This window comes from Papaver somniferum, chromosome 7 (genome assembly GCF_003573695.1).
Source record: "Papaver somniferum cultivar HN1 chromosome 7, ASM357369v1, whole genome shotgun sequence".
Classification (NCBI taxonomy): domain Eukaryota; kingdom Viridiplantae; phylum Streptophyta; class Magnoliopsida; order Ranunculales; family Papaveraceae; genus Papaver; species Papaver somniferum.
Window position 1 is genome coordinate 27,984,638 of NC_039364.1, and position 71,899 is coordinate 28,056,536.

The following is a 71,899-nucleotide window of genomic DNA, read 5'->3' on the forward strand; positions in this document are numbered from 1 at the left end:
TTAGGGAGCATTACTTGGCTTGGTTGGCGTGACAACCTTGGATAAATTAGGGTTCGTGATATCGAAACCCTAATTAGCGCGTGTGGCATGTGGCCGTGGCACATTGTAGTTTTTTGCGCAAAGTGAGCCATGGCCACACCAAAGGAATCCTGGCAGAGCCATAACACGTGGATGGCCACAGGAGCAAGGGCGGCTATGAGTGGCCATAACATGGAGCCACTTTTAGGGTTTCCTGGGTTCCACATGGCTCGTGGCATGTTGTGGGGCCCAAAGCGGGGTAATTTGGGCCACAACTGGAAATTAGGGTTTTAGTTAATGCGCCTAAAGCAAAGTCGTGCTTCTGACTAGAAAACCCTAATTTAAGCACGTCATTGTGTTGGCCACGAACATGAAGTAGGTTAGCACGTAGGCCATTATTTACGACACATAGGCCTGTTTGGCATGCTGCCACAAAGTGGCACGTTTGGCGTGGCAGAGTGGCATGTTGGCATGCGTTCAGCTCATTGGCGCAACATGGCACGTTTGGCATGTTAGGCACGGATTTGGAAAGCCAATTGGCTTTGTGACTATCTGGCGCAATTTGCCTTTTTTAACACCGTGACAAGTTTAGAGAAACCTGATTGGTTAATATAAACGAGGTCCGCCAAGTATGGGCGTGGCCACACTTCTAGTGTGCGTGTGGCGGATTTAAAGCGACCTGATTGGTCGATGGAAAAGAAGAGGGCCGGTTAAGCAGCATGGGGCGTGGCCATTGACAAGTGGCGCCGGCTGGCTTATGGCACGACCACAACTCCCTTTGTTGCTGCTCCTTTTTTCCGCGGCTCATCTTTTTTATTATTTGTTTTCTGATTTTGGGTAGGATTTTGAACCTATTAATCCATGGTGGATCAATTGCCTAGCTTTCCTAGTTTTAGTCTCGACTAGAGCTGTCAATTTCTAACCCGGCCCGCGGGTTGGACCTAGCTTGGCTTGTTTTAACCCGGCTCGGCTTGGCTTGTTGTCTAAACAAGCCGGATTAGGGTTGTCATATCTAGCCCTAGTAAAAACAAGCCGGGCTAGGGTCAACCCGCGGGTTACCCGCCAACCCGTCAATTTCATGTGAGTTACTAATTTAGGAATTTTAAGTTACTAATTTAAGAATTTTAGGGTTTTGTGCTAGAAATCAAAGTTCATATTTCCTTAAATGATTTAATACAATACAAATTTCATTTTATTTAGGGTTACGGAGTAGTGATCTCTCTGCCCACTAAATTTTTTATACATTTAAGTGATTTTACGTTTCAACTACCCCATTTAACAAGCCAACCCGCAACCCGTTAGAGCCAACCCGTCTAGGGCTAGGGTTGGGGTTTTTGGCTTGTACATGAATATTACTAGGGCTAGGGCTAAACCTAACCCGTCCATGGCTTGTCAAGCTAGGGCCGGGTTGATCCTAGCTTGCCCCGTTGACAGCTCTAGTCTCGACCAGCAAGGTCTGATATACTGCGCGGGGTGAAAAATCCTAATTTTGCAAATTAATTGGGTTAGGATATTCCCGTGAGTTATCACAAAATTGATTGAACTCTGTATAGAGTTCTTTAAATTTATTGCCGGAGAGCAGTATGCTTTCCTGTTGAGTTCTTTTTATGCAAAGGCCTTAACCTTGATGCTTCGGGAAATTCATGGTACTGTGCTGCGAGTGAACATTAATTGTCATGTCATATCAATATTAAGGGTTCAGCCGGGGAACATAGCACAGAAAAGTATTCAATGAGTCTTATAGGCAGGGCGCCGAAATTTACAGAACATCTGAGATTGTTGCTAAATGCACCATTCTGGGTAAATTTCATGTGAATGTATTGAATTGCTCAATAAATGCGCCAGTGAAGATGTTGAACACTCATCACTATTACATGGCTCTGTCTCTTTGCAAAGTGACAGCATATTAAATGCGGGAAATTTACAAGTTTAGCCCTGAACTAAAAACCACCATCAACAATTGATCAATTTTTTTTTAACAGCAATGAGGAACTAAACTTCGTCACTGGGAAAATGGAAGAAGTCATAATTCATGACTGTGGTCATATAATAATAATTATTTTTTTATGAATTTTTGCATTGATTTTAATCGATTTATTATTTTTCTTAATTAATTGTGATTTTGTTTGATGGTGTATGCTTAGTCTTAAGTACTTTTAATGCACTATGCTCATGATTTATATTTAATATTTAGAAATTTATTTTTGGCAAAGAATTAGAGTCTATATTTTTATTATATGAGCTATAATTGTCTAGAATTAATGTACAAATCACATGAATATGAAGAATGGTGACATCCCAAGTCCTAGTTTCTCTGGATATTATGTCAAAAGAGGGAACCCCTTATCTGCATCAGTTTTCGCGTAACATCTATCCGCCCCCTTGTTGGAGACTTGAACTTAAGTTGTCAACTTGTTCCACCTCAAAGCGGGCGGGCTTTCCAAGTTGGAACCGTTGCGTGCGGCATGGCCATGCCATACTACTTCGGGCCTCCACAAATCTATTCAATTATGAATAGCACCGAAATTGTCATTGAGCTTAAGAATCCTCGATAACAAGTGGAAAAGTCAACTGTCCAAATCGAAATCTCCAGCCCTGTCAGTCGTGCTTGAATTAGAAAGGTCTTCCCTCGACCGCAGTACCCCTACTGGAAGCGGAAGGAATTGGAAATTTAAATTAAATACCAGTTTAGAATTTGGGGTAAAAGAAAAATGATAGTAGAGATCAAGGTAGCAGCAACCGATAAGAGTGATACTGAAATACAGTGAGTATTTCTTTCTATCTTTTTGACTTGATAAACAAACTTTTAATCATGTTTAGCCAAACAAACTACTCATACCAAAGTAAGATTAAGGTAGCGGCAACCGATATGTATACAACCCGTTTCCAAATCCAATATACAAAGGATTTTCTATTCACTCAAAAATTGTCACATCAAAATACAATTTTCCAACATAAACAAACTTTTAATCATGTTTAGCCAAAAGAATGAGCACCCTTTAAGTTAAAAGAAGGGACAAAATATGACGCTAGATTCTTACTTTGGTATGAGTGGTTTTTTCACTAGTGTATTTCTTTTTCTGTTCACCCATGTAAAGTTTATAACTTGGTATAGAGGACTGAATTGAAAAAGGAACAGGACTAGCAATATCTAGAAGGAAAGAAGATAGATGGAATTAAATTGTTGAAAGATTTCCTGGTAACAACCAATATAAAGTTACTGAACACCATCAAGTTTTTGTTCATATCATTGAGAATGAAGCTACTGAACACCATCAACCAATATGAATATATCCAATGCCGATCAGCTTGTTGCACCGTCAGTGTAGTAAAAGTGCAACCACACGGGGCAACAACAAAAAACAGCAACAGAAAGAAAAAAAGAGGGATTCTTCAGGGTTGAGGTGAAAAAGGGATTAGTCCCATATTGATTAGGAAGCAGGATTCTACTGAAAATGCTCTGTATATAATCGGCACTCCACTCTCCCAAATGAATCACGCAGCCGTGCGGTAAGCCCAAAGCGAACTATTCTTTCGCCTTTTACTAAAGAATACCGTGTGCTTGCCGTTTTATAAGCGGCATACGCCTATTTTTGAAGGGTTTCTCTTTTTTAGAGGAGCCCAACAATTCTCCAGAATAAATGTTTCTAGAAATGCCTATGCTATCAGGATCATATAGGTTGTTGACGTCTTGGAAGCTCAGAAAATTTCATAACCTCGGCTGTTTTTCTCTTCTTCCTGAGCAACCAAAATCACTTACCGGAGTAAGTTCCGTGTAAATTACTTCCTGCCACGAGTATCTTCTTTGACCACGTCTCCTGGAGTTGCTAAGGGCAAACTGCAGTTTCACAAAATTATTACTAACCATTGCTAGAGAATAGCTAAGAATGTTCTTGCCTGTGAAAGTAACTAATTCTATTACTAGTCCCACCACATTGTTCAAATCTGAATTGGGAATGTGAAGGTTATAACTGTACGTTGATGCTTTCATTATGAGTCCTCTTTGTTCTTGGGGCAATGCAACAGCTAATTAGGTAATATGTCGTTGATACTTTCATTATGACACATCTTTTCGCTTGAGGCAATGACACAGCTATTGAGGTAATATCCTAGGCGCCGCAATTTGCTGGTTGAAAACTATTTCTAAACCGCCTCCTCGGCCTTAAGTCTCGTAGGCCGTCAATTTCTGGAAGGGCTTCCTCTTATCAAAGGGTAAAGCACTGTGATGCTTCAAACTATATGAAGGTTAAAAACAACTTGGTAATTTAAAATAGAGATGACCACCATCAGTAGTCATCCGCTAATCTTCTCAGAAAACCTGCCATTAAACCCACAAAAATATGGTCAACGTTCATAGGAAACAAAGAGAACCCCCAGAGATGGATATAGCTTCCATGGTGTCCTATGACTCCTATTTACTGGAACTCAAAGCTTGAACAAAAAAACTTAGTAGAATAAATGTCGCAGTTCAGGTGTAAGGTAAAAAACCTCTCAAATGTCACCCTATTCGATCATATCGAGCCAACACTACTCCAAAGTCTAAACTGGACTCGTCTTAGTTCATGAAATCCTCTTAGTTTAGTCCCACATAGATTACTACACAGCTGAGGAATGGAAACGAGACGGTATAAAAACAGAAGTTGTAGAAGGGAAGAAGCATACCTTTCTCGGCCTTTTGGCTAAGATATCTGATATGTGAGCCATCGGCTCACACGATATTAAATTAATTTTTTTCATGGGGGAGTTCTCATCACAGCTTGCTGCTGTTGGGGTTCTCACGCGTTGTCCTTGCGTTGCACTACTGCAATGGCCTGGCGCACCCCCACCAAAACTAATGCAAACATTCAGTTCATGCTTCACCTGTGGGATTATTGTGGCAATGTATGTATGTTTACTTAGAACAACTGTCAACTTGCTGTAATGCTATGTATGCATGTTGTTGCCAACTTCTTCTTGTATCTGGATGGAATCTCAAGGGTCATCACCAGCATGTCTAATAATCTTGTTTCAGAAAGAAATTTGCTTGTTGGTATTGTTGACTGTTGAGTTTAACTCACTCTCATCTACATCTTGGAATCAAGCTTTTCTTTTGCTTGGGAAGCTGAGCAACCTAAATTACTGTAACATTCTTATTTTCTAGTAATTTTATATGGATTTGTTTTGGTTCAGTTGGGATTTACCTTGAAAGTCTTAATAGCTTCTCTGTCAGGTGGTGAGTTGAGTTTCGGGCTTTTTCCTATCTGTGTATTTTTTTTCTAAGTGTCATGACCGTGTTCATTCTTTGGTTTAATGACAAGGTTTACACAGTTCGCCGCTTTTTCTCCCATTTTCTGGGTTTCTTGCTCTTGGTTTTTCTTAACACAAATTAAGAGGTGGGCATGTTCTTCACTATTTCAATCAACACTTGTTAGCTGCACGGAACATCGCGCTGCACACAATTCTCTACCGCGCAGGCAATTTTTGCACTTTAAAATCCAATTTCAAGGGGAACAAATTGCAAGCACAGCATTTTTCAATCTCCCGTGCTAGATATAGGCCTTGTTTGGCAAAATTTATGATTATCTATTTATGATTATAGATAATCAAAAATAGACAAATGATTTTAGTATAATCATTTTTATAATAAATTTTCACAAACACCTTTATCAAATAATTGATTATCTTTAAAAAATGCTCCCTAAAAGTAGTGGAAAAAATAATGATCTAGAACTTTTTTCTAAGTTCCAGTGTTTTTTTAACCCTCTCTTGATAGTTTATAGAAAATAAGAGGAATAAACACAACTCAATTTTATTAAAAAAAAATAATTGATTATAATAATTTTTAAACAACTTTTTTCTGTTTATGGAAATAATGGATTTCTTCAATTATGATTAAAATAAACAATTATTATAATGGTTACCAAACGCATATAGAATCCATTATAATCTGCATAATGGATTATGGGATGATAATCCACTAAAATAATGGTTACCAAACAGCCCCGTAACTCCGTTGTTGGCCGAGTATGAACCAACATGATCAGTGCCGGTAACAATAATGCAAAACATAGTGACAGAACTAGTCCAATATCCCACGGTTCCATGGTTGGTGCCCACTGCTTTGCGAGCTAATCACACAGCTTTGCAGAGCAAAAACATCAAAAGGAAAAAACAATGCACCAGCGCCCACTGATTTGCAAAGAAAAAAATGGGATGAAAGAACAAAAAATGTGCACCAGCCGGGGAATCGAATCCGGGTCTGTACCGTGGCAGGGTACTATTCTACCACTAGACCACTGGTGCTGAACGTTGTCACATATCGATTTTCATTTTACTCCCAACATAAACCAGTAAATGTTTCTCCCCAGTAACATGATGAAATGCATTGGAAGAAGCTACTCTTGTTGAGCCGGGCTGCAATATTGCTCCAACCACTATGTCTGGAATATGTCTCCGACTGCAGTTCCATTTACAGACTTGCATTCAACATTCATGGTGCAGATAACTACTTGTTACTATCTTTTACCATTTGCACAATACATGAGAATGCTTGGAGGGGAAGACAAACAAGGAGGAAACAGCAGTGGAATCAAAATACGATCATGGGATATTCAACTAAATCCCCTTATGAGGTTCTGATCCCCCATGAATTAGAATCATTAGGAAGGCAACAAAATGAGTATTTTTTAGAAGCTTTGAATATTAGTCAGCAAAAAAGATACTTGGACTAGCGACTTTAAATCTTGGTGGAGGTGAATGATTAGTCCCAAGATGGTTCGCATATATGTTGCACTTCACCCTAGCAAATAAGTTACCAGCAGTACACGCCTATTTTTGGAGAGTTTCTCTTTTTGAAGAGGAACCCAACAATCTTCAAAACAAAAAATTCCGTTTCTAAGGCTTGGAGGTTCAAAATCAGCAAACACATCGATGGTTGTCAATATAATCGACACTACTAATTGTTACGAGTATTTTCCTCTGCTTACCACTTCAAAGCAAAACTAAAGTGCCTGGTAGTTTGCTTTGCTAGGCTGTTTTGGCAGTGAAATTAGCAAACCTTTAGTCCCACATCCTTCAAATCTGATCTAGGGATGTGGATGAAGGCGTTATAAAAACCAGTCGATGCAGTCCATTCAAGTTATCTTTGCGCTTGGGGCAATGACGCAGCTAATGAGGTAATAACCGAGGCGCGTCAATTGCTGGTTGAAAACTATTTCCAAACCCCCTCCTCGGCCTTAGGTCTCCTAGGGCCGTTGAGAATTTCTGGAAGGGCTCCCTCTAATCAAGGGTAAAGCCCTACAATTCCCTTAAACTAAAATTTTATGTAGTGTTTACAAAAGCAAATTAAACTAAAATTAGAACTAGGACTAAAACTAAAGCACTGAAACTAAAACCTGTGCGAGTAGATAGCTAGGAGGGAGGATGGATAGATTTTTGAATGTAAATTCTGACAAACTTCTTGGAGCTTATGACCTTCGTATGTGAAATATTAAGGCTTTATAGCTGTTTACGGCCGGGGCTGGTTTGTGACCAACCCGCGGGTTACGGGTTAATACAAGCCTAAGCTTGCGGGTTGAAATTCTTCACGGGTGGTCATTTCTCCAACCCGTGTCCGTCCCGGATAAAGCTTGCGGGTTCACGGGAGCTCACGGGTTAGCTGGTTTATGTTGAGTCAACTCGCCAGAAATCGATTTCTGGGCTATTTCCGGCCACATTCAGGCCACATTCAAAAACTCAAAATTGCAAAACTAAACTAATTTTGCATTTAAAGGATTAAAAGAACACAAATTACAAATACTAGTCATTAGTAGTTTAAATACTTTAGTTACAGTACTTCATCAGTTCATGTCATGAATCATGATGATATTTTCCACGTGAAACTGGTACAGGACAGGCAGGTGCACAACCAACAGTTGGATCCTCATTCACAGAATCTAGCATCTCAACATCATCATCCTCACCATCACTACTCATAACATCATTATAATGGTCTTGTTCTTGTAACTCTTGTTCTTGTACACTTGACATACTGGACACATCAGAGAGAGTAACCTAAAAACAATAGCACAAAATTAGAGCTAAAGACATCAGAGAGAGTCATATCATTGTTTGTACTTTATGACTTTGTGTCGAACAATAAAGATATTAACAACCACTTACTTGCATTGCAATTTGCATCCCATTCAATTGACAGTCACAGACTCATAGTAACATTATCAGTATATCACAATTCACAGTTTTACACACAAATGGAGAGCATAATACCATACACATTATTATCTTGAATAAGATGATATCCAGCTTTAAAAACCAAAACCCATTCATGGACTTGGAATGTTGGATACTCAACAAAGAAACATCAAGCAAGGAAGTTCACATAATAAACCCCCACTTTGTTCTTTCAAGGTAGGAGGTAGCACACTAGCACTAGTCAGTAGTCACTACTCACTACTCACTAGGTCTTGCCAAACATAGCATACAAAATTACAAATATACAAATACAATCATTGGAGAATGGAGAATTGAGATGAATGAAAATGTAAAGAAATAACCAACTGTAATTGTGTCTGTAACACACTGTATCCATGCTCTAATTAAAATAAAATATGCACAATCACATATTCACATACATAAGCAAATCCCTAATTAAAACCACATAGTTTGAGCCTTTGAGGCTTTGAGCTAATAAAAACATCCATCCAAGATTCTTAATAAAACATATGCACAATCACATATTCACAATCACATACATAAGCAAATCCCTAATAAAACCATAGAAAATATTAAATTCAAACCAATCTTTAATCAAGATGTTATACCTGAAGATCTTTGAGAAATTACTGCACCTGGAGGCTGGAGGTCTTCCACACAATATTAAAAAGAAGAGAACTTCAATTGAAACCTTAACAGAGAAATTGAAGAAAGGAGTTACTGGACAATCTATCAAGAAATTAACCTCTAACAATTCAAATAAAATCAAAGTGATGGAGAAATTCAAATTACCTGAAGATTAATTTGTACCTGAAGGACTTCTACATTCAAAAAAAAAATAAATTAAATTCAAACCCTAACATCCAAAAAATTGAAAACAAAACAAAAAGAAATTAACTTTCGAAAACCATAACATTACCTGATGAGTGATGAGAATTGAAATCAAAAATAGGGTTTTGAAGATACGAAGAGAAATAGGGTATGAGAAAAGGGGTTTCCCTCTTTCACTTTCAGACTTTCTCCCACACCCACAGTCCCGCTTGCTTACACAAAGAATACTCAAGAGTCAAATGACTCAAATCCTTCAAGATCGAAGTAGTAGCAGACGGAGAAGACGAAAGAACTTTCAACTTTGTCTGTGAACTTTGCCGCTGGGAAGTGCTGCGGACGGAGAAGAAAAGACGAAGTAGGGTTTTTTTGTTTTTATACCATGGCTGCATGGCAGATGAGCGAGACACGTATAGTGACACCCGGCATTATGAATGAAGTGCGGGTTAACGGGTTAACCCGTGATTGTACGGTCCGGTCCGGGTTAACCCGTTTTTTGACGGGTCACCATTTCTCCAACCCTAACCCGGCTTGTTTAGAAACCAGCCGGTCCGGGTTCGGGTTTTCACGGTCCGGGCACGGGTTAACCCGCGGGTTTCAACTTGTTTGCCAGCTCTAGTTTCTAGGCTCCATTGTTTTAATGCAATTCTGTAAAATAAAACTTGCAATAACAAAGTAATACGAAACATCAAGGATATTGTCACCCATTACAGCGGCAACAAATGTTTGTATTTTACTTGCATTACTGCAAAGAACAATAGACTAGAACACTGAATTAAGCAACTCGACTAAACTTGCAGACCATATTGATATAACAAAAGGATTCATAAGACTTAGTGCTGGGGAGAACATCACTTAAGCTTTACAAAGCACTTTATATAAATTTGTAAATATTAGTACATTACATAATCTGTTTTCTAAGAAAATTTTAAACTTGTAATATGATCATCAAACCACCCTATCACAAGTTGTTTGTAGGCATCACTATTGTGATCAAACATCACCAAGGTGGGTAGTTAGAAAAATGCAGTATGCATACCCGCTCAGGACCGTGAAAAATCAATTTGGACATATTGCCAACATAAATTTCTTTTGTCTGTATGGAAAGCCTAAGATCAAAGCTCTTTCCTTCATGATAACTGCACCAAGAAACTTACGAGCAACTCCTCGGAATACCCAGTCTGAATTCTGCAATACTTGTGCGCCAAATAAAATTAGTCGCTGCTGAATGATGCAACACCATTTTACAGTCTCCTTCCCCTCCAAGCTGAAAACATCAGTATGGTTTATCAAAAGTGATTGTAGTTGAAGTGGTAAAACGGATTCGTATCAGACTTGTGAAGAAAACAGTTTTTAGATTTAAATTTAAACAGGCAAATAAAAAGAGTTTTTCAAAGTTATAGAGAAAAACACCAAGACTAGGATTCCACCAATGACCATTTTAATAGTAAACTCTAAATAGTTCTTATGCAATTTTATCCTTAAAATCAATTCTAATATTTGCCTCAAATAAGTTTTTGAAGTAATAATTGTAATTAAAAAGTATAAAACATCAAAAGTTACTAAAACCCAACATGCTTCATCAAGTCAATTCACAATTACTCAATAAAAACTATTAATTCAATTTTAATTCGTGCAAATAATCAAATAATAATATTGCAAATAAATGTAAAAATTAGAATTATACCAATAAATTTTGTGCCAATGGCTTCCTCCGTCGTCTCGGCTAATGGGTTTAGCTCCTCATCCCAAAAACACACTCACAAGATAAATTCATGGCTAAAATAGGTGTTTTTATTGATGATTATATGATGAAATAGGAATTAGCAACGCTTTTAAAGTGTTACAGCGTCACTGTTACAAATGGTGTAAGTGCTGAGAAGAAACGATAGAATTAAAGTGCTGTAAATAGCGACACTGGGTGTAAGCTGCTGGAAAGAACGATACAAGTCGTGTGCTGTAAACAGAGACACAGCGTGTTCTGGTTTTAAGACTGATGAAGAACGACTGCCTTAGCAGGTCTGTTCTTCCTCTTCTTCTTCCTCCTTGAACAGCAGCAGCAGCAGCAACAGTCAATGGTATCTTCCTCGTTTCAGCTCTGAACTCTCTCCTATTTCTCTCTAAACTTTTCTCCTCCCTCTAAGACTCGAAAACCACCTATTTATATCTCAACAGAGTCCCTTAAATTCGATCAAATATATGATTTCTATTATCTGCCAGTTGGAACGATAATCCCTTCTCTTTTGCTTTTTCACGCTCTGTTAGCTATTAAATAGGTACCAAACTCTTCTTAAGACGTGAACAAGACTAAATACATTAATTTCCAGCGTCAAACTCTCCCAAATATCTCTCACAAATCTTTGAAACTTGAACAGCAGCGTACGTGACCTGTTTGAGCTTTGATCTCTTCTTCCGGCTTATCCAGCCCAATTGGTTGGGTTAAATTGCTTATACTGATCTTTTTATAGTCTAGGAAGTCCAGCCCAGTGAAAATTCGATGTTGAATCTCCTTAAAACTCGCTCAAATTCGAACCCCTAAAACTGTTCTTCTGCAGAGTTCTTTTCCCGCCAAAATCCAGTTTTGAAACTTTGAAGATGACCTCCCCCTATCCAGTTCCGGTCTCCCTTTAGCAGATGCCTGGAAATGGGTCACCCCTTAGTAATTAGGTTACCCCTTATCCAAAATCAAGGGTTCGTATAGCAAGTGTCCTCTGGGGCATTTTCCGCACTTTTTTCGGGGTTCCTCCGGGGTATTTCTGGGATACTTCCGGTACACTTCTGAGGCTCTTCCGGTACGTTATCAACGGAGGTCCAAATGCCACATTTTTAGCCAAATTCGCCGCAAGAGATTATTTTCCAAAAACACCTACAAATACATAAAATAACCAAATAAGTACAATATCGAGTACTAACAATATATACAAATGAGCTATATTAGACACATAAATGCGTCTATCAAATACCCCCAAACTTATTATTTGCTAGTCCCGAGAAAATCAAAACTACAAAATAAAATCCTAACTCACTGTCGCAGGCATCGTCGATTGCATTTAGCGTATGCAATAAGCCTTTAAACCCCTAGGTGGCCCTAGTGGCCGAGTTATAGTCTCGGGAGGGCTTACCAGAGATATACCCACAAAACCTGTACTCCAGACCTTAGCTATCTACGCAGAACCTTGGAAGGCACTAAAGAATCTCCTTGGTTGGCATACTTATTGACTACAGGAAGAAGTACCCTGATGCGAAATTCCAATTGCTGTACACGAGTTTGCACTCAAGCATACTAAAATTCATATAAAGTGACAGAGCTCTACTCAGATAGTTGCACTATGGACATCATATTCGGAGTCAAAACTAATCACATGGATAGATCAAGAATATGGATATAGAAAAACATGTATGGTTTTGATGTTTACTAAGTGAACGGCGTTTCCCATATCTGTCTGAAGGCCTCCGCCAAAATGAACCTATCCTAATGGATTGAGATACTAGTCTGACTAATATCAACACACTGGCATATACAAGGGTACCAGTGGTCGACTTTATTGAATTTATTCCTTTTGGTCAAATGATCTGGTCTCAATTTTTTTTTTTTTATCATCTCTTTTTCTTTTTCAACTTTTTTATTTTCCAACTTTTTTTTTTATTTTTGTAAATTTTTTTTTTCATGGTATCTCAATCACTCTAATTCACCCTAGCATTGGTAACAACTTGAATCGTGGGCTCCACCTATCACTTAGAGAAACATAGTTTAAAAACAAAATAAAATAAAAATAGAAGTGAAAAGGACTCAACGAGATATGGTGAAACTATCATGTAATTTCTAACACCTGAGCTCTGTGCTTTTATGAATAGACTCTTTAGATGTTTCCATCTAATCAGATTGGTTCCTCAAACTCCTACAATCAAAATGCTTCCATCCACTTAGATTAGTTAGTGCAATCCTCAATAGGCATAAATTTCTAGGCTCTGGAGTTTATTTATTGCAAAAAGGTGACAAAAAGTGTTTCTTCCCCACCCCCAAACTTAAATCTTACATTGTCCTCAATGTTCTAAAGATGAAATTAAAAGCATGAACAAGGAGAAACTATTACCACTGGAGGGAAAAGAAATAAGGAAGGATATTACCGTATCACATGAACGCGGGAGCCTCCCAGTAAATGCTAAATTTATACTCATTAGCTAGACATCAAATACCTCAAAAAGAATTTTCACCTTCCAAAGTCGTATACCAATAGTCGAAACAATTGTGGGTCCATAAGACCAAATAACTGCCACTAATAGGAGACAAATGGTCAAGATCAGAAAAATGAGCAGAAAGAGCACAACTTGATCTAAAGTTTCTCGCAAGACAACTGGATTTATCTGGAGTGCCCAATTGGGCTTCATATGAGTGTCTCGGCAAACAGATTCGTCCGAAAAACGGGCCTTTAACATATGGATTTTTTCCTGGACTTTATCAGGCGGATCAGGTTGTGGAGTCTGAATACACTCAAGCGATACCTCAGATGCACTAGGCTTGAGTCCCAAGTTAGGGACTTCTATTGGGGATAATTGACAATCTCTACCCCCAAATTTAGGGTAATCACTATTCTCCGTAAGACCTTTAACTATGGCTTGAATTTCCGGATCCGGAGAGTATTTAAAATACTCTAGAGCTTCTTCTAGTTCACTACCCCCAAACTTAGAGTTTTGGGTGTCTCTAGATAAACTAGTCACAATATTCCTAATTTCTAGACCATCCGGTTCCTGAAAAAGGTCAATTGCTTTCTCTGAGTTATAATCAGGTGGTTCATCCTCTAAATTCTTTTGAGGTATACTAGCTATAGGACTTATATGTTTCATATCCTCTATGGTCATCCCTAGAGTTTCCTTATTGTGTTGAAGCACGGTTACTGGCCTATTCTCATGATCACTATCCAAATTGGAAGTTATAGGCAAAATCTCAGATGGGCCTACAAATGCATAATTGGGGTCCAACTTAGGAGGATCTTTAGGCTCTTCGAAATAAGGGCTTAAGGTAGATTCGGTAGCTAGTAATGGTTCAAACCTAGATTTCCATCTATCGGTATCTAACATAGGAATAGAATCCAACAGAGCATTTACTTGTTCAATGTTGCTATCATCGTCAAAATCCATGCTAAAACGGGCTAGACAACTCTCTAATGGATCTTCCGATTCGGTGTTTGGTACAGACTTCGGAACTAAGGTTCCTATCATGTTGACCTCTTCAATGCACGTGTCATCTAGCTCAGAATGTAGCTTATTGACATTAAAAATATTCAACTCAATAGTCATATTACCAAAAGATAGATTCATAATACCATTTCGACAGTTTATGATCGCATTAGATGGCTAAAAACGGGCGACCTAAAATCACTGGTATTTGGTTCTCTGGATCAGGGACAGGTTGGGTATCTAGGATAATAAAATCCACTGGATAAATAAACTTGTCAACCTCTATGAGAACATCCTCTATCACACCACGAGGAACTTTAACGGACCTATCAGCTAACTGAAGTGTTATCTGGGTAGGTTTCATCTCACCAAGTCCTAGCTTGAGGTACACATGGTATGGCAGTAAGTTCACACTGGCTCCTAAGTCAAGCAACGCTTTCTCAACACGGTACTTACCTATTGTACAAGCAATGGTAGGGGACCCTGGGTCTTTATACTTAGGAGTAGTGGTATTCTGAATAATAGAACTCACATGACTAGCTATGAAGGCTTTCTTCTGGACACTGAGCTTACGCTTTCGCGTACACAAGTCCTTAAGGAACTTGGCATAAGAGGGAATCTGCCTAATTGCATCTAATAATGGAAGGTTGATATTAACCTGCTTAAAAACCTCCAATATATCATTAAAGTTGGACTCCCTCTTATCGGAACTAGCAGCTGGGGAAACGGGGCTCTGGGAACAAAGTGAGGCTCAACAGACCCTCATTGGTCTCTTTGAGACTCTATCAGTCTCCTCATTTTCTGGCTCATAGGGTGAACTACAGCATGTTCACTTCAGGTAAGTCGACCTTATTCAACTTTCTTTCCACTCCTAAGGGTCGTGACAGCATTCACATGATTGTACGATTTCTCTCCTTAGGGTTAGGATCAGTATGACTAGGGAACCTTCCTTCTTCTTCTCATTGATAAACTTAGCTATTTGGCCGACTTGAAGCTCTAATTTAGCAAAAGACTGGGCACTATTCTTAAAATTCTGTTTGGTTTCCTCTTGAAAATTACCCTGGCTTTTTACTAACATTTCCTGGCTTTGTGATAGCATCTCCTGGCTCTTCCTTAATATACTAAGGGTTTCCTCTAAGCTAGCTATTCTATTCTCAGATGGGTTCTGGGTATGACCTGAAGAGTTCTTAGTATAACCAAAACCTGGGGGAGGCTGAGAATTACTAGACTGGCCTTGATTCTGGCCCTTAGACCAAGAGAAATTAGGATGGTTTCTCCAACCAGGGTTGTAGGTTTCTGAGTATGGGTCAAACTTCTGACGGTTCTCAAACCTAGAGTTGTTATAGACAGCATGGGCTTGTTCTTCACTAACTTGACCTTCCCAAAATGAATTATCGGGCTCTATTCCACAACTAGAGACTTAGAGGCTCTATTAGGTCAACAAGGACCTATTTTTAGACTGACCCATTTCTAAAGCTTCTAACCTTCTGGACAAAGCAGCAAACTTAGCATCTGACGCAAAACTCGTATCTACCATATTGGTGCTACTTCTATTGACCAAGAGTCTTTTAGGGGGTTCAACACAAGATTCCCACTGTTGGGATTTTTCAGCGATAGCTCCTAAGAAGGTAAAAGCATCATCAGCATTTTTACTAGTGAACTCACCAGCGCACATAGACTCAACCATGGCTTTGGTCGAATAGTCTAAACCATCATAAATAATCTGTACGAGTTTCATATTATCAAATCCATGGTGAGGACACTGAGATAGGAGATCATTGAATCGCTCTAAAAACCTATAAAGAGACTCTCCCTCTTGTTGCACACTAGCACTAATTTTCTGCCTAACAGCTGCAGTTTTATGCTTAGGGTAGAATTTCATATAGAAGGCAGCGATAAGTTCCTGCCATGTTTCTATGGATTCAGACGGTAGGTTGTTCAGCCAGGTCTTGGCTTTGTCTCTCAAAAAAAGGGAAACATCTTAAGTTTCAAGACTTCATCGGTAAGGTCCTTTATCCTAATTGTCCCACAGATTTCCTCAAAGTCCCTAATATGAAAATAAGGGTTCTCATCATCTTTTCCTAAGAATATAGGGATCATCTGAAGAATACTAGGTTTTATCTCAAAATTAGCCGTAGTGGCTGGCAATTTAATGCATGAAGCTCGGTTGGTCCTAGTTGGGAACATGTAATCTTTCAAAGTTGCCATCGCTGGCACAACAGAAGTACTAGGGGTACTATCCTCACAAAGAGACAGATTCTCAAAACAGAAGTTTCCAAAAACAGGGCTCTCAAAAGAAGAATCTTCGAGCTCCCTGCTTAAATCAGAAGAACTACTAGGTTTTTCGCTAATCAATCGACCTAGAGTATCTCTTTTCCAAGCCCTAACAAAATCGGGCATACACTAAAAAGAATTCAAAAAGAAATAAAAATCCTAACAGGAAGGTTCTAACAAACACAGCAGGCTGACTCGACTTTACCACAGCAAACCTAAAGATTTCTAGCAAACAACAAGCATGATGGCTCCACTTAGATTGTTTCTAGACCAGCTTCTAATCCTTCGAAAGGGAATTCGTTACAATTTGAGCACACCCCTCTGGAATCAATCCGAATGTAAGTTGAATCGAGGCGAGGGAAGCTCAATGGAGCTTTGATACCCAAAACCTCACCGATCCAATGCGGCGCAGTCACGCATTCAACTCACATAAACCGTCAAGAACTTCGAGGTGTGCTTAAAAGAGTAACCAATATTTTTCGAATGATTGTCCTGTTAAGCTCGATACCCTATAGGTCTCTTTCTAGTCAATTTTAGCTTGGTTCGCTTTAGGTTTGTTTTCCTAAGGCGGGCAAGAAGGGAGCGGTGATGAAATCCGAACCCTTATCTTATATGGTCCAGTCCTTGCCCTTTACTAGGAATTTAAAAACAGTCCATATTCAAGTCCTCAGCATATATTCACCTTAAGGAGTCCAGTAACCCGCTTGCAGGAGATTCGCGGGTGTTTAGAATTTTACCTCCCGTACCAGACGGGCGAAGAACCGCTGAAGTCGACTCGGGCCACGACTCCTATGCCGTGTGCGAACCCGAGGGGCCGAGACGATATCGTAATCGTCGTCCTTCCCTGCACACAGTTTATATTTAAGGATACCCTTCCGTAGGGTTTAAAAATAAAAATAAAAATGTCCAAAAATTAATGTCCAAAGTCCAAAAAAAAAAAAAACAATAAAAATTACAAAAATAAAAATGTCTCTCTTTTTTTTTCTCTCTTTTACAAAATAAAGAAAATCTTCTTCTTTCGCACCTTTAGCTTTGCTTTTCGCTCCCAAACTTTAAGTAAATAACCACAAGCTTTGGCAAAATTGTCTTTTGCTCCAATCTTCAAAAATCTGCAAGGAAACAAAAAAAACCCAAAAACGTAAAGAAGAACAAAAATAATAAAAATAAAAAAAATCTAAAAAAAAATGCTAACTAAACACAGGTCCGCGTCGGCGGCGCCAAAAATTTGATGGTTTATCAAAAGTGATTGTAGTTGAAGTGGTAAAACGGATTCGTATTAGACTTGTGAAGAAAACAGTTTTTAGATTTAAATTTAAACAGGCAAATAAAAAGAGTTTTTCAAAGTTATAGAGAAAAACACCAAGACTAGGATTCCACCAATGACCATTTTAATAGTAAACTCTAAATAGTTCTTATGCAATTTTATCCTTAAAATCAATTCTAATATTTGCCTCAAATAAGTTTTTGAAGTAATAATTGTAATTAAAAAGTATAAAACATCAAAAGTTACTAAAACCCAGCATGCTTCATCAAGTCAATTCACAATTACTCAATAAAAACTATTAATTCAATTTTAATTCGTGCAAATAATCAAATAATAATATTGCAAATAAATGTAAAAATTAGAATTATACCAATAAATTTTGTGCCAATGGCTTCCTCCGTCGTCTCGGCTAATGGGTTTAGCTCCTCATCCCAAAAACACACTCACAAGATAAATTCATGGCTAAAATAGGTGTTTTTATTGATGATTATATGATGAAATAGGAATTAGCAACGCTTTTAAAGTGTTACAGCGTCACTGTTACAAATGGTGTAAGTGCTGAGAAGAAACGATAGAACTAAAGTGCTGTAAATAGCGACACAGGGTGTAAGCTGCTGGAAAGAACGATACAAGCCATGTGCTGTAAACAGAGACACAGCGTGTTCTGGTTTTAAGACTGATGAAGAACGACTGCCTTAGCAGGTCTGTTCTTCCTCTTCTTCTTCCTCCTTGAACAGCAGCAGCAGCAGCAACAATCAATGGTATCTTCCTCGTTTCGGCTCTGAACTCTCTCCTATTTCTCTCTAAACTTTTCTCCTCCCTCTAAGACTCGAAAACCACCTATTTATATCTCAACAGAGTCCCTTAAATTCGATCAAATATCTGATTTCTATTATCTGCCAGTTGGAACGATAATCCCTTCTCTTTTGCTTTTTCACGCTCTGTTAGTTATTAAATAGGTACCAAACTCTTCTTAAGACGTCAACAAGACTAAATACATTAATTTCCAGCGTCAAACTCTCCCAAATATCTCTCACAAATCTTTGAAACTTGAACAGCAGCGTACGCGACCTGTTTGAGCTTTGATCTCTTCTTCCGGCTTATCCAGCCCAATTGGTTGGGTTAAATTGCTTATACTGATCTTTTTATAGTCTAGGAAGTCCAGCCCAGTGAAAATCCGATGTTGAATCTCCTTAAAACTCGCTCAAATTCGAACCCCTAAAACTGTTCTTCTGCAGAGTTCTTTTCCCGCCAAAATCCAGTTTTGAAACTTTGAAGATGACCTCCCCCTATCCAGTTCCGGTCTCCCTTTAGCAGATGCCTGGAAATGGGTCACCCCTTAGTAATTAGGTTACGCCTTATCCAAAATCAAGGGTCCGTATAGCAAGTGTCCTCTGGGGCATTTTCCACACTTTTTTCGGGGTTCCTCCGGGGTATTTCTGGGATACTTCCGGTACACTTCTGAGGCTCTTCCGGTACGTTATCAACGGAGGTCCAAATGCCACATTTTTAGCCAAATTCGCCGCAAGAGATTATTTTCCAAAAACACCTACAAATACATAAAATAACCAAATAAGTACAATAACGAGTACTAACAATATATACAAATGAGCTATATTAGACACATAAATGCGTCTATCAATCAGCAACAAACAACCAGTACAGAAATTCCACATAACAGAAAGACTGATTACCATACCACTGGGATATGTCTACAGATACTCCACACCCATATCACCCAACCTTTCAAGACTTGGCCGAAATACACAATGCACAGTGCACCTATGCCAACTTTCAAGATCTTTCTTCTTTTTCAGGTTTTGGTGTCCATCCGTGATGTTTTTCAATTATGTCCAGAAAACGAAAATGGGGGTGGTTAGAATGTGATTACCAGGTAAGGCAGTAGCTTCCTTCAGAAAAGTATGAATGAACTCCATCCTTCATACACCGGGAACATCATTTTCTTTGCAGATTTACAGTGAAGTTATTCCTTGATTCTTCATTTTAAAGGGACTGCGATTTTTGAGCATGACTTGATGCAAACAAACACCAAGCACGAAGAATACACTATTTCTCTGAATGCTTGTAGAGACTTACTAGTATTCACTTACCATTATTACAAAGCAGTAGTTGATATACTATAACAAGTATCTTAGATTCACCATTACCAACTCATCTCTTTACTGACAGAAAGGCAGCAAGGTCGTATACATGTTGTCTTTTGAACAAAAATTATGTCTCAGCATAGCTTTCAACTTTTCAAGCACTTCCTTGAATGTTGGGCGGCATTTTGGGCTACTGCATAATCAAATTGCAGCTATTATTTTAAGAAAAAAGATTTTCTATTGTAAATTTAGATACTACTGTTTACTAACTGTTTTGTGGAAATGCCTAACAATGGAAAGGTTGTATGTATGCCCAGTAAGTAGAATAGTATGAAAGGTAAATTATCCAGTAAGCAAAGAATGGAAAACGGCTAAAAGTAGAGAAAGAACCATGAGAAGGAACTCAGTGATAATACACAAATGCGGAGGTGAAGTCACTTACCCCATAAAGAGTACCACGTTTGGATGCCTCAGCCTCTTCATCAGTGATACCTTGATATTTAATATGCACTTGGGCACAGAAATTTAACCAATTTTATAGATGACAAAAATCTGAAACTTCGGCAACAGATTTACAACGAACTCCAGCAAATGTATAGACCTGCATTAGAAACTTATTTAAGCAATATCATTATTTGATGATAAAACTTAGCTTGAGTTCATAAACAAACCTCTGTCTGATGGAATGTTGCATTAGCAAGTCTTCTGAATACTAAAAGTTCAAAAGTACTTTCATCACAACATCCTGCGAGAAATGGGAATGAGTTTTCTTTAACAGCTTGATGGAATATGATCCCTCTGCACCACTCCAGAGTCAGGTTGGGTAACAAATGCTAGATCCTGCAGTATCTTGTTTGCTCTGATGTTTTGAAAACCATGTGACCAGTCAAGCTCCACCCTAACATGAGCAGGGCTGTTAGATCGTTGGTAAAAAAAATGCTCATCTTTGTCTTTACCTGTCTAATTTTCTGTAGGCAGATATACCTAATCATTTTCACAATTGACAATGTAGAGTCTGACAGAAATGCTCTAATAATGTGAATTCTGTAAGATGTGGTACTCGATCAAGAAATGTAGCTTTCAAGAAGGAAAGACAAATATATCGTGCCACACCATAGACCACGATAGACAGTTGCACATGAACCTGAGATCAACAAAAAGATATTATAGATAAGGCAAAAGGACTTTGTAGTTAATAAAGTACCACAGAAGTAAATGCTTTAGCAAAAATGTAAATATTACTACCTCGCCCAATAATGTCAAATTGTTGAACGAGATATCATAATCCAAATAATCTGCTTCCACATAAAATTTACAACGAGGACTGCTACTAGTACTTCAACTACCCACACCATTCGTTCTTTCACTGTTAATAGAATAGGACAGGAACCTAGAAACTTCATTGCCACCTGCAACCTGCAGGATTTGTTGGCTCTCCCAAGACCATGATATCACTCTAGAAGTTATCATCTTGTAGACACCAGCATTACTTCCTCCGTTGTCATCAGAAGAGTCTTCAAAAGGATTCCTTGGGCATATGTTATCCAAGGAATGGTGCGCCCTATGGTCAGAGAGATCGCGGCTTCCAATGTTTTCATTTTCGCACAGAATTTATTTTTCAATCTCGATGTCTGATACAAAGTTGTGTTAATTGAGAGACACACACGCACACACACACAAGGAAGAAACCATTTACATTTTGAATAGATCGAAACTTACCAATTTTGATATCATCCAAGATATGATAGCTTTCAGCGGTTTGAGCCGAGAATAAAAAACAGGTATAGTTGTTGTTAGACCACTATTACGCATCCAACTAGAGCTGGGATAGGAATCATCTGTTAAAGGTTTTGTACCAAGAGAATTTGGTACTATGGTTTCTTGAAAATTACACAGATAACTAGACTCTGAAGCAATTGTTACACAGACAATCCCAACCAAAGTACCACTATCATATAATGGGGAACCGGTAGCAAGTACTTGAAATAGCCAGACTTGCTTATTCCTGGCAGGAAATCTCCCTGTCCAGTATTCCCCTGAGGCATTTCTTCGAAGTATTTCATTCGCTGCACTGGTATCTTGCTCCTCAATTATGAAGACATTGATATTCTGACCAAGAACTTCATATGCAGAGTAACCATAAATTTGTTCAGCTGCTCTATTCCTGCAATACCATTGTAAGAAATTCTGGTTTACTATCCATAAGCATATTTATAGGTGGAAGTGTAGTATATATGTTACGTAAATTGCATAGTGTCAACTGAAAATGCACCATCTGAGCTCAAAGTTGGAAGGAGACTAGTAAATACAATGAATGAACCCCACAAATTTTATTTGGCATCTTCCTTCACATCCCCTTATTTGTTACTTTCTCGGTTTCTTGTTTTAGGTGGTTCAGCCAAAACTAAAACACTAACAAGTAAACTATCAGAACATCTTGATCAACAATATGGAGTGCCTGACCTATTGACTGCAAGATACTAAAATACGGTCTGTTTGTGAAATCTATACAATATGTTACAACTCCTAACACCTGTACTCATTCTCCTAGGATTGGCAGATCTTGATTCCTCAGTTACTTTTGACTGAGATTCAAATCAGATCCCTGGAGTGTTTGGTGAAATGCTTTCTTTGAGGTTAGCATCTCTAGCTTCCAGTTCTTGAATCCTCTTCAGCAGTTGCTGTGCTAGAGGAATGTCCATATTACTGGGGCTAGACTTCCATATAACACATAAGTGGAACTCATAAAAGAAACATTAAGAATCTAAGATTCTTTATATAGTAGTGCTACTTATGAGTTTCTCTTTCTCAAATCATTCTTGACCCTTCATAACTTGATGAATTAATCGTATTCTTTGAAATTCCAAGTTCAGAGTTCCAACAATCCAAGATTAATATCACTACCAGGTTTGGGCATTCTTATCAGTTTGCCTTGTGCGTAATGTGGTTTTAGAAGAGACAGAAACATACGAATACATTATTTAACAAAGGCCGGTCTCGCTAGCATATGAAACAAGGTTGTAATGCATGCACTAATGTACTAAGAGCAACTGCAGTGGTGCGATCAAAACCAAAGATCAAAGATCAAAAAAAAGATCAAATTTTGGGTTTAGTCCGTGTTGTCACGTAACGGTGGCGATTAAAATTTGGTCGCGCGTAATTTAAAAATCCGCCCCAAAAAAATTTCATCGGGCGTATCTCAAATGTCCGCCCAATCAATCACCAGGCGTACTTTAAGTTTACGCCTCATTTTTTTTTTTTTTTTTTTTAATTTGAATTTTCATCGGGCGTAATTTAAATCTCCGCCCGTTAACAAGCGTACTTTAAATTTACGCCCAGCAACAAGCGTACTTTAAATTTACGCCCGACTATATTAGGATTTGGTATTTGGTCGCGATCAAATATGGTCTGGAATTTGATCTTTGGCTGGGATTTGATCTTTACTCCGTCCCACTGCGTCACGATCTCATCCCAAATATTTGGTTATACTCGCCCACTGTGGATGCTCTAAAGAATGCAACCCAAGTATGGTAACACTAAGATAGGACAATAATATCAAACATTGAAACAGAAAGAGATAGCAAATTCATGAACTGGTCAAAAGCAAAATATGCCAGAAACACTTGTGAGTAGCTAGAGTCCCCAGCAACACTTGGGGAATCAGTTTCAGGATACTCCTGGGAACCATTTGAAATCTCCGAGGTGATATACACCACCTGCAACAGAGCCACCACAACCTACACTAGACATGCACCAGAATTTCGTCAAACGATGCTGCTATTAAAATCCAACCTCTTCATCATCATCATCAAAAACAATGGTTAAAAAACTAATCAAATAAACTGAAACCTTATTCATTAGTAATAGTTTAAGGCAACTCAATACAATTTGGAGAAATTAAAAGAAAATCAAAGAAACCCTAGCAATCAGGAAAATTGTAAGAAACCATAATTTTAAATCAGTCAAACAAATTCCATAAAAAACGATAAATGCAAACTTAAATTCACCATACATATGTTCCATTAGATTCCGCTTGTAAACCAACAACAGCTGAATACTAAACTTACATTAAATCTCTCTTTTCTCTTTTCCAATCAACAAAACATTTCTGTCTTCTACATCACTCTTTTTTGTAGTTGTTCAATAACAATAGGTTACAGATATGGAGAAGTTATGTAGAAGCAAAATCCCACCCCACCACCGCCCCAATCAAACATTTTCCTTCTTCCAAATCTGAGAGAGAGAAATCATAAGAACCCAATTCCTAATTTCAGAATTATGTTTAAAACAGACAGATGTAGAGTTAGAAAGTTTGGTGTGTTTTTATTTAGCACAAATCTACCTTTGGATCTGTAGTTCAACATCGTAGCTCGCTCTCTGCGGAGATGTCCGAGCGCCCGAGACAGGATAATACATGTCCCACTTTTTTTTTGGTTGCTGTTCCCCTAGCTTTCTTGTTCTTTGGTGTTCCAACTTGTTTCCAAGTGGTACAACCTCAGATTAGTTCAGAAAACATGCCTACTTCCTAGTTCATGACCGTTTCTTAAATCCTAATCAATCTATGTTTTGGCTAACCATTAAATGCTATTCCTAGTTCATGACCGTTTCTTAAACATGCCTACTTCCTTGATCAAGCCAACCATTAAATGCTAAAACTTAGTCACTTAACTATTAAATTGATCTCATGATCTGTACTTGGTACTTACCTCATCAAGCCAATTATGGTGCTCCATATAAACTGGACTCTTACCATGCTCATGGACTTCATCTCAGTTCCCTATTAAACTCAATTTGCCCAAGGCCTATAAAGCAGCAAAGTTAAAATTTAGTCCCACATAGACTACTACACAGCTGAGGAATGGAAACGAGACAGTATAAAAACACAAATTGTAGAAGGGAAGAGGCATACCTTTCTCGGCCTTTTGGCTAAGATCAAGTGTAGTATCTGTTCTTATCAGTTTAATATCTGATATGTGAGCCATCGGCTCACACGATATTAAATTAATTTTTTTCATGGGGGAGGTCCCATCACAGTAGCTTGCTACTGGGGTTCTCACGCGTCGCCCTTGCGTTGCACTACTGCAAAGGCCTGGCGCACCCCCACCAAAACTAAGAACAATGTATTGTTTCTGTTTTGGATACCAATTTCTGAACACATCTATCTTGAGCAGAATGTTGGCTCCCAGTAATGGTACTCCATGAAGTGAACAGTATAAACCCATTCCTCTTGGTAACGACGGGTAAGGCTTCACAGATGTTTGTAGGCTCCAATTTTTCAGAAAATTCTGTAATATTTTTTTTTTTTGCAATAAGATATATTCAATGTTTGTGAGTCACATAACAATGCCTTAAGTTTTTGATCAGTCCAATGTCTTCAGCTTATTCCAGAGTATTGATCCATCAATAGGTTCAGATGTCTTAGATGTCTCTCAAACTTTGAAATGGAAGCAGGTAATGTCGGAATCGACGAACCCCTCAAATATTATACAAGCAAATTCCTATTATTAAACAAGTTCTGAATACTCTCAAATCTCCCACCTCCGCAGCACCAAATGTTCGTATTTTACTTGCATTACTTTTACTGGAAACACTTTTCGTGTATCTTCTTCAAAGACTAAACGCAAATGCTGCACTGCAGAAATAAAACAAAACAAGTTCTGGGTGTAAGTTAACGCTAACAACGCTTCATGCATCTTGCACTTACTAGTTTCACGAAGCTCATCCTTTTCTACATTTTGGAATTACGAATGAGACAACAAACTGATAAAACATTAGTTTCCAAGATCTTCAGGCACTACATGAAAGCCTTCTGCCATCCAAAGTTTGATTAAGGCTTCTCTATCAAATTTGACGACAAATTATCGTAAGTCAGGATCCTGGTTTGCTTTTTGAAACACTGCACTGGTTTGCTAAGTTTAGGTGGGTGGTTACGGGTATGCCCATCGTCAGCAGCTCAATTGATTTGCATTTCGCCATGGCCTTTTTGGGGTTCTATCCATTTTCAGTCAACTACCATTGGCAAAGTCTGGTGCAAAACCCTTTGAATAGAGGAAAGGTTGGGCTCTCACATATACCGGTATGAATTCTTAACTCTCGCTTTCCTACCTTTTATTTCTGAATTCTGGAGCAGTTAGCATCTAAGATTGTTCTTCTACCTTCAAGTTTTGTGAACTTCAACTGGATTGAAATATTTCTCTGAGCAATAAGCTATCGGTTGCCACAATGGCTTTCTGTAAGTGTGTGCATTCCTTGTGGATTAGGCAGTGCGGTTTAGGTTATTGCACATTACAATAAGGCATATGAATGCTGTACAAAATGTCAGCATAAGAACACATAATGTACATTCTTCAATCACAGTCTTTGGTCATTTTTATATAAATGAGTTTAAGATTCTGCTTCACTGAGTATCGAAAACTTGCAAGGTGCAAGAAAAATACAAGTGTATTTGTAAGTTAGGCTCCGCTTAATGTCCTTCAAATGTTGCACGACAAGAATGAGATAGACATGCCTTAAGTGTTGTAGGACGTTGAAATGAACTCTGATTCTAAATTTCGTAAGCTGCCAGGATCTCAGTCATTTGTTGTTATTTAACTAAGTAATTTTGTGTAATATTCTGTAGGACTTGGTGACGAACATTTCGTTAAGAAGATTGAAAGCTGACTGTCTGGTCAAATTGCCTCCGAAAGCTGTTGAGACTGTTTTTCTAGAGCTTTCTGATGAAGAACGAGTGAAGTATGACCAAAAGGAATTGGATTCCAAGGAAGTGGTTCAAACTTACATCCGTCATGGCCATGCGCTTCAGAACTGCCTATGTCCGTCAACATTGAAGGTACAACTAGTCTTGCAACACTTCTTTTTGGACTAATCATGATAGTTACTAATTTAAGAAATCACATCCTCCATTTTAAACACAAAAACATGGGAACCAGCTGTCTTATTCTTCTAGTTAGGCTTGCTGTTTGCCTTGACTAATTAAGTGGGAAATTGGTGTTGCAGATGTATCCAAAAACCCAGAACTGCTGCAGAAGTTGTTCTGGAAACTACGAGAAGATTACCTTGATTGTCAAATTACAGCTCAAGCCATAAAAGTATAAATCAAATTACACTCTACTGGTAGTATACGAGTCATATTAGTTTGAATGGTTAGCACTTAGCAGCTAGATTGAGTATGCAGTATTATATATGCAAGTAAATTGTTCAAATTTTCGCAGCCGTAAAACACGGTGTAGCCCTATCTAACATCTACCAGGATACGGTAATCCCGTTCTTGACAAGGTTTTTGTAATGTTTTACACAGACATACATTACAAATATTTCAACCATGAACAGTCAAATCTAAGAAAAAAATGATAACCCGCTAATAGCTTTCGAGTTGCAAGACTGGACAAGAAAACATGCAACGCACCATTTCTTACATCAAAGGCAGTTTTTCCCACCCGCTGTGTGCTTGGCTTTCTACTGGCTTCTTCACTGGATCCAGGCATCTTTTCAAGGCATATGTGCCTTGCATGGCGTGCGGTCCATTGAGAGATCTTCGCCTCATCCTCCCTCCAGATAATTTTTCCAAATGGTTGAGGCCTTAGTTCTGATGTGAGACATCATGTATCCAGTGATCTTCCTTTCAACCCATGTAGCATTAGCATCCTTATCCTTATTCGTCACAAGTGAATTATCAGAATCATTTGCATGGCAATCCGGTGTTTTAGCTGTAAAGTTCGGCCTTTTAGGTTTGTTGAATGGGATTTCGTCTTCCGAATCATTAAGTTCACTAGGGATTGTTTAGCTTTTTGAACTTGAATAATTAAGTTCAGTCTCAGTATCAAACTGTCCCTGATCCAATCATCATCATCTGTATCTGTTGTACAAGGCGAAAAAGTTCAGCTGAAAATAAAGCACATCCCTGAAGTTCAGTTCAACAGCACGCCACGGAAGGCAAAATCTAACCTTACGAAATCTAATTTTGCTTTCAGCTCAACAGCATGTCATCCTTTTAGAAGGTGAATAAGTATCAAGGGGTCTAAGCAAACTCCAAACTAGCATGAATTGAGTGGACATATACTACCAAACATTCTACATGGCACCTAAACAGTAGATACAAATACCTGTTATCCAAATAGTCATATCCAATACACTTGCCCATCTATTTAAAAGGTCTTGGAGTCTGAAGGGGTCTAAGCAAACTTCAATACTAGCAGGAATTGAGAGGACACATGCTACCAAACACTCTGTAACAACACATAAATAATAGATCCCAATATATGCATTTAGTAACCCAAATAGTCACGTCTAGTACAACTTACCCATCTACTTGTAGCCAGACAGTAGTGAAGTTATTAATTAAGCCTGATAGATGCCAGTAACTTACTACATAAATGATTTGTATGGCTGGATTTTAGCAGATAATGCAAAGTAATGTTACAGGACTTTTGTATCAAAACAAACGGAAAAAAAATGTTACAGAACTTTCTACCACAAGCTTCACAAAAGATACATGAATTCATAAAGTTCATAAGGTGTGCTAATTCCATACTCGATTTAATACACAAAGAGCAGACACAAACATCCAACTTATACTAATCCAAGATCTACCTATGATAATTGATATGACTCTAAAGGTAACAAGATAGTTCGTTGATGTAAGACAAAGAAGATTAAATACTATTTTCTTCTATCCTTGACATGAAAGAAAGTAACGTCAACCTTGTTTACTGCTACACTTGTAATTCTCAAAGCTCAGCTGTCCTAAGATCATGCTATTGTGAATGTGTTGGAATCCAAACTACGCCAGAATGTGGGTACAAAGCTCAAATAGGATGTCGCAAGTTCATCATACTATTTGCTCTTTGGAAAGTTCAACGCTTTCCAATAAGTAATTCATTGATATTGATTGACGAAACATCAATGCTGATAGTGTTCCTATGGATCCGACATGAATACTTGGTGCTAGTAGTGTTACAAAAAATCATGTCTCTTTACAAACTAGGTGTATAAGATGTCTCAAATAAGATAAATCATGCCCTTGTTTCTCTTTCGGACAGCTGAAGCCATAAAAGGATAAATCAAATTACACTCTACTCATAGTGTAAGAATCATATTAGTTTGAATGGTTAGCACTTAGCAGTTAGATTGAGTAGGCAGTATTATATATACAATGAAAATTGTTTAAAATTTTGCAGCCATAATACACGGTGTAATCCTATACACGGTTTATATATGCAATAATCCCATTCTTGACAAGGTTTTTGTAATGTTTTACAGTCAAATCCAAGAACAAAAATGATAAACCACGACTAGCTTTTGAGTTGCAAGACTGGAAAGTGACTGGACAAAGGAAAACATATGTGTGTACGTACCATTTCTTGCATCAAGGGAAAATATCCGCACCCACTGTGTGCTTGGCTTTCTGGTGACTTCTTCATAGGATCCATGCATCTTTTCAAGGCATATGTGCTTGCACGGCGTGCAGTCCATTAAGAGATCTTCGCCTCCTCCTCCCTCCAGATTTTTTTCCAAATGGTTTAGGCCTTAGTTCTGATGCTATCCAGTGATCTTCCTTTCAAACTATGGAGCATTAGCATCCTTATCCTTATTCGTCACAAGTGAAAGATTCATTTGCATGGCAATCCTGTGTTTTAGCTGTAAAGTTCAGCCTTTTAGGTTTGTTGAATGGGATTTCGTCTTCTGAATCAGCGTCACTAGGAATTGTTTAGGTTTTTGAGCTTGAATAACCATAGTGATAATTATCCTCAGTATCACAGTGGTCAATGTCAACTATCTCTGATCCAATCATCAACATTTGGATTTGCTGTATAAAGCAACAAGTTCAGCTGAAAATAAAGCACATTCTTGAAGTTCAGTTCAACAGCATATGACAAAAGCCAAAATCTAATCTTACGAAATCTAATTTCGCTTTCAGTTAAACAGCATGTGATCACTACAACAGAATCAAATTGTACATCCTTTTAGAAGGTAAATAAGTCTCAAGGGGTCTAAATAAACTCCAAAACTAGCAGGAATAGAGTGGACATATACTACCAAACATTCTACATGGCACCTAAATAGTAAATACCTGTCATCAAATGTAAAATTAAGCAAATATATGCACATAGTGATCCAAATAGTCATGTCCAATACACTTTCCCATCTATTTATAACCAGACAGTAGCAAAAAAGAAGATTAAATACTATGTTCTTCTATCCTTAACATGCAAGAAAGTAAGGTCAATCTTTTTTTACTGCTACACTTGTAATTCTCAAAGCTCACCTGTCCTAAGATCATGTTATTATGGAAATGGTAGAATCCAAACTACGCCAGAATGTGGGTACAAAGCTCAAATAGGATGTCCCAAGTTCAAGATACTATTTTGCTCTTTGGAAAGTTCAATGCTTTACAATTTCAGTAATTTGTTGATATTAATTGAGGAAACATTAATGCTGACAGTGTTCCTATGGATTTAACCAATATGAATACTTGGTAAGTGTAACGAAAAAATCTTGTCTCTTACCAACTGGGTGTATAAGATGTCTCAAATAAGATAAATCATACTCTTGTTTCGCTTTTGGACAGCTCCATAAAAGGATAAATCAAATTACGCTCTACTTGTAGTATATGAATGGTTAGCACATAGCAGTTAGATTGAGTAGGCAATTTTACATATGCAAGTTAATATGAAACAATGAAAAAAAAATTAAATTTTTTCAGCCATAAAACACGGTGTAGCCCTATCTAACATCTACTAGGATATGGTAATCCCATTCTTGACAAGGTTTTTGTAATGTTTTACGCAGACATATATGAGAAATATTTCAACCATGAACAGTCGAATCCAAGAAAAAAAATGATAAACCACGGCTAGCTTTCGAGTTGCAAGACTGGAAAGTGACTGGACAAAAAAAAGCATATGTGTGTACGTACCATTTCTTGCATCAAGGGAAGTTTTCCCCACCCACTGTGTGCTTGGCTTTCTGGTGACTTCTTCATAGGATACATGCATCTTTTCAAGGCATATGTGCCTTGCACGGTGTGAAGTCCATTAAGTGATCTTCGCCTCCTCCTTCCTCCAGATTTATTTCCCAAATGGTTGAGGCCTTAGTTCTGATGTGAGACTTCATGTATCCAGTGATCTTCCTTTCAACCCATGTGGCATTAACATCCTTATCCTTATTCGTCACAAGTGAATTATCAGATTCATTTGCATGGCAATCCGGTGTTTTAGCTGTAAAGTTCGGCCTTTTAGGTTTGTTGGATGGGTTTTTGTCTTCTGAAATCAGTGTCACTAGGGATTGTTTAGTTTTTTGAACTTGAATAACCATAGTGATAATTATCCTCAGTATCGCAGTGGTCAATGTCAACTACCCCTGGTCCAATCACCATCATCTGGATTTGTTGTGTAAGGTGAAAAGTTCAGCTGAAAATAAAGCACATCCCTGAAGTTCAGTTCAACAGCATATGACGAAAGCCAGAATCTAATCTTACTAAATCAAATTTTGCTTTCAGTTAAACAGCATGTGATCAATACAACAAAATCCAATTTTAGATCCTTTCAGAAAATGAATAAGTATCAAGGGGTCTAAAGAAAATCCAAAACTAGCAGGAATTGAGTCAGTGGACATACACTAACAAACATTCTACATGGCACCTAAATAGTAAATACCAATACATGTCATTAAATCTAAAATTAAGCAAATATGTATATATAGTGATCCAAATAGTCATGTCCAATACACTTGCCCATCTATTTGTAACCAGACAGTAGCAAAAAACTTAAGTTCTACATAAGCGACTTGTACGGCTAGATTAAACCAGGTTATTCAAAGCATTCTTACAGGATTTTAGAAAATAAGCAGAGAAGTTAGCAGTCAATTAGATGACAGTTGAAATTACACCCTTACCTTAAACCCTGAAGTCAAGGTCTCCTCAAATTTTTCTGAAAAAGTTTCTTTTGGATGTTGAGGTGATCACAGGCCATGTTAAAACTTTTCCGAATCCGCTCGTAACAAGTGAAATCAACCATTTTGTTTCTTCTTCTTCTTCCTTTTCTTTTTCGTCTTCTGAGTGTTTAGACTTTAGAAACAACAATCCAAACAACCTAGATTCATTACTAACTATTCTTCTTCCAACATACTGAATATCTTTATGTTTCTTCATCTTTTCTTTGTTTTATTTAGTATTTGAATCACCCAATAACTTGATCTATCTGCTCATTGATTTCAACTTTGCTGCATCTTTCAACTTGGAGTTATCTTTCCATTTTATATGTAGGGTTAGGAACTTTAGGGCAGGATAGAGTCATGAGTATGCCATCATGGTTAATTGTGGTCAGGTCCCCGTTGTCACCTGATGCAAAGAATGATCTGACAAACAAGTGGTTGAGGAGAGGATTTCGTCTGCGGTTACAGGTGCGGCGGCATGGTTGAATCCAACTCCTTCGGACGAGTCATTGACGGTGTAAGTAATCTATTGAAACAGAATATGAAGGTGGAATAATCACATCTATTTGTAGCTCCAGAATAATTAGGTACCCCCGTTAGCAATTTGTGATTTAGAGTCATTGATGGCTTTACCCATGCTCAATACTACTCGTCATTCATCCAAAAGTATCTTCACTGACCACGCCACAAGTATCTTGTCATTCGTATGTCTACTCTCAAATGGAACGAAACTAGGCACTAAAAGAAGTGCAGTATCAGTTTTATATTCGGCTCATCCTCACCCCTATCAAAACTAAGAAAAACATCGGGTCATTGGTCCTTAAAATTTTACTTTCAAATCATGACTAGTTAGCATCTCGCCATATCAATTACAAATTCTGTTTGCTTTATTGAAAAAAAGAAGAATTTCTAGTTAATTCGCTACGAGCTAAAGATATCTAAAAAAATGCACCTAAATTATTTAACACGGCAACATCGCTGATTCCTAGTCTATCGGGGATCATAAAACCCGGTGGAAAAAAAACGGAAGAGACAGATCATGTGGGACCCATAATGGTATAGTCCACCTCTGCTAATCTATGATGTCGTTTCTTCCGGGATTTTCCCGGTAGAATTGTTGTGTCAACTTAGAAATATCGTTGAGCCAATATATACCATTCTCTCTGACTTCTTCCTTCTGTTCTTACCAAGCATGACCACCAACTATTACCTTTCCCACTTAGTACGATAATGTACACTAATTGTGATTCTTTGGCTTCTAAAAATGGCTTAGATTGCTCAATAGTTGTTGCAAATTATTTTTCTTTTAAGCGAGTTTGTGGCATGCAACTAGATGAACCAAACAACCAAGAAAAAATCTACCGAAGAAAAACAAAGATCCTGTTGGACTCCCAAGTCTAGTCCATTCAAATGATATATGATGACAGCGCCGCATAAGTAGATAGCGAGAGGGAAGTCTCAAAGTTTGTGGGCTTTGGACGCTTTAGTCCACTCATCTGAAGCCCAGTACCTCTAGTGCAAATAAACCCCGCTTAAAACAATTTAGTCCAAACATGGTCTACCTACACGATTTAACAGTTTCAGAGAGGATTTAATCGTTTCTTCATCATAATTCAACTTCAGGTTACTTTCGTAAGTGTTTTGAAATCGTTTCTTCATCACAATCTCAGATTTGAATTCACGACAGATCGATTCAGATATAAATTTCGGAGGTGATTTAACATATTCATAGAGGTTGGGTTGGATTTGATTTGTTTCTGCAGCATAATTCAACGACGGGTTAGTTTTCTTTTGGTTGTACGATCTGTTACATCTAATTTTCAGGTTTGTTTCTGATTTTTAGTTTTTCTGAGTTGATGATGTGAATTCGATCTGTTACATCTTATTGTTTGTATGATCTTGATTTGATATTTGTTATATATTAGCTTTTGATTCTCGTGAAACGATTTCTGTTTACTGTTGTTTGATGATGAGTTTAGTTTTATGATGCATGATATGAAATCGAGCTGATATTAGATCGTAGGCTTCTGATTTATTCAATTATGTGTTCCAGTAAGATTCTGAAGCTTAATTGATGGAGTATTTGATTTAGGTTTACTGTTATTTGATGTTTTGGCTTCGATTAAATGTGTACTTTCATGTACATTGTTTAAGTTTTAGGTTATTCAAATCTGAAATTGTGATTTGAAGCTTCAAATATTTATTATCATTCTTTTTTAATATGTAGGGGTATCAAATATGTCTGAGAAGGTTATTCATGTTGTTTTGAATCATGGTGAGTATTCTGCTGCTTTTCGTGTTAATACTTCAACAACCGTAAATGAATTGAAGCATTTTGCATGCAAGCATTGGAGGTCTTTGAATCCTGGGAGTATACGTTTCAGCTATATGGATAATGATCAATTAGTTTTTGTACAAGGTGATATACAACTGCAAGGTTTAATAGCTCTTGTTATTCTTATTAAGAATGAAGATTTCTATTTGAATGTTGACGTGATTCGGAATCATACTTCTTGTTCTAGTACTGCAAATTCTTGTGTAACTGAAAGTCCTAAGCTTGTAAGGGTGTTAGATCATGACGCAGACAGGGCTAAGCCTCTGATTATTGATGAATGGATTTATGTTTTTGACAAAGTTGGTAGAGAATTTATGGGTGGTGTTAAAGCTCTTAGACTTGTTGTTGATAAGTACAAGATGGCTACTGGTTACAAGATTATTATTCTTTAAAATGACAAGGCTCGTTTTACTGCAAAGTGCGAAGAAAATGATTGTGGTTGGAGGATTCACTTTGGGCCTGTGAATGGTGACATTTCTCGGTTCATGCTGAAAGATTCTAATGTTATTCACAGGTTAGTGGTGTTTATATTAGTCCACATTATGAATTCTTGTTTTTAGGCTTTTATATGTAGACTTGTTTTAGGTGTACATTACTTATTCCAGGTTTTTTTTTTTTTTTGTTGTTGTTGTGGTGGTGTTGGTTTGAGGTTGAAGATCCTGCGGTGACAACCAAGTTAGTCAAGCATTTGATCGCTGACAATATACATGGTGATCCTAGTTTAAAACCCAAACAAATCATTTCTCTTTTTAAGAAGACTTATGTGTCCAATATTAAGTATCACCATGCCCGTAGAGGGAAAGAAGCTGCATTTGAAGAACCGTTTGGTGATGATGAGAAGTCGTATAGCGATTTAACTTGGTATGTCAAAGCAATTGAAGAAACTAATCCCGACAGTTTTGTGAAGTTTGAAGTTGATCATGGAACCAGAAGATTTGAGAGGATATTCATTTGTTTCGGTGCTTGCAAACATAGCTATAGGTATCTCAGGACGATGATTTACTTGGATGCTACTTTCCTTACTGGTAGATTCAAGGGTGTTTTGATGGATGCAACATGTATTAATGGAAAAATGGTTTTTACCCATTTGCTTTTGCTCTTGTTTCTGTTGAAAACAAAGATAATTGGTTTTGGGTTCTGGAGAATCTTAACAAGTTGTCGATGGTCGTCAGATTGTTTTCCTTAGTGATAGTGGAGAAGGACTTTTGTAGGGCATTCCAAAAGTATTTCCTAATTCATATCACATCCATTGTTTTTACCACATCAAGTGCAATCTTCCCATTGGATCAGGTGATGCGAATTCGAAGGTCGTTATTGATTTGTTTTACAAAGCTGCTTACTCTTACACAGTAACTAACTTTGAAGAAGCTTTGCGGGACATGCATGCAATTGGATGTGGACATGTTGCTAACTATATCAGGACTATTCCAAAGGAGAAATGGGCAAATGCATTTTTCTCTGTATGCAGATATAGTGCTCACTCTTCAACTCTTTCTGAGTCCTTTAATAACTGGATTCTTGATTTCAAAAAGCTGCCTGCTTTTGCTCTTCTGGATGCGATACGGTGAGTTTTATGTTTAGTGTTTCATTCATTTATTTTCTTTGACATGTAGATCTTCCCCGTACACATGTTTATCTGTCTACATTGTTGCACACATGGATTTGCTTGATCTATAGATACTTGTCCACATGTTTTATCTGTGATTCTACAACTGTGTGTACATTATTGAACACATGGATTTCCTTAATGTGTACATTGTTGTACACATGTTTTGATTTCCTTCTAGATGATGTTTTGATTTTATGTTTTGTGTTTTTATTATGTTGGTTTGAAGGTTATGAAGAAGAATTCTGAGTGAAGGATAGAAGGTCTAGAAAATTTCAACACTAGGCTTACTCCCATATATGAGTATTTACTAAAGGAAAACATCGACATTGGTCGTACTTGGACTGTTACTTAGTCCATGGAAAGAGTATATGTAATTCGCGTCTCCCCGGTCTCATTCTGTAGATCTATTGCAGAAAACTTGTACATGTCACGGGTGGAAAGTTAATGGTTTTCCTTGTGCACATGCTTGTGCTGCCATTCAAGCTATGAGGGAGAACATCTCACTACAAAAATACTGAGTTTTAGTGACGCCAAGAAACCTGGCAGTTGATCAAAACCCGTGGCAAAAAACAATTTGCCACGCAAGCCTCCTCGTAACAAATAGTCCAGTGGCTAAAAGTATTTGCCACGACGGTTGCCACGGTTTCTCTTTGCGTGGCTAATAATTTAAGAGCTTTTACCACGATTACCGTCGTGGATAATAATTAGTTGGATGGCACATGTGTGGGGTTATTAGCCACGGTGTTAGCCACAATTTTTAGGCGTGGGTTTTGCTCCAAGATCATTTTATGTAGTTGGATTTCACTGAAGCTATTTAAAAACTGAAATAACATGACAATATTTACTTACACTACAACAATTTCAAAAAGACAATCTATTCATTAGAAAACACAATTACTACATGTCCGATTGATTACATTCCAAAGCAAATAAAAACTTAATACTTGACCATTTTGAGTCTGATACAAGAAAACAAATAAAAACTTAATACTAAACCATTTTGAGTCTGATAAAAATTTCAAGAGAAATTTAAGTGAATGAACACAAAATACTTAAATTATCAGAGATGGATTTCTTACTTCAAAGTTAATTATGATATATCTTCCAACACCTTGAACATAATATCTTTCGATGAAATTAACCTGCAAAATGTAGACATCAAATCTGATATCAATGACAAATAACAGAAGAAAATATTCATGTATACAAAATTTATAGAGGCTTAATTTCTTATCCCTTCAAATATAACATGTGGTCTAAACCATTAAGAAGATACAGAAGAATCATAGGAACAACCATTCATCCAACTATAATCTCTCACGTACACCTATGGATTCAAACAAGTACAAATATCCATCAATACATTTAAGCCCATACACCTAGTTACCCATAAATCAATCCATGGCAGAAAAAAGAACAAGAAATTCAGAGTAGTCCAAAACCAGTACACCCATTTCCAAACCTAATAATTCAATATGATATCATCCACTGGTGTACGCAAATATTAAGTTGGTTGGCAAGCTATTGGCTTACGATATGCTTATGTGTGTCGTGACAGCTAAAATAAAGAATGTGTCCGCAAATATCACTATAGTCCATGATGTTAATCCAGAGTCTAACTTAACAATTATGCCATCATCTTTCTAATATGTTGCAACAAGGGGAACATGTTTAGAGGTTTATAAACAACTATGCACAATCAATCATTTGCACTAATAAACAGAAAACATTACCTCAGATTCATTCTGCATATGAACCTGATCCTCCTTCAGTTTCTTAATTTAATACAGCATTTTCCTCGTTGTTTTGGACAACATTTTAAGAAGATTCCCCCCAAGCTTGGTTACTTTAATTGCGAACCAACACCACAAATCCGACCAGGTTTCTCAGCTCCCATGATTTTGAATACTTGTCTCCTTTCAGCTCGCCATAAGAAGTGAGTTCCAAGATTGAAACATCATTATCTGAACCATTCTCTTCTAAATCTTCCCTCTCCAAGGCTTCCATTTGAGCCTGCAATTATAATATGCAAAGTTAAAGTGAGAACAAGTTGCAACAATTTTACTAATTCTAACAACATACAAATTAACGTATTAAAAAGCCATACGCGATTTGCTTCAGCTTTAGGGTTGGAAGTTTTTCCTTCTCTGGCTCTATAGGTTTTCCGATACATGGCCGCTAGACTTGCTTTCTTTTGCGTTGTCTCTTCTATCTGTTCATATATAGTATGTCAAGATCTATATAAACATTAACTATCAATATCGATTGATATTAGTTGTTACCTCTATCACGTGGTTCACGAATGACTTAGTACCACCATGATGAGGCACAACCAAATGCTTTCTACTTGCTTTGCCATTCTTGCTTTTTTTCTATATTATTCAACGTTCAGAAGCTAGAAGTCACAGTTTAACATATAAACTCATAAATGATAAATCTGTAAACATTCCCACCTTGGATTCAGGTGAACACCAATATATCAACATATTTGCCTACTGAGTGTCAATAACTTCGTTTGGACAACTAGCTCTGTTTTGTGCATCAGTCTTATTCTCATCGAAATGTTCCAACCTCATGTTACGTTTGTCTGCCTTCCATTTTTCATGGATTTTCTCCTCCACCCGAAAGTTGATCTCATCAGAATAATGAAAAATATTCCACAATATTCATCAGTTAAAATTCAGCAATCTTCAATCAGTTAAATAATTTAATATATTGGTTAAAGTGATTTTCTTTACCTTTATCTCTTCAATGGCTTCTTCAAGCTTCCTTATGGGGCATTTCAGACCAGTCATGAATGTCAAAAGGGAAGTTTTCTCCATTTAGTGCCAGCTTTCCACAATAAGCTGAGATCTTATTTGCGTTCGGTCCAACTGGTGCACCCTGCCAAAATTCCAGTGGTACTTTCTCGCCCTTTTTCATTTTTGTACGAAAGTTCAACTTAGCCCCTCCTCTTACTTTCTTTGCTGCCGGAGGTTGTGGGTTGTTATCTATATTCCTGCAAGAACCACAAACAATAAGTAAGCATATCATAACGAAACAAAAAGATCACACAACGTGTGGATAAAAAATACATAATAAGAAATTAGTGAAAAGTTGTATTAAGTTTCAAAAGAACCACATAATACAAAAAACTACAATCGCAAAACAGATTCTATTGTCATGTAACATTTACCTTGAATGAACAACTAGGAAAAACTGAAAAAAGAAAAACAACTAGCATAAACTGGACACAACTGTATGTCACGTAATTCTACAAAAAGATTTTTTAGTCTGGTAAGTTCACAAAAGCTCTTGGGAACATACTTATGCCTTATGGCATAGCCAAGACATAAAAAAAAATATTCAAAAAAAAAAATGTGTGTGGGGGTCTCGATATGCGTTCTGCATATCACATTCTATATCCCTGCATATAGCCAAGACATTAAAGACTTAAATCAAATCCTTGGTATTTTTAAATCCAGCCCAAAACATAATTTTGAATTTGTTTTGCAGTTACCACAGGTTGAGCATGACGTCAATAAGATTTCCAAAAAGGAAAAGATGACTTTAACAATAATTGGTGTACATTTTCATACATTGGTAAGTTGATGCAAGCAAATAGTTATAATTAAAGAAGGAAGCACTAATAGAATACAATAAAGCTATTAATAACAATGTGGAGTTCACAAATTGCAGACATCAAGTAGATATTCAGATGACAAACTGCAACAAAAAGATAAAAGAGACATATAAATTACTCAAAACTATGAATAGAGTCTGTAATCTTACGGTGATGCAACTTTACCGTAATTTACCTACATAGTATCCATTGGTATTCCTATTTCTATATAGCACTATGTGTACCTATAAACCACAAACAATCATGTGGTATGAGGAGATTGGACATTCATAGTTATTAAAAGATCCAATCATTTGATCATAAAGCAGAAAAATGTGCATAAAAAGAACGAAAATCCATTGACAAAAGAAAATAGGGGTCAGTTAACCATATTGATAATGTCCTCAACTCCTAAGATAATAAAGAAGGGAAAATAAAGGGACTGTGCTATACAATTAGTGACCAAAACTGAGATTTTTCACCAAATATGCATTCAAGATGAAAAGTATTTTGTGCTTCATAGACTCGGATTAACATTAACTGGAATTTTAAAACAAAAATCTAAATTTGGATCTAAAAGAATCTCTTTAAGTATCAACTCCTCCTTCCTATAGCTCTTTAAGTTCTTCAATCAAGGGTCTCAAGTACACATAAATATGGTTCACTGGACTACTTGGATCATAAGTATCAGTTCGTTGTTCTTTATGCCATCTCATGTCCTTGGATGTTTTGGAAGACATAAACAAAGGCTGAATCCTTTTAATGGGAAGTAGCGGAGTATCTTAGAAGGAGTATTAGGTCTCACTATCTTCCACCTTGAAGCCCCGCAAATAGTGCACTTGTCCATGGTTTTTCCTTTCTTTCTAGAGTGAGAATACCAAACAGAAAAGAAATTTTCATAAACTCATGATATTTAAGCCAACAACCTACCCTCAAATAACTAGGCTCATTAGAATGGAGACTTAATACACATCCAGATGCACATCTCTTACTGAAAAAACAACATTCTATGGGAATAACCAAAAACAGTATTTGACTAACCTAGAAAGGGATGCATACTGGGTTTTGCAATTACACTTGAATTAGAAATTTCAAAAACCTAGTATATTTGATGTTATAAAGCAAGAACAATAGCTGGAATTTCAAAACAAAAATCGAACTTTGATCTAAAAGAAACTAAAAATGGATGACAATTGCAGCAAGAAACCAAGGAACAAGAAATTAAACTTCTTACCAGCTTGTGCAGATAAAATCGATGATGTCTTGCAGAGGATAATGAAATTGATGATTTCTTTCTTCCAAATCTGACCTAATATCATAAAGTAATCCAAATTAAAGAACATAAATTCTAGATCAGTGTAAAATAATTGAAATCGATATGCAATTAGGTTGATTCCTACATAAATAATTACTACTTAAAAAACCCTAGTTTCAGAAAATCAAAATAAGAAGATCTAATTTTACAAATCCCATCTTACCTGAAGTATAATCTTCTCTGTGTATACGGTTTCAAGGTATCGATTGTTTTTATAGCATCCATAATCGAAGAAAGAGGATAGTTGAGGGAGGTGGGAAGAACTGGAGGAACTGGGGAATTATCATCAGGTGGAGATCGTGGTCTTCTGCAGGTTTACTAGTTACGACTTTGGGTTTTAAGAGAATTTCACAACAAACAATTGCTACGGCAGTATTTGTTGACCCGAAGCAAGAGGCCCGCTATACCCACGACCCACTCTCTCGTGAGTAGAAGATATCCGACAGGCTTATAACGTGTAAGGCTAGACGCGTGGCAAGTTGATATCATGTCGTGTCAAATGAGAGACCTATTTGCCACACTTACCTGTTTAGCGTGACAAAATGTAACATATAGCCACGGATATTTAAATCCGTGGCAATTGGGTCGTGACTAAAACTCAGTAATTTTGTAGTTTCTATTCATTTGTTGAGCCATACTTCACCATTGAATGGTACAACATGACATACCAGGAGATCATCTTGCCAATCCCCAATTATGACAAGCCGCAGGCTTATGATCCTAGTGATAGGGTTATTGTTCCTATTCCTGTTCCTCCACCTGGTAAACGAAGAACACATCATATCAAGAATGCTTTGGAGAAGCAAAATAGGCATATGATGTGCACAAAGTGCTTCACCCTTGGTCACCACAACAGATCTACTTGCCCCATGCCTTGATGCTTTTTTCTACGTTTGATTTGTTCAAAAGATTCTATGTGTTTTGGTTTTCACTTTTGGTAATGTCTTTTCAATTTTCTTTGGCGTGGATAATTAGTGCCATGACATATGTACCATTATGTATACCTTCCCGTGCACTTCAGTTTTCGTACCTGTCTTTTTACATGTGTACCATTATGCACACCTTGATGTACAATGGATGATACTAGTTTATTTTATTTAGTAATATTCTATGTTTTCAGTTATGTATAATTTCTACTAGTTTTATTTTGCTAATGCATGTTAAATTCTATGTTTAGTGTTTCAATTCTATGTTTTCAGTTCTGCAGGACTGTGTAATTATAAAAATCTGTCAGTACATGTGTACCATTATGTACACCTTCCTGTACTATTATTGTGATAAATCTCTGCTCTGTCAGTAAATGTGCACAATCATGTACACCTTAATTTTTTACTAACCTGTAATATACACCTTAGTACTGACACAAGTATACTTTCAACACATCAATATTGAAACTAATAAGAAGATTAATTCAAGGTCTTTATAGTAGTCATAAGTCTTAAATTGAAACTAATAAAAAGGTTAATTTAAAAAGATTAATTCAAGGTGTTTATAGTATTGAAAACTGAAATTTGAAAAGTTGTCTGAAGATGAAAAACATTTAGAAGCAATTCAGAAAGTGATCTTGTATAATGAAGCTTAAAAACTCCTCTTCCTCTTCAGTGGTTTAATTTCCATACTCAGGCGCCACTCCTTGTGTTGTTCATCCTTTGCTATATCCCACACCTTTTCATACACTCCGAATTTTTTCAGCATCTTGGCCACCAATTTTGTTCTCATCTCCTGACAAATGTCTTCAGCCCTCTGCTGATCTCTTTCGATACTCTTTGTCTTCTTCACACTTCGTTTCATAAAGTAACAAATGTATAGGAGGCAGTCCGGGTTGATTCCTTGTGCAGGGCATTGCATGATGTTTATTTCATGCGGTTTTATAAGTGCATCACCCTTCAACGCTCTCTTCTTGTTGAGTTCCAATTTCAACGCATTTGCAAGTTTCTGTGCATCATCTTTATAGTACTTATGTGAGTGTAACGAGTTGTACCATTTCCATTCTAGAGCTTCGAAATCAAACTTCAAAAGAGACCAGTGAATTCCTGCTGCCAATTGTTCTGTAGAGTGATTGACGGAGTTTACAAGAACTTCCAGATTGTCAGGCATGTCCCCTATGAAATAAACCACAAGCTTTTGTACCTCGCTGATGATATTGTTCTTCACATAGTACTGCAATCAATAATTTGTTGGAATAAAATGAATTAGGTACACCTAAATCAGACCAGAAAACTAACAAGCATGTACACTACTACATATCAAACCGATGTATGATATAGATGTATCCATGACGTATGATAAAGGTGTATAACTGTGTACATACATTAAGGAAATCTAACAATCAAACATCCATGTAAACACTTAACATAGCATGTGTCAATCATATAACATACTGGTGTACATCTATGTCCACACCAAAGAAATCTACAAACACATAGAACACGCCATGTCAATTAGGTGTACAACTATGTACACCTCATTAAAGTATCTATATATGACATTTTGATTTGTTTTGAGAAATTTACACATGCAGTGGGACTCATTATTTCACATATCATGTACTTTTGATCATCTGGATGACGAAAGCTATCTCTGGAAATTGTTGTGCAACATTATTGGATGTAGAACTACAGTACCTCTTGGTCCAGATATTTGTTGAACATCAGTTCACGAAGTACTTTTCCCACAATCAGAATTTCTTCCTTGACTATTGGATCTTCGAGTCTTGTTAGTTCCCAAGCTACAGAGCTGCAGAATCATAAACGAAATGTTAATATGGTGTACAGAGTGGTGCACATACCTTTTTTATAAGATTCAATCATTTGTATAGTGCGAGGTATTGTTTTGTGAACTTACGTCAGGCTTGCGTAGTCGAAGAATTTTTGTATCCTTTTTTTGTCCTGTCCTGGTTGCATGGCATGGTATAGTTGTGATTGACGAACATATGGCAGTGGGCGACGAGGATGATACTCATTTTCCTTTATCTTTATTAGTGCATGATAGCCTGGTTCTTCTCCCTTTTTGATCCCCTTGCCTTTTTGATCCACTTTTATCCTAACTTGTCTAGTTTTACCCTCGGCAGTCAAATCAGGATCTAGCTTTTTCTTTGCAACTCTCTTTGGTGGTGTCTTGGACAACTTGCCAGCTGCTTGTGTCCTCAACATCTCTGCTTCCCTCATCTTCCCTGCCTTTGTCTTTGCTGGTGGTGTCTTCTTCTCTTCTACATCTTGACTGTTAAAAATTCATCTTCATGATGTTTGATGAACTGCACTGCTTCAGCAATGATCCTTTCTCGTACATCTTCATTGGATAATGATTTTTGCGACGACTCTTCTTTTGGATCTTCTTGGCTCAACAATGAAAATCTTGGACAATCGTGGATCAGGGTTTCCATCTTTTCCTTCACTTCAGATGGTGTCTTTCAGTAACAACCTTTTTCAAGATTTACGAACACAGTTCAGACAAGTTATGTAGAAGGTCCTCAATTAATGTATAAGGCTCCTTCTCTGACTCTTCTCCTTGTGTGAGTAAAAGGACATCTTCTTCAACCGGAAACATTCCTTTAGGGTCCAACTAAGATATGGCTTGAGCTGTGATTATCGTAGCTTCATCAATTTCAGCAGTTTGAGTGGCATCCATCACATTCAGGTCTTCTTGATCTTCAACAATTTCAGCTGTCTCTGGCAGAGAAGTGCTGAAAAATGCATTTTTTGTTAGGTTATACAAAAGTGTACATATTTGTACACACACATATAAGAAATCACTAAGGTGTACATCTTGGTACACATATACAGAAAATGAAAATAAATGCGAGCTGAGATCATTTTCTTCATACCTAGGCTTCTTAGCAGTTCCAGACTCAACACCTTTCCTTGTTCCATCCTTGCCATCCTTCTCTTTATTTTTCTTTGACAGAGGAGTGCTAAAAGATTCAAGTTTTGAGAAAAGGTATGAGTTTTAGCATACTGGTGTACAACTATCTGCACACATAAAAAGAAATGACTGCCACATTTAATAAATTGATTTTATACCTTCGTTTTTCAGGAGCTTCAGACGAAACTTCATTCTTTTCAGATTCAGTTCCATGCTTGTCATCACCACCTTTGCTACCCTCTTTGTCATTGCCATCACCATACATATCACCACCTTTGCCACCCTGCTCACCATCATCATCATTATCATCATGCATATCATCACCTTTGCTACCCTCCTTGTCATTGTCATCACCATGCATATCACCACCTTTGCCACCCTTCTCATCATCATCATCATCATCATGCATATCACCAGCTTTGCTACCCTCCTTATTATTGTCATCATCATCATCATCATTATCATCATGCATATCACCATCTTCATTGTGCTCCTCCTCATTCTCAATCTCCTCATCTTCCTTGTGCTCCTTTCGGCCATCCTCCTCAACCTTGTCATCCTTTTCATCTTCCTCTTGCTCCTCATCCTCCTTAGTTTCAAGTTGTATTTCCTTTGCAAATTTAAAGATTTCATACAAAGTGTAATTACGAAAATCATTCACTTCTCTTTCTGTCAAGTTCATTAGACCAACTTCATTAACTTATAGGATTTTCTCTTCAATGAAATTAAGAAGCCTTTCTTGCCTATCTTGAACTTCAGTAAGCTCCTCATCCAACTCCTTTCTTTGCATATCTAATATGCGCAGCTTTTCCTTCACTGCATCTATGCTATTTTCTTGTTTCAGCCTCCGATACTCATCCAAAAGCAATCGCTCTTCATCAGTGCAAGCCTTTACCCATCCTGGTTGCATTTAAAAACGTGCCTAAGTCAACATTGATCACAGGTGTACAATATTTTACACATGTGTTAAGAGTGTACATTGTTGTACACAATCCTGCACACCTTATTAAAGGTGTATATCAATGTACGTATACTATCGTAAGAAATTTTTTTGAGATACCTTTTTCATGGCCTCATTCAGGTCTTTCTCGATTGTATTACTGACGTCGCTGATGATCCACCTGAGAAGCCTTAGCACACCTTCCTCATTGCTTGTCTGCATGCTTTTGTTGTGTTCAGTAAACCAATGATGCATTTACAAATATGTGAATAGTTAGAAACGTAAGAGAAAGGAACAAACACAATGAACAGAATTATTTAAAATGGTGAATGGATATATCAGGTGTACAACTGTGTGCACATGTAAACTAACCAACAGATAAATCACACAACCATTAACTGTAAGTGGTGAAGCGATATGTTTCTTAATGCTCGCCATAAGATACTCATGTATATGAACTGGCCAGCAAGTTTTCTTCATCCTGTCCAAAGACTCAAAAAAGTGTGCATATTGGTTCTTGCTAATCATACTTCTGTTTGCCTGGGTAAAAAACACCGTGATACACAAGTACATAGTAAACATAACCACTAAGTCTTCAGCGTTTCTGTCAATCTCCAATCGCGACTTTGGTTTTCGCTTCATGATATGTACGATTTCCTCCTCCACATCTTTTTTTCCCAGCTCATTTCGTTTCTTTTGAGTCAATCTGTTTATCAGCGGACCGTATTTTTTTCAGCTTCAGTTTTTACATCTTCTCCTTTTTCAAGTTCCATTGCCACCATCTTAATCCCATAAACTAGAAACAAGTCCTCAGGTTCACTCTTTACTGCCACTCTTATGTTCTCCGTGGGAGTATCAAACATGAAATAATGTCCCCCATGCGTCATAAATTTCATGGCGATACTGTCTCACAATTTTCAAGATTGAGTTTGGGTTCTTAGTCCATATACCATCTCTCTTTTTACTTGGATCTTTCTCATCTTTCTGATCTGTTTTTTTGTGGACAAAGATATCTACAACATGCCAGAATGTTCCTTCATTTTGTTTCTCTAATTGATAATCGGTGAACCATACTTTTCCTCCTCTTTTGTTTTCATCTTCCTCAAAGTTTATATTCACAAAGTCACTGATTGCATGGAAATATGATCTATATGGTTTGTTGGTATCTATGAAAATGAACCAAGAAGAATAATACATACATTATACTCATAACTACAAAATAGTCACATAGGTGTACAACAATGTATACACAAATATGGGTACAACTATTTAACAGAGCACTAATCAAATAAGAACAATACAGGTGTAAAAGTCTTTACACTCTTACAAAAATCTAAAAAAAAAAGTTTCAAATCACACTCAACTGGCAATATGAAAATGAACTAGCATGCTGGTGTACTTATATGTACACTGGTATCACAAGTGATGAAAAAACAGTTTCGAAACACAACAATGAGGCAATATGAAGATGAACTAGCATGCTGGTGTACAGATCTGTACACTGGTACCACAAGTGATGAAAAACAGTTTCAAAACACAACAGTCAGTACAAAAACATACAGAACATGACACCAATCAGTACAACAACATGTGAGTGTAGTAGTATATACACATGAACAAGAAATCTGATAAAAATTGTTCAAAACAAGACAAATCTAAACACAAATCACTGCAACAACATGGTGGTGTACATATCTGTACACTCCAACAACAAATTTCATAAAAATTACAAGAAAATAGATAAAACTAAAAATGAAAGCTTGCAACAGCATGGTGGTGTATATATCTGTATACACCAACAACAAATCTCATAAAAAATTGCTACTAGTTAGGCCAAATAAAGATGAAATTACATGAGGGTGCACAGATGTGTACAACGGTAAACACAAGAGATGGACAACAGTTTGAAAACACACACATCAGAACATATAAACATGATATAGCACACCAGTGTACAGATCTGTACACTGGTAAACACAATAGATGGACAACAGTTTGAAAACACAAAAAAATTGCCAGTGTATGAAATAGCATTACCCTTTTTTGCTTGACCAGATGTTGATTTCTTTGAAGTTTTTGATTTCTTCTTAGGTGGTGGTGATTTTGAAGTATCTTCTGATATAGTTGATGTTGAAACTACTGTAGATTTTGATTTTTTCTTAGGTGGTGGTGATTTTGAAGTATCTTCTTCAACTGTTACTGTTGAAACTGCTGTATATTTTGATTTCTTCTTAGGTGGTGGTGATTTTGAAGTATCTTCTGGTACCGTTGATGTTGAAACTATTGTAGATTTTGATCTCGTCTTCGATCCTTGTGATTTTGAAGTATCTTATTCAACTATTGTTGTTGTATCAGAAGATTTTTCTGTTGATTTTCGCTTTGCAACTGGTTTTTTAGCAATCACCATGATGTTACTGCTACTGTATTCATCAATTCTACGAAGATTTAAGGTTTGATTATGAAGCTTTAGGGTTTCGATTTTCGATTTTGGATTTTAGGTTAAAGTTTTCTCTGGGTTTTCTTTTCTCTGAATTTTTTTATCTTCTCTCTGCTAAATGAAATACTAACATTTCCGTTTTTTATTCTTTCAGTTTTTAATTTCAGTTTTATTTTTCGAACCAACGTGTCTCTTCCACATTAACTGTGCCAGTTACAAAACAATTTTAATTCGCTGCACGTATGCTTTATGAGACGCGTGCGAAGGGTAGCAGTGTCTTTACACATTTTCAAATAAATTTTGGACTAATTTGTTCCTAGTCGGATCGGGGTGGACTAATCCGTATCTTTGGGGGCGGTTTGGACTAAACCGTATTTTCCCAAGTTTCAAACTACAGGACGTGGCAAAATTCTAGAAACCGGAGCCTATGACCAGTTATGCTCAATCAAACTGCAGTATAACACCTCCCTTGTGCCAATATAAATCTTGAGGAGAACGTTGGCCTCCCAGTCCCAGAATAATTAAATTTTCCAATACAAGGAGAAGAGTATAAAGTCCTTTCTCTCCCCCCTCGTGTAGAAGACTAGAAGGTTGGAGAGTTGGAGGTGTGGGACATATCGAGGCATGTTTTCAAAATAAAACATTGGGGTGTGGGTGTGAGTTGGACCTGTTAGGGGAGGAAATACTGTAAAGAACTCCAAAAGATGTATAAATTTCAAGAAACGTGTACAAATCACAAGATGTTTAGTAAAAAAATTGTGAGTTAACGCAGTAAGATTAGGAAAACAGTGCAGTATCAAATTAACCAATTTGTGGAGATCAACAGTAGAGGCAGGTAACAGAGTTGTAGAAAATCTGATATCAAATACTTAATGAAAAACTCATAGAGTTAACTGAAATAAAACTCTCTCTTCTATTGTATTCGATTCATGGCTCAACAAACTATTTATATGAATAACAGACTTGACTCTCAAGCAAATAAAGACTTCCAAAAATAACCAAACTCTAACAAAGAAAATTCTAGACAATTCTTACGTAAACCGACTCAATTACCAGTAAAACTTGCAACTCAAGTTTACTTCACGGACACCGTACCATTGGATCAACAATACATGTTGATCCATTCACTTTGGATCAACTACATCAGTTGACCCATGCCCTTTTTCCTTATTGGATCAACAACACTTGTTGATCCACTCGTAACTTGTCAACTCTTACAGTTGATCCATATCAACTGTATCAACAACACTTGTTGATCCCTCTTGTCTTCTTCTCAGTATCTTGGTTTATTCTTCAACATCCTCCCTTAAACCAAGATACTCTTTGCTAATCATTCCCAATTTTCCACGCAAGTATATGAAAGTGTTAGACTTCAAAGACTTGGTGAAAATATTAGCCACTTGCTCTTCAGTTTCAACAAACTCCACAGCTGATAAGCACGAAAGTGCGACACATTTTAACCCATAAATACATTTGCTAGGACTCATTATTTCTCTAATAAACTTGTTTTAAGTCTTTTCAAGGAAATAAGCTCTTATGGAGAAAGTTGCTCGAAAAGTGGTTTTTACACCCCAGAGGACACGTGTTATTCAGACTCTCACTATTGGATAAGGGGCACCTCAATTACTAAGGGGAACCTCAATTACTAAGGGGAACCTTATGTACTATTCATCACCTATTTCTAAAGAGACGCCGAAACTGGATAAGGGGAGGTCATCTTCAACCTTTTGAATCTTTGAAATTTGGCGGGAAAATGGCAACAGAATTAGGGTTTCAGTTTTAGAGGTGTTTGGTTGAGACTAAATAGCTGAAATCAAATGGGTTTGCTCCTAGAACCTAAACAGGGATGGTAATGTGCTCTGAATCAGTTAAGTTGGGCTGGATAATCACGGATTGATGTAAACAGGGAAGAACGGTTTTGGCGGGAAAGTATAACTCTCACATGCGTATTATTTTGGATTGATGCCTGTAGAGATTTGCTCGGATTTGTTGCCGTGTTTGGATAGATTTGAGACAGTTAGAGTTAAACAGGGGAGGTATATGTTCCATGCACGTAAAAAAGGAAGGATTTTTTCATGATTTGATAAACAGGGAAAGTGTTAAATGCTCGAGAGATACTCGATATTCTGGCAGTGATTTGAGAGATTTTGTCGTGAAGATTCTCTGAGATTTGTTTGGAAATATCCTGTTACACTTAAACAGGATTGGTGGGTGCGTTAATATGGGAAACAATGAGCTGTGTACTGGATTTTACAAAACATAGTTTGAAGATATACAGAGACTTTGTTTGTGTTATCTTAGAAGATACGTGCTGATTTGGAGGATATTTGTCGTGGGAGTATATTCTGAGTTGATTAGAAGAGTTTGGGAAGATTTTCGAGCAAGAAAGAAGACGCGTAATGGTAACAAATATCTCGGGTTGTCTGTTATTTCTCCACGAGATGGTTGAGCTGTTTTTGGGAGTTGCATGAGGTGAAAGAATGTTTGAATCTATCCGGTACGTGTTGGCAACAAGTTTGGAGTATGAAAACCACGAGCAGGGGCGTGAGAATGGAGAGAATAAAAATATAAGGGAATAATATCTCGAAAAAATGGAGAGAGTGGTTGCGGAAGATTTTGGAGTTATTGTTGATTATTTAGAGGCTGTCGGGCATAAATAGTCTTCTGGGGCAGTGAAAAAGGGCATCGAGTGATTGGGGAGGCTACAGAGTCGAGAGAATTGCTGTTGAGAAATCTGCAGCAGCAGCAGAAAAACAGTGAAGAACGAAGAACATGCTTGCAAAGACAGTCGTTTTCCAACAGTGACAACGACACTTAGCATTGGGTTGTATATCTACAGTGGTTGCGACACATAGTGACAGTCGTAGAAGCTACAGCGTCAGTAACAGTTTATTGTTGTATCTGTAACAATTATAACTGTTACAAAAGCCCTGTTTTTATACCTTTTCTCCTTGTAAACACCTTTTTGAGCAATGAAATATTATTTTGAGAGTGTTTTCACCATGTGGAGCTAAACCCCAACACTGGGTCGACGGAGGAAGCCGGACTTCATACTTGGGTGAATTTGTTTTATTTTCTATTTGACTTTTGCACTTAATTAAAATAGAATTATGATTTGAAAAAATTAGTTATTATTTTATTACATGGGTCATGCTTGCTTAGATGTTTGATGTCCCATGCTTACGATTTATAATTAATGTTTGGAGAATCTATCTTGGCAAGAATAAGAGTCGATGTTGTTTTATTTGCCGAGCGATAATTGTTTGAGAATGAATAGTTGAACCTATTGATATGAGTTTGGCCGAATCCTAGACCCAGTAACTCTCTATTTTATTCCTTTAAAATTAATCTTAACAAGTCTTAGAGTTCGAATCTTTACTACTACAACAACCAAAATCAAAAACATTATCATTTTGGCGGCGCCGACGCGGATTTGTTTTTAGATTAATTTTTTAGGTTTATTTTTCATTTTGTATAGTATTTTATTTTTCCTTTTTATGCGTTTGTTTTTGTATTTCTTTCAGGGACATTTTGAGGATGATGACTTCTGATAGACACATTTATGTGTATAATATATCTCATTTGTATATATTATTAGTGCTCGATTTTGTACTTATTATGGTCTTTTATGCTTTTGTAGGTGTTTTTGGATAAATAAGGCTTTGCGGCGAAAATTGGCTAAAAATGTGGCCCTTGGATTGTCGTTGATAGTGTACCGGAAATGCCCCAGAAGTGTACCGGAAATACCCCGGAGGAACCCTGAAAAAGTGCAGAAAACATCCCAGAAGAATTGCTAAAGGCACCCCTAATTTGGATATGGGCACCCCATTTCAGGGCATGTACTAAAGGGACACCGGAACTGTATAGGGGGAGGTCATCTTCAAAATTCAAAACAGAAATTGGCGGGAAGAATTGGCTGCAGCGACAACAGTTTTGGAGTTGAATTCTTAGCGAGTTCTGAGGAGATTAAACGGGTGTATTTGGTACCTACGGACTTTAGAAGACATAACAGGCCTAATGCAATCGTCTAGACCCATCCAATTGGGCTGGATAAGTCGGAATAATTGATCAAAATCCCAACAGGATACGGTCCTCTGTTTAAGGTTTGAGATTAGTTTGAGAGATTTAAGGGATTGTCTTGCGTGGTATATACTTCAAATAAGTTAAGTCCAAGTCTTAGAAGATATTTGAGCCGATAGAATAGCTAACAAAACAGTGGAACGCAACAAAAAGGGAATTATTCTCCCAACTGCCCGTAAAGAGTAATGGGCATTTTCAACGATTTCGATCGAGTTTCTAGGGGATTTAAAGCCTATAAATAGTTGTATTTATATCATAGAAGGGTTGGAAACCACTAGGAGAGAGTTTAGAGGTCTACAGAGAAGGCAGAATCGAGTTACAGAGAGTTACAGTGCTGCTGATGCTGCTGCTCGAGGAGGAAGAAGAAGACGAATAACAGACTAGCTAAGGCAGTCGTTCTTCAACAGTCTTAAAAGTGGAATGCAGTGTCGTTGTTTTACAGCACTTGAGTTGTATCGTTGATTTTCAGCCCTTTCCCTTTTGTAACAGTGGCGCTGTAACACCATTACAGCGTTGCAAATTTCTGTTTCATCATATATTCATCAATAAAAACACCTATTTTAGCCATGAATTTATCTTGTGAGTGTGTTTTTGGGATGAGGAGCTAAACCCAATCCCATGGGTGATGGAGGAAGCCATTCTTCCAAAAGTTATGTGGTAAAATTCATTTAAATTTATTTATGCAATCCTTTTATGATTAATTGCACCGAATGAAAATTGAATAAATGATTTTTATTAATTAATTGTGTTTTCTCTTGATGAAATATGCTTGGTTTATTGCTTTTGATATTTCATGCTTGCGATTAACAATGGATGTTTTGAAAATCTGATTTAGGCAATGATTAGAATCACAATTACTTTTGATTGGAATTATAATGTCTAGAATTGCATGATAAGAATTATCATTGAATCACATGAATTTTGGTGTATGGTGAAATCCTGAACCCTGGTCTTTCCATAATATTTACTTCACCTTTGAATTTAATTTGTTTTATCTTTATTTTTATTAAGTCTAAAAATTATTTCCTTCACAAGTCTGAAAAGAACCCAGTTTTTACCACAACTACAACATCATTTGAAAATCCATCAAATTTTTGGCGCCGCCGACGCGGATTTGTGTTTAGGTAGCATTTTTTTAGATTTATTATTTTTTATTTTTTTGTTTATTTTTATTTGTTCCTTTTTACGTTTCTTTTTGTCTTTGATTTACAGGTTTGAAGTGAACACTAAGGACTTAAAAAAAAAAGCTTAAAGCGTAAAGCGTAAAGAGAAGACAAAAAGAAGAATTTTTTTTTTAGGATTTAGTTTTATTATTATTATTTTTTAGAATTGTATTAGAAAATATTTTGTAATTTAATTTTTGTTTTTGCACTTATTTTTGTGGACTTTAAACTTTGGACATTTTTATTTTTATTTTATACCCTACGGAAGGGTAGTTTAAATACAAACTGTTTGCAGGGAAGGACGACGATTACGATATCGTCTCGGCCCCTCGGGTTCGCACATTGACAACGGAGTCAGTGGCCCGAGTCGACTTCAACGGTTCATCGCTCGTCTGGTACGGGAGGTAAGTCCAATCGAAACACTCGCGAATCTCCTGCAAGCGGGTTACTGTATTCCTTAAGGTGATAATTGTTTGAGGACGAACCAGACTGTTTTTATATTCCTAGTAAAGGGAAAGGCCTGGCCTAAACAAGATAAGGGTTCGGATTTCATCACCGCTCCCTTCTTGCCCGCCTTAGGAAAATGAAACCTAAAGCGAACCTAAGCCTAAAATTTGGACTAGAAAGAGACCTATAGGGTATCGAGCTTAACAGGACAATCATTCGAAAAATATTGGTTACTCTTTTAAGCACACCTCGAAGTTCTTGACGGTTTCTGCGAGTTGAATGCGTGATTGCGCCGCATTGGATCGATGAGGTTTTGGGTATCAAATCTCCACTGATCTTCCCTCGCCTCGATTCAACTTGCTTTAACTCGGATTGATTCCAGAGGGGTTTGCTTAAATTGTAACGAATTCCCTTTCGAAGGATTAGAAGCTGGTCTAGAAACAATCTAAGTGGAGCCATCATGCTTGTTGTTTGCTAGAAATCTTTAGGTTTGCTGTGGTAAAGTCGAGTCAGCCTGCTGTGTGATTGCTAGAACCTTCCTGTTAGGATTTTTATTTCTTTTTGAATTCTTTTTAGTGTATGACCGATTTTGTTAACAGCGCTTGGAAAAGAGATACTCTAGGTCGATTGATTAGCAAAAAACCTAGTAGTTCTTCTGATTTAAGCAGGGAGCTCGAAGACTCTTCTTTGGAGAGCCCTGTTTTTGGAAACTTCAGTTTTGAGAATTTATCTCTGAGTGATAAAAGTACCCCTAGTACTCCAGTTGTGCCAACGATGGCAACTTTGAAAGATTACATGTTCCCAACTAGGACCAACCGAGCTTCATGCATTAAATTGCCAGCCACTACGGCTAATTTTGAGATAAAACCTAGTATTCTTCAGATGATCCCTATATTCTTAGGAAAAGATGATGAGAACCCTTATTTCCATATTAGGGACTTTGAGGAAATCTGTGGGACAATTAGAATAAAAGACCTTACTGATGAAGTCTTGAAACTTAAGATGTTTCCCTTTTCCTTGAGAGATAAAGCCAAGACCTGGCTGAACAACCTACCATCTGAATCCATTGAAACATGGCAGGAACTTATTGCTGCTTTCTATATGAAATTCTACCCTAAGCATAAAACTGCAGCTATTAGGCAGAACATTAGTACTAGTGTGCAACAAGAGGGAGAGTCTCTTTATAGATTTTTAGAGAGATTCAATGATCTCCTATCTCAGTGTCCTCACCATGGATTTGATAATATGAAACTCGTACAGATTATTTATGATGGTTTAGAATATTCGACCAAAGCCATGGTTGAGTCTATGTGCGCTGGTGAGTTCACTAGTAAAAATGCTGATGATGCTTTTATCTTCTTAGGAGTTATCGCTGAAAAATCCCAACAGTGGGAATCTTGTGTTGAACCCCCTAAAAGACTCTTGGTCAATAGAAGTAGCACCAATATGGTAGATACGAGTTTTGCGTCAGATGCTAAGTTTGCTGCTTTGTCCAGAAGGTTAGAAGCTTTGGAAATGGGTCAGTCTAAAAATAGGTCCCTTGTTGAACCTAATAGAGCCTCTCAAGTCTCTAGTTGTGGAATAGAGCCCGATAACTCATTTTGGGAAGGTAAGGTTAGTGAAGAACAAGCCCATGCTGTCTATAACAATGCTAGGTTTGAAAACCGTCAGAAGTTTGACCCCTACTCAGAGACCTACAACCCTGGTTGGAGAAACCATCCTAATTTCTCTTGGTCTAAGGGCCAGAATCAAGGGCAGTCTAGTAATTCTCAGCCTCCCCCAGGTTTTGGTTATACTAAGAACTCTTCAGGTCAGACCCAGAACCCATCTAAGAATAGAATAGCTAGCTTAGAGGAAACCCTTAGTATATTAAGGAAGATCCAGGAGATGCTATCACAAAGCCAGGAAATGTTAGTAAAAAGCCAGGGTAATTTTCAAGAGGAAACCAAACAGAATTTTAAGAATAGTGCCCAGTATTTTGCTAAATTAGAGCTTCAAGTCGGCCAAATAGCTAAGTTTATCAATGAAAGAGAAGAAGGAAGGTTCCCTAGTCATACTGATCCTAACCCTAGAGGAGAGAAATCGTACAATCATGTGAACTCTGTTACAACTCTTAGGAGTGGAAAGAAAGTTGATAATAAGGTCGACATACCTGAAAGTGAACATGCTGTAGTTCACCCTTATGAGCCAGAAAATTAGGAGACTGATAGAGTCTCTAAAGAGACCAATGAGGGTCCTGTTAAGCCCGGCTTTGTTCCCAGAGCCCCGTTTCCCCAGCTGTTAGTTTCGACTAAGAGGGAGTCCAACTTTAATGATATATTGGAGGTTTTTAAGCAGGTTAATATCAACCTTCCATTATTAGATGCAATTAGGCAGATTCCCTCTTATGCCAAGTTCCTTAAGGACTTGTGTACGCGAAAGCGTAAGCTCAGTGTCCAGAGGAAAGCCTTCATAGCTAGTCATGTGAGTTCTATTATTCAGAATACCACTACTCCTAAGTATAAAGACCCAGGGTCCCCGACAATTTCTTGCACAATAGGTAAATACCGTGTTGAGAAAGCTTTGCTTGACTTAGGAGCCAGTGTGAACTTAATGACATACCATGTGTACCTTAAGCTAGGACTTGGTGAGATGAAACCTACCCAGATAACACTTCAGTTAGCTGATAGGTCCGTTAAAGTTCCTCGCGGTATGATCGAGGATGTTCTCATAGAGGTTGAAAAGTTTATTTATCCAGTGGATTTTATTATCCTAGATACCCAACATGTCCCTGACCCAGAGAACCAAATACCAGTGATTTTAGGTCGCCTGTTTTTAGCCACGTCTAATGCGATCATAAACCGTCGAAATGGTATTATGAATCTATCTTTTGGTAATATGACTATTGAGTTGAATATTTTTAATGTCAATAAGCTACATTCTGAGCTAGATGACACGTGCATTGAAGAGGTCAACATGATAAGAACCTTAGTTCCGAAGTCTGTACCAAACACCGAATTGGAAGATCCATTAGAGAGTTGTCTAGCCCGTTTTAGCATGGATTTTGACGATGATAGCAACATTGAACAAGTAAATGCTCTGTTGGATTATATTCCTATGTTAGATACCGATAGATGGAAATCTAGGTTTGAACCATTACTAGCTACCGAATCTACCTTAAGCCCTTATTTCTAAGAGCCTAAAGATCCTCCTAAGTTGGACCCCAATTATGCATTTGTAGGCCCATCTGAGATTTTGCCTATAACTTCCGATTTGGATAGTGATCATGAGATTAGGCCAGTAACTGTGCTTCAACACAATAAGGAAACTCTAGGGATGACCATAGAGGATATGAAACATATAAGTCCTATAGCTAGTATACCTCAAAAGAATTTAGAGGATGAACCACCTGATTATAACTCAGAGAAATCAATTGACCTTTTTCAGGAACCGGATGGTCTAGAAATTAGGAATATTGTGACTAGTTTATCTAGAGATACCCAAAAATCTAAGTTTGGGGGTAGTGAACTAGAAGAAGCTCTAGAGTATTTTAAATACTCTCCGGATCCGGAAATTCAAGCCATAGTTAAAGGTCTTACGGAGAATAGTGATTACCCTAAATTTGGGGGTAGAGATTGTCAATTATCCTCAGTAGAAGTCCCTAACTTGGGACTCAAGCCTAGTGCATCTGAGGTATCGCTTGAGTCTATTCAGACTCCACAACCTGATCCGCCTGATACTGTCCAGGAAAAAAATCATATGTTAGAGACCCGTTTTTCGGATGAATCTGTTTGCCGAGACACTCATATGAAGCCCAAGTGGGCACCTCAGATAAATCCAGTTGTCTTGCGAGAAACTTTAGATCAGGTTGTGCTCTATCTGCTCATTTTTCTGATCTTGAGCATTTGTCTCCTATTCGTGGCAGTTCTTTTTGGTCTTATGGACCCACAATTGTTTCGACTATTGGTATACGACTTTGGAAGGTGACAATTCTTTTAGAGGTATTTGATGTCTAGCTAATGACTATAAATTTAGCATTTACTGGGAGGCTCCCGCGTTCATGTGATACGGTAATATCCTTCCTTATTTCTTTTCCCTCCAGTGGTAATAGTTTCTCCTTGTTCATGCTTTTAATTTCATCTTTAGAACATTGAGGACAATGTTAGATTTAAGTTTGGGGGTGGGGAAGAAACACTTTTTGTCACCTTTTTGCAATAAATAAACTCCAGAGCCTAGAAATTATGCGTATTTAGGATGGCACTAACCAATCTAAGTGGATGGAAGCATTTTGGTTTTAGGAGTTGAAACCAATCTGATTAGATGGAAACATCTAGAAGAGTCTATTCATAAAAGCACAGAGCTCAGGTGTTAGAAATAACATGATAGTTTCACCATATCTCGTTGAGTCCTTTTCACTTCTATTTTTATTTTATTTTATTTTGTTTTTAAACCATGTTTCTCTAAGTGATAGGTGGGGCCCACGATTCAAGTTGTTACCAATGCTAGGATGAATTAGAGTGATTGAGTTACCAAAAAAAAAAAGTTGGAAAAAAAAGTTGGAAAAAAAAGAGAAAAAAAAAAGAAGAAAGAAAGAAATTGAGACCAGACCATTTGACCAAAAGGAATAAATTCAATAAAGTCGACCACTGGTACCCTTGTATATGTCAGTTGTGTTGACCTACAGTTAGGTTATCGACCACTGGAACCCTTGTATATGCCAGTGTGTTGAGATTAGTCAGACTAGTATCTCAATCCATTAGGATAGGTTCATTTTGGCGGAGGCCTTCAGACAGATATGGGAAACGTCGTTCACTTAGTAAACATCAAAACCATATATGTTTTTCTATTTCCATCTTCTTGATCTATCCATGTGATTAGTTTTGACTCCGAATATGATGTCCATAGTGCAACTATCTGAGTAGAGCTCTGTCACTTTATATGAATTTTAGTATGCTTGAGTGCAAACTCGTGTTCAACAATTGGAATTTCGCATCAGGGTACTTCTTCATGTAGTCAATAAGTATGCCAACCAAGGAGATTCTTTAGTGCCTTCCAAGGTTCTGCGTAGATAGCTAAGGTCTGGAGTACAGGTTTTGTGGGTATATCTCTTGTAAGCCCTCCCGAGACTATAACTCGGCCACTAGGGACACCTAGGGGTTTAAAGTCTTATTGCATACGCTAAGTGCAATCGACGATGCCTGTGACAGTGAGTTAGGATTTAATTTTGTAGTTTTGATTTGCTCGGGACTAGCAAATAATAAGTTTGGGGGTATTTGATAGACACATTTATGTGTCTAATATATCTCATTTGTATATATTATTAGTGCTCGATTTTGTACTTATTATGGTCTTTTATGCTTTTGTAGGTGTTTTTGGATAAATAAGGCTTTGCGGCAAAAATTGGCTAAAAATGTGGCCCTTGGATTGTCGTTGATAGTGTTCCGGAAATGCCCCAGAAGTGTACCGGAAATACCCCGGAGGAACCCTGAAAAAGTGCAGAAAACATCCCAGAAGAATTGCTAAAGGCACCCCTAATTTGGATAGGGGAACCCCATTTCAAGGAATGTACTAAAGGGACACCGGAACTGGATAGGGGGAGGTCATCTTCAAAATTCAAAACAGAAATTGGCGGGAAGAATTGGCTGCAGCGACAACAGTTTTGGAGTTGAATTCTTAGCGAGTTCTGAGGAGATTAAACGGGTGTATTTGGTACCTACGGACTCTAGAAGACATAACATGCCTAATGCAATCGTCTAGACCCATCCAATTGGGCTGGATAAGTCGGAATAATTGATCAAAATCCCAACAGGATACAGCTTCTCTGTGTAGGGTTTGAGATTAGTTTGAGAGATTTAAGGGATTGTCTTGCGTGGTATATACTTCAAATAAGTTAAGTCCAAGTCCTAGAAGATATTTGAGACGATAGAATAGCTAACAAAACAGTGGAACGCAACAAAAAGGGAATTATTCTCCCAACTGCCCGTAAAGAGTAATGGGCATTTTCAACGATTTCGATCGAGTTTCTAGGGGATTTAAAGCCTATAAATAGTTGTATTTATATCATAGAAGGGTTGGAAACCACTAGGGGAGAGTTTAGAGGTCTGCAGAGAAGGGAGAATCGATTTACAGAGAGTTACAGTGATGCTGCTGCTGCTGCTCGAGGAGGAAGAAGAAGACGAAGAACAGACTAGCTAAGAAAGTCGTTCTTCAACAGTCTTAAAAGTGGAACGCAGTGTCGTTGTTTTACAACACTTGAGTTGTATCGTTGATTTTCAGCCCTTTCCCTTTTGTAACAGTGGCGCTGTAACACCATTACAGCGTTGCAAATTTTTGTTTTATCATATATTCATCAATAAAAACACCTATTTTAGCCATGAATTTATCTTGTGAGTGTGTTTTTGGGATGAGGAGCTAAACCCAATCCCAGGGGTGATGGAGGAAGCCATTCTTCCAAAAGTTATGTGGTAAAATTCATTTAAATTTATTTATGCAATCCTTTTATGATTAATTGCACCGAATGAAAATTGAATAAATGATTTTTATTAATTAATTGTGTTTTCTCTTGATGAAATATGCTTGGTTTATTGCTTTTGATATTTCATGCTTGCGATTAACAATGGATGTTTTGAAAATCTGATTTAGGCAATGATTAGAATCACAATTACTTTTGATTGGAATTATAATGTCTAGAATTGCATGATAAGAATTATCATTGAATCACATGAATTTTGGTGTATGGTGAAATCCTGAACCCTGGTCTTTCCATAATATTTACTTCACCTTTGAATTTAATTTGTTTTATCTTTATTTTTATTAAGTCTAAAAATTATTTCCTTCACAAGTCTGAAAAGAACCCAGTTTTTACCACAACTACAACATCATTTGAAAATCCATCAACTTCTTCTGAGGAGACGTCACCTACGATGACGCTGGCGGAATATATGCGTAGAAAGTCAAATTATCAGGAAACCTCATCTGAGATGACGCTTGCTGAATATATGCGTAGGCAATGGTATGGAGTTTCTACTCTACATGAGGTAAGTGAAGAATCTCCTTTAGAGATATATGAGAAGTATTACAAACACACACCGCCTAGTTTGGAACAAAGATTGAGAGTTCTTGAATGTCAAAGATTATTTGCTGATGATGATGAATCTGGTAGTGACTCTCTGTTCCAAACAAAACATATAGATGACCCTGTGGATGATTGTGTGGATGATTTGCCTAATTCCATAGATGAATCTACCTCACAAGATCATTCACCCGACTTAGAGGTTGTTTCTAGACCCCTAGACTTCCAAAAGTTGTCTAATTTAGGGTTAGAATTGTGTGTTTCTAAAGTGTTGTTGGATTACTTTTCATCTAAGTATCCAAAGTATTTGCCTATTCCTGATACAGTGCATGAGCCGATTGATAATTCCCCAGTCTCAATAGAATCCCCATATTTTGTTCTTTACGCACTTCCATGTGCAGTAAAAACTTGGTTTAGGGGTAAATTTTGGTTTTTGATAGTTTCAATGTCTTCATATTTTCATAGCATAATTGTGAAGCTGTCGTTTGTAAATGTTGTATTTTGGGTCGATCCCCAAATTTTCAGGTTATTAGTGTATGGGGATCCTTTTTGTATATTCCAGTAGGTATAATTTTATTTTTGTTTACTTTTTGCATTTTATGAATTTCCCATCTTAAGTTTTGCGTTGGATGACTCAATTACATTGAGGACAATGTAATGTTTAAGTGTGGGGGAGTGTTTAACTTTTTACTTTACTGTTTCAGGAATTTTCTTGCATGTTATGACCAGCTGTGTAGCGGGTCTCGGTCTCGAAAATAAATAAATTATGACCAGCTGTGGAGCGGGTCTTTTCTTTTGTTCTCTCATCATTAAAAAAAAATATACAAAAATAAATTATATGACCAGCTGTGTAGCGGGTCTCTCACTCTATCTTATTATATGACCAGCTGTGTAGCGGGTCTTTTCTCTTTTCTTGCGTGTTATGACCAGCTGTGTAGCGGGTCTACAAAAAAAATATATTTATATTATGACCAGCTGTGTAGCAGGTCTAAAAAAAAAATTGGTATGACCAGCTGTGTAGCGGGTCTCTCTCTCTTATTATATGACCAGCTATGTAGCGGATCAATTTTCTGTTTTGCTCGAGGACTAGCAAAATGTAAGTGTGGGGGAATTTGATAAGCACGAAAGTGCGACACATTTTAACCCATAAATACATTTGCTAGGACCTATTATTTCTCTAATAAACTTGTTTTAAGTCTTTTCAAGGAAATAAGCTCTTATGGAGAAAGTTGCTCGAAAAGTGGTTTTTACACCCCCAGAGGACACGTGTTATTCGGACTCTCACTATTGGATAAGGGGCACCTCAATTACTAAGGGGCATCTCAATTACTAAGGGGCACCTTCTTTACTATTCAGCACCTATTTCTAAAGGGACACCGAAACTGGATAAGGGGAGGTCATCTTCAACCTTTTGAATCTTTGAAATTTGGCGGGAAAATGGCAACAGAATTAGGGTTTCAGTTTTAGAGGTGTTTGGTTGAGACTAAATAGCTGAAATCAAATGGGTTTGCTCCTAGAACCTAAACAGGGATGGTAATGTGCTTTGAATCAGTTAAGTTGGGCTGGATAATCACGGATTGATGTAAACAGGGAAGAACAGTTTTGGCGGGAAAGTATAACTCTCACCTTTGTATTATTTTGGATTGATGCATGTAGAGATTTGCTCGGATTTTTTGCCGTGTTTGGATAGATTTGAGACAATTAGAGTTAAACAGGGGAGGTATATGTTCCATGCACGTAAAAAAGGAAGGATTTTTTCATGATTTGATAAACAGGGAAAGTGTTAAATGATCGAGAGATACTCGATATTCTGGCAGTGATTTGAGAGATTTTGTCGTGAAGATTCTCTGAGATTTGTTTGGAAATATCCTGTTACACTTAAACAGGATTGGTGGGTGCGTTAATATGGGAAACAATGGGTTGTGTACGTGGATTTTACAAAACAGAGTTTGAAGATATACATAGACTTTGTTTGTGTTATCTTAGAAGATACGTGCTGATTTGGAGGATATTTGTCGTGGGAGTATATTCTGAGTTGATTAGAAGAGTTTGGAAAGATTTTCGAGCAAGAAAGAAGACGCGTAATGGAAACAAATATCTCGGGTTGTCTGTTATTTCTCCACGAGATGGTTGAGCTGTTTTGGGGAGTTTCATGAGGTGAAAGAATGTTTGAATCTATCCGGTACGTGTTGGCAACAAGTTTGGAGTATGAAAACCACGAGCAGGGGCGTGAGAATGGAGAGAAGAAAAATATAAGGGAATAATATCTCGAAAAAATTGAGAGAGTGGTTGCGGAAGATTTTGGAGTTATTGTTGATTATTTAGAGGTTGTCGGGCATGAATAGTCTTCTGGGGCAGTGAAAAATGGCATCGAGTGATTGGGGAGGCTACAGAGTCGAGAGAATTGCTGCAGAGAAATCTGCAGCAGCAGCAGAAAAACAGTGAAGAACGAAGAACATGCTTGCAAAGACAGTCGTTTTCCAACAGTGACAACGACACTTAGCCGTGGGTCGTATATCTACAGTGGTTGCGACACATAGTGACAGTCGTAGAAGCTACAACGTCAGTAACAGTTTATTGTTGTATCTGTAACAATTATAACTGTTACAAAAGCCCTGTTTTTATACCTTTTCTCCTTGTAAACACCTTTTTGAGCAATGAAATATTATTTTGAGAGTGTTTTCACCATGTGGAGCTAAATCCCAACACTGGGTCGACGGAGGAAGCCAGACTTCATACTTGGGTGAATTTGTTTTATTTTCTATTTGACTTTTGCACTTAATTAAAGTAGAATTATGATTTGAAAAAAATTAGTTATTATTTTATTAGATGGGTCATGCTTGCGTAGATGTTTGATGTCCCATGCTTACGATTTATAATTAATGTTTGGAGAATCTACCTTGGCAAGAATAAGAGTCGATGTTGTTTTATTTGTCCAGCGATAATTGTTTGAGAATGAATAATTGAACCTATTGATATGAGTTTGGCCGAATCCTAGACCCAGTAACTCCCTATTTTATTCCTTTAAAATTAATCTTAACAAGTCTTAGAGTTCGAATCTTTACTACTACAACAACCACAATCAAAAACATTATCAACAGCTATCTCCTTTTTACTTACAAGCTCTCTGATGTAATGATATTTAATATCAATGTGCTTACTCCTTCCATGAAACACATGATTCTTAGTTAATGAAATTGTAGACTTGTTATCACAAACTATTGTTGTTGGTGTCTTCTGTTCTTGAAACAATGACTTCAGCGTCATTCTCATTGTATCAAGTCTAGCAACTAGTGCAAATACTTCTGAGTAATCTACTCCTTGTCTCTGTCTATATCCCTTAGCAACTAACCTTGCTTTCAATTTATCTATTTCACCATTTGACTTGCACTTTGTTTTCTAGACCCACTTAACACCAATAGGCTTCTTTCCTGGTGGTAATTTAGTTAATTCTCATGTGTCATTCTTCTCAATTGAGTTTAGTTCTTCATTCATAGCTTGAATCCAACCTTGTTCTTTAGATGCTTCCTCATAAGTTACAGGATCACAATCTCCATATAATGCAAAATTCACCACATCATCATCAGTTTCTTCATTATCTTTTGATAAAACATAATCATTCAACCTAGCAGGTATAATATATTTTCTTCTTGGTCTTGTACTTTCTTGTTGAGGTATTGCTTCTGTTCTTGCTTCTTCATGTTGTTCTTCAACATTGTCTTGAGCTTGCACTTCTTCCTCAACTACAATTGGAACTGTTCTGACAGCAGCAGGTGGATCAACATTATGTGGATCAACATCCCTTGTTGATCCAATATTATGTGGATCAACATCCCTTGTTGATCTATTGTCATGAGGATCAACATTGATTGTTGATCCATTATTTCAGTTCCATTGTGAATATTCATCAAATATCACATCTCTACTTATAACTATCTTTTTAGTTTCTGGGTTATATAGCTTGTATCCTTTAGTCACTGGACTGTAACCAACAAGAATGCATTTTTCACTCTTATCATCCAGCTTCTTTCTCAATTCTTTTGGCACATGTGCATATGCAATGCACCCAAAAATTCTCAGATGTCTTACACTTGGTCTTACTCCCACTAGTGGAAAATGCAAAAAAAAGTCTGCCAGAAAAACACTTAAAACCTCTAAAAAAGACTGTTTCTGGGAGCCCTAAGATTGTAGTCTTATTTCTCGAAACGACTGCTTTTGAGATTCTTAGATTTTTTTTCAAATTAGGACTTCCTTGAACATCCCATAATTGGAAACTGGTGGAAGCAGACGTTTCATTAATTTATAACACAAAAAAATAGATTTGGTTCAACTGAATCTGTAGATGAAATACAATATGATTGAAACAAACAAGAAACTGAAATTGAATTAAACTTGTATTCACTAAATTCATCATACAACCCCAACAAACTACAATTACTCAGGTTCTAAATCTGCGAAAAATTCACGAAACACATGGATTTCATTTTACAATAACAAACTAGGATCAGTTCCGAATATGAAAATAATTTACGAAACATACAGAAATCTAAAAAACTAATCACTATAGAAAAACTACCAAGGCAACATGAGTGAAACTTCACATCACCATAATGCTTCTCCATAGTTCAGTATTTGTCAGGTGGTGTCTTTAAAGAAGAGGAATCTGCAACACTTGAAATAGGAAGCTTCCGCACTTGGTTTCGTGTCAGAAACTAATAGGTCAATTAGCTTGCTATTGCATTTTATGATCCCTAAAAGAGCAAAACGAGTCACAAATATCCAGTGATGATTAACAAAGAGACAACTAGATACAAACTAATAAAGATTAAATAAGGACTTGTAGTGACTAACAAAGAAATAACTAACTGCAAAATAGTGTGATTGTCTCATCGGCTTCAACTAATGTAGTGACTGCAAAATAGTTCATTATCTCAACAAGCATCAACCCTTTCCAGATAACAATAACCAAGCTTTCATTCCCAAATAAGTTGGGGCAGGCACCACATGCCACAACAACAAACAAAAAATTGAAATTCGAAACAATGACAGACATTTAAGTAGCTTGATATATTTAACAACACCATTACCTTTCAGAAGTCAGTGATGATTGAGAGTGTGACGAGCAAGAGAACCATTCTGCAAAGAAAAGAAGACAATTTATGAGAGTCAAATACCAGGAGAAAAAAACCTATGGAACGACCTATGCCATAATTAAGAGCACAAGCTGAGAAAAAAGGCAGTTGGCTGCTTAAAGAGTTATCCTACATTGGTTAACGCTTAACTTAATGAATAAAATTATTAAAATGAAACGTAAGCCCAACAGTGATGCAACAGAGTAATGATGTTATCACAAAATGTGGTTCAAATTACAGACACACGTACAAGATATTAGTTAAGGTCCATAAACAGAGTTACTACTGCAATCGTAATACCATGGCATATAGTTGTACCTTGGATGGATCTGTATCAACAGAAAAAATGCAAGGTTTGCTAATTTTGCAAAGGGGATCGCTGGAAAGCTGTGTGTACCTTTCAAGCGCATCGACAGAAGCCAATGCACAAAGAATCTAGAAACACGCAAACAAAAATATTAATCGTGTCTGAAAGCAGCATAATGAACCTCTAACTATGACTTTTCAAGCAAAACAACTGGAACAATTCTACCTCATTACATGCAGAACAAGCACCTCCTTTGCTATAGTTAATTGTGAAATCAATTATCGAGGCAACTGTTAATGATGGCAATGGACTTGATCCTGCATCAATGTATTTGAGCACTTATTAGTAATCATCCCAACTAGTCAATGCTTTTAAATTATTAAGACTAGTATCAAGGATTTTGTAAGACTAATACAAGAGATGCTAGGTTATGCTAAGGGAGTATTCTGAACAACCTGATTCATTTTGCAGTTTCAACTAGAAGTGTGTACAAGTCATATACCAACCATTAAATCATTATGCATTTTCAACTACTCGAAGATCCCTACGTGGAGAAATTAAAAGTGCGTGTTATTAAAAAAAACATAAGAAAATAAATGGATCCAATGTATACCTTGTTACCCATGACTGTAAATGTAAAATACCTAATCCATGTCATCATCAGAATCACACCACAGCTAGTGTGCATTCTACAGACCAAGAAATGTTTTGAAGGAGCTAAAAATAGGAGATATGTATTCCACACTTTATTAGGAGTATAAAAACTAAGATCTAGAATGCATATACTTGTTATCTGTGCTCCCACCAGTTTTTACATCAGCAATTGCTGACCTACACTCAGTGAAGTATTAAACTTTAGCTAATGCAAGTGAAGAAACAACTGAGCAAAACTAGTAAAACTAAAGAAGTGAAGTTCATATTTACCCACAAAAGTAACAAAATGAGCAACATAGTGCAATAAATGGCATAAACTCGATATCCCTGCATCAAAGAATACTTTTTTACAAAAAAATTAGAGTCGATATTCGCTTTTAGTGGATAAGAAACATCTGGTAATATATATTGAAGTTTGATAGTATACCTACTAGAAACTAAAGTCACCATCATCTCTCCAAACAGAAGAATTGGCTGTAGTTCTCCATGTAGTGCTCTTCCATCAATTTCTGGAAGCTGTAGTTCTCCATGTAGTTCTCTTTCATCAATTTCTGTAATGTGGTATTCAAATCTGTGGGATCAAAAAACCCCAATTGAATACCAAATAATAAGCCATATAACACCAAGTTCGACAATTCAACTCAAAAGTGTCGTGAATTTATAAAAAATTACATTGCAAGTACAAATAAATGAATAATTCTCTCAATCACTAAACATTAGCAACTGATATAGAGGTCCTAATTTATATCAATGAATCTTTAGAGTCTTGAAGTTAGCTACACTGACATGGAAATTTAACTAGGAAAAGCATCCCCTGAACAGCACAAAAGGTGGGCACAATGTATCATGTAGTTGTTGGTTCTTGTACAATAAAAGAAAACTTGCAAAACTGAAACACAATTAAACTGAATAATCAAGGCTACTTAGTTCACTTGTTTCAAATTCTCGGTCATATTGAACGTAAGTTTGAACAAGGTGACTGCAAATTTAAGTATCAAATGCAATCGCCTCAAATAGCACGCGAATGTAATACCTGCAATTTTTGTATACAGTGATCAATGTCAATGAAATTTTTTTACAAACACAACAAGCATTCCATAAAGTATATATGCGAGTAGCCTTTTCCTCCCTTACCCATCACAACAGAAGATTCTCAACCAGCAAGTTGATCAATCATCACTACTTCAGTTCATCACTACTTCAGCTCAGAAACTGTTACTTATAATAGATCAAAAGGGAAACATATTAGAAAGTTTGCACAAACAAGAAAACTTCAAAAACAACCAGAGAAATAGAAAAGAAGATCAAACCCTTGAGATCTTAACACTTTAAGTAAACATTCTTCACTTCCCAGGAAAGCACCGACAAATACCAGAATTAGAGTCACCACGGGTGCTTACATAAACATGGAGGAGGCATTAAAAAAGAACAATTATCTCTCTAAATACTCTCCATAGATAAGGTGCCCCATGAAATTCCCAGTACAACTTGAGCAACTGATCAGAAGGAAAACTTATAACCTTTCCATAAAAGATATTCTCAATAGACAAGCTTCACAGGGTTGAATCTTAGGTCAATCTGGGCTAGCATTCTTCCCATTTTTTGGGCCGACCGACTGGAGGGCCCGTAGGGAGGGAGTCCCTTCTATGACCACTTTTTTTGTCAATTGAAACCTAACGAAAATTTACAATTTGAGAAAAAGATTTGAGATTTGGTGGTAGTCTTTGGGAGCTGAAAAGACTAAAACACCCATGTACTTCAAAACTAAGTCCTTCATAATCCTCGTCTTTTCCATCATAACTAACACTATCGCGTGCATCATTATCAGCGTCATCACGGTAACCAGCACTGCCACCACAACCCTCTCTAACCAGCGCCGCCACCACAACCATCTCTAATCATCTCCAATACACCTTCACCACTATTGCCACCACTAACAACACCTCTGCCATCTCCCCAGTTTTTCCAGCACCACCGGAACCACCTCTAAACCAAACCAAAAACTTATTCTCTTATGATCATCCCTACTCTCTTCTACTGTCACCATCACAACCAACACCAGAACCACCACCAAACCCGTACCTCCAATTTCACCACAAAGGAATCGTTTTCTCATTCAAAACTTCTGAAACAGAATCCAGCGCCACCAGCCACCACCACTACCACCATTGAATCGTTTTATCATTTACTGAATCCGCAATCGGATTTAAGATTTTAAGTTTGATGATCTTAATTAACCAATTATATGCACATAATCCATCTCTCGATACGTGTCAAAATATCTACATGTGGAAGGCATGCAGATCACTATATCAAGGGTCACTGAAGTTACGAACCCCCGAGAAGTAGAGAAGAATGGCCTAAAGTTTGCTTTACACGATCTCAAGGAGAACCCGAAATTGACGGTGGGGATTAAACAGACTGACACGGGGGTGATAGGGCCTGCAGACAGCTGACTGTCGCATGCAGACGACCCAACCACCCAGATTAAATTCCTTAACCATAGGATACGTGTCAAGTTATCTGAGAAAGAGAAGGCATCGATTCAGCGGTATCAACAACAATCGCTGTGGGCATCGGTTCGGAACGAAGATACCAGCGGGATTGACACAGAGAACAAGAATATAAGGTTTCAACGGTCTCTGACAAGGGACCTCGCATATTTCCCTATAAATACCCTTCTCCACTAAGAGAGAAGGGGTGACCGATTTGTAATAGACAAGAGAGAACTAGGATAGAGGGAGGAAGAGTAAGTATGTTTTCCATTTCCTCAGTCATCGTATTTTACTTAAAGCCAATCGGCTACATTTGTAACTCTTCAACACATAGTGAAACTCAACACCCCGTGGATGTAGTCCTTAGTACTGAACCACGTACATCTCTGTGTTATTTACATTTCAGTACCATATTTATGTTTTATTACTTCAATCTAGATTTGTCTTGCTTAGTGATCCTATAGGATAAATGATCTAACTCTATTCCGACTAGACAATGACGAGTCCGAAGACTCTGAGTCGATGAGTCACGTATCTATGCTATTAATAACCATCATATTGTGTGTATCGCCTCTTATTTATGATTGCGAACATTGTTTGTGGACACATGGACGCCGTCGTGATTTATGTGTTCACAATCTGGCGCTAGAAACAGATACTCCGTCCCGGTAAAAGATTTATCTTTCCTGTGATTTTTGAGCCCTTGGTACTATTCCTCGTGAAATAGTATCTTGGACAATTTATTCTAATTTTGTTATGGCCGCCTTCAAAAGCCATAGCAATTCTAAAAGGGTTTTACGCTGATTTTTTTACAAACTCCATTTTGGACCTGTAAAGAACAACAGATCTGCCTCCTTGGATCTGTCTTCTTTATTTTAAAATAACGGATCTGCCATCTTTGTCCTTTTAAAATACCGAATATTTCAATTTTGAGTGTTGAAACCGCAGATTCGGTACCTTTGCTGTTTAAAACAAGCATATTTGCCAACCATTACTGATTAAAACCGCAGATATGTCATCTTTGGGTGTTAAAACCGCAAATCTGTCATCTTTGGGTGTTAAAACCGCATTTAGAACTCCCTCTTGCGTTATTCTTTGACTTCACGACGAGTCGAAGGAATCAAGAAGATCCAATACATCTGAAGAGGGGAGTAATATATGGAATATCTTTTTCATACCTTCGGTGTCGTGATCGTCCGTACTTAAGTTTAAGTTTGCTAACACAACCGTTGTGGTCCCCTTTCTCTCGACTACTCGTCGTCTTTTGCAGAGATGTGACATGGAAAAAGTCAAAGAGGTAGGAAAAGGAAAGGCCCCATCAAAAGAAACACTGAGGACCACACAAGTTGTGACCCGCAGTAAGCAGAAAGGTGAGAAGGCGAAGACAACAACCCAGAAGGTGGACACAGTAGAGATCTCCTCACCAATGAACGCCAACACGATAGCTGCAGCAGCGGTCAAAGCCATAGCGGCACAAGCCGATAAGGCCAATCTAGCAACGGGATCACGCGTTCATGAGCAACGTGAAGGGTTTGCAGAATCAACAATGCACCTGGCAGCCTTCGGAATGCCGCAGACATATGATCAGAATCAGACCACTCCGACCACTCATCCATTGCTAACGATGAATCAACCCATCGTAACGCAAGGAGAGCTACCAATAAGGATAACCGATCCCCCTGCCCCCCACATCCATACAATCGACGAAGATCGAACCATGGCTTTTGGAGGGCAAGGACAGGTCGGGACCCCAAACCAAAGATCGAATCCCTCCTCCCAATTGATGGCAGAACTCGAATAACTAAAAAAGAATCATAGGACATACGCAGAGGCAGTGGCATTGTTGGTTGGAGAAAACCAGAAGCTCAAAGACAATATGGCTCAGAGTTTAGGGGTGGCAAACCAACATGACGAAGCTAATTCAAAGGCACCTGAGACAAATCGCGACCGGAGAATGGTCGTAACAAACGAAGCCAATCCTGAGCCCTTGGACCGAAGACACGTCAGGAGAAACCGATCCTCAGACCGGGATTATGTCCCCGAAGATTCGGATTAATTTGATAGTAATGACCGAAGAGCAGGACAATCCGCAGCAATAGATCACCACCACCGTGCGATGGAGGACCTTCGCACTGAGATGATGGCAGAGATCAAACAGCTGAAGGCCAAGCAAGGAGGTGGAAGATTAGAAGAAGTTATGAGAGAATATAAAACTACTCCACTAGTACCAAGCTTAGACAAAGCTGAAATCCCCAAGAAATGTCTGATTCCAGCATTTGAATGCTACGATGGATCCAGTGATCATGCGGCCCGCCTTTGGTATTATAACCGTGTGTTGGCCCGGTGGGATCAGGACGATGTGGTCCTTTGCAGATATTTCCCTTCAAGCTTGAAGGGATCGGATCTATGTTGGTTTGATAACCTACCTCCCAACTCCATCAATTCGTACGAGCAACTCACTGAAAAGTTCTTAAGAACTTACATGTACAAAAAGGCTGTCCACGCTGGGATGGACAAGTTATTCTCATTGGCCACCAGATACAAGGAGACGACCAGGGAATACACGGATAGATGGCATAAAATATGCCAGGCTATAGGTAATATAGACCCAGTGGTCAGCATTAACTGCTACAAATGGGGACTAGATAGGATGAGCCCGTTGTTTGTCGAAATTCATGGGAGTG

At 37.5% G+C, this 71,899-nt stretch overlaps 3 protein-coding genes, 2 long non-coding RNA genes, 4 other non-coding genes and 1 pseudogene across 18 annotated transcripts in view; 7 read left to right on the top strand and 3 right to left on the bottom strand.

The window, feature by feature from the left end:
• The first annotated feature begins 3,518 nt into the window (after positions 1–3,518).
• LOC113300675 lies at positions 3,519–3,639 on the top strand. Its single transcript, XR_003335882.1, has one exon. It is a non-coding gene; the product is annotated as a U5 spliceosomal RNA (small nuclear RNA).
• A 445-nt stretch (positions 3,640–4,084) lies between these two features.
• Positions 4,085–4,238, top strand: LOC113300666. The gene has a single exon (XR_003335873.1). It is a non-coding gene; the product is annotated as a U4 spliceosomal RNA (small nuclear RNA).
• A 438-nt stretch (positions 4,239–4,676) lies between these two features.
• Positions 4,677–4,843, top strand: LOC113300947 (annotated as a pseudogene).
• Positions 4,844–7,137: 2,294 nt separating this feature from the next.
• On the top strand, positions 7,138–7,293 carry LOC113300656. The gene has a single exon (XR_003335869.1). It is a non-coding gene; the product is annotated as a U4 spliceosomal RNA (small nuclear RNA).
• Positions 7,294–19,684: 12,391 nt separating this feature from the next.
• Positions 19,685–20,606, bottom strand: LOC113296802. The gene is made up of 3 exons (XR_003333148.1): positions 20,529–20,606; positions 20,300–20,458; positions 19,685–20,050 (listed from the first exon to the last, which is right to left on the bottom strand). It is a non-coding gene; the product is annotated as an uncharacterized LOC113296802 (long non-coding RNA).
• A 3,234-nt stretch (positions 20,607–23,840) lies between these two features.
• On the bottom strand, positions 23,841–24,362 carry LOC113296800. The gene is made up of 2 exons (XR_003333147.1): positions 24,200–24,362; positions 23,841–24,090 (listed from the first exon to the last, which is right to left on the bottom strand). It is a non-coding gene; the product is annotated as an uncharacterized LOC113296800 (long non-coding RNA).
• Positions 24,363–24,762: 400 nt separating this feature from the next.
• LOC113300830 lies at positions 24,763–24,960 on the top strand. The gene has a single exon (XR_003335941.1). It is a non-coding gene; the product is annotated as a U2 spliceosomal RNA (small nuclear RNA).
• On the top strand, positions 24,784–27,045 carry LOC113296799 (putative SWI/SNF-related matrix-associated actin-dependent regulator of chromatin subfamily A member 3-like 1). Of its 8 annotated transcripts, XM_026545147.1 has the most exons (6): positions 24,784–25,097; positions 25,236–25,308; positions 25,404–25,411; positions 25,496–25,933; positions 26,477–26,686; positions 26,854–27,045. In XM_026545147.1, the coding sequence occupies exons 4-6, from the start codon at positions 25,793–25,795 to the stop codon at positions 26,941–26,943; spliced, it is 441 nt and encodes a 146-aa protein (XP_026400932.1). In that variant the 5' UTR covers positions 24,784–25,097; positions 25,236–25,308; positions 25,404–25,411; positions 25,496–25,792; the 3' UTR covers positions 26,944–27,045. The 8 variants fall into 8 exon arrangements, with proteins under 8 accessions (XP_026400932.1, XP_026400930.1, XP_026400931.1 ...); XM_026545145.1 differs by having other exon boundaries at positions 25,222–25,308; positions 25,404–25,933; XM_026545146.1 differs by lacking the exon at positions 25,236–25,308 and having other exon boundaries at positions 25,309–25,411.
• A 9,594-nt stretch (positions 27,046–36,639) lies between these two features.
• Positions 36,640–40,975, bottom strand: LOC113296803. Of its 3 annotated transcripts, XR_003333149.1 has the most exons (8): positions 40,812–40,975; positions 40,568–40,642; positions 38,471–38,730; positions 38,186–38,365; positions 38,015–38,104; positions 37,840–37,944; positions 37,466–37,745; positions 36,640–36,874 (listed from the first exon to the last, which is right to left on the bottom strand). XR_003333149.1 is itself a non-coding variant. In XM_026545150.1 (7 exons), exons 3-6 carry the CDS (start codon positions 38,216–38,218, stop codon positions 37,581–37,583), a joined length of 393 nt encoding a protein of 130 aa, XP_026400935.1. In that variant the 5' UTR covers positions 38,219–38,730; positions 40,568–40,637; positions 40,812–40,975; the 3' UTR covers positions 36,640–36,874; positions 37,466–37,580. The 3 variants fall into 3 exon arrangements, 2 of the variants coding, with proteins under 2 accessions (XP_026400935.1, XP_026400934.1); XM_026545150.1 differs by having other exon boundaries at positions 38,186–38,730; positions 40,568–40,637; XM_026545149.1 differs by having other exon boundaries at positions 38,186–38,730.
• A 30,356-nt stretch (positions 40,976–71,331) lies between these two features.
• The window catches only part of LOC113294430, a 1,590-nt gene continuing 1,022 nt past the window's right edge, over positions 71,332–71,899 (top strand). Inside the window, exon 1 of the mRNA XM_026542826.1 lies at positions 71,332–71,899. This exon is cut by the window's right edge and continues 26 nt beyond it. Within this exon, the coding sequence (XP_026398611.1) occupies positions 71,332–71,899 (568 nt within the window).

What these genes read in the sequence shown, in the direction of transcription:
- LOC113296799 (XM_026545142.1), top strand. Translation starts at nt 25,793, where the DNA reads ATGCCCATCGTCAGCAGCTCAATTGATTTGCATTTCGCCATGGCCTTT. An exon ending in TTGGGCTCTCACATATACCG is followed by an intron (nt 25,934 to 26,476) that starts GTATGAATTCTT and finishes AATATTCTGTAG; the next exon opens with GACTTGGTGACGAACATTTC. An exon ending in TATGTCCGTCAACATTGAAG is followed by an intron (nt 26,687 to 26,853) that starts GTACAACTAGTC and finishes TTGGTGTTGCAG; the next exon opens with ATGTATCCAAAAACCCAGAA.
- LOC113296803 (XM_026545150.1), bottom strand. Translation starts at nt 38,218, where the DNA reads ATGTTGATATATTGGTGTTCACCTGAATCCAAG. An exon ending in GGTGTTCACCTGAATCCAAG is followed by an intron (nt 38,105 to 38,185) that starts GTGGGAATGTTT and finishes TGAATAATATAG; the next exon opens with AAAAAAAGCAAGAATGGCAA. An exon ending in TCGTGAACCACGTGATAGAG is followed by an intron (nt 37,945 to 38,014) that starts GTAACAACTAAT and finishes ATATATGAACAG; the next exon opens with ATAGAAGAGACAACGCAAAA.